At 53.0% G+C, this 57081-nt stretch overlaps 3 protein-coding genes, 1 long non-coding RNA gene and 1 other non-coding gene across 9 annotated transcripts; 1 reads left to right on the top strand and 4 right to left on the bottom strand.

Moving 5' to 3' along the window:
* Positions 1-3291: 3291 nt before the first annotated feature.
* On the bottom strand, positions 3292-14287 carry NUAK2 (NUAK family kinase 2). The gene is made up of 7 exons (XM_086765593.1): positions 14081-14287; positions 9360-9480; positions 7911-8062; positions 6942-7007; positions 5890-6009; positions 5436-5568; positions 3292-5355 (listed from the first exon to the last, which is right to left on the bottom strand). The coding sequence occupies exons 1-7, from the start codon at positions 14285-14287 to the stop codon at positions 4217-4219; spliced, it is 1938 nt and encodes a 645-aa protein (XP_086621719.1). The 3' UTR covers positions 3292-4216.
* Positions 14288-24341: 10054 nt separating this feature from the next.
* KLHDC8A (kelch domain containing 8A) lies at positions 24342-36900 on the bottom strand. Of its 5 annotated transcripts, none has more exons than XM_086765832.1 (9): positions 36594-36900; positions 35599-35881; positions 29672-29738; positions 29105-29532; positions 27678-27842; positions 26198-26413; positions 25702-25803; positions 25347-25486; positions 24342-25101 (listed from the first exon to the last, which is right to left on the bottom strand). In XM_086765832.1, exons 4-9 carry the CDS (start codon positions 29478-29480, stop codon positions 24754-24756), a joined length of 1347 nt encoding a protein of 448 aa, XP_086621958.1. In that variant the 5' UTR covers positions 29481-29532; positions 29672-29738; positions 35599-35881; positions 36594-36900; the 3' UTR covers positions 24342-24753. The 5 variants fall into 5 exon arrangements, with proteins under 5 accessions (XP_086621958.1, XP_086621959.1, XP_010122000.2 ...); XM_086765833.1 differs by lacking the exons at positions 35599-35881; positions 36594-36900 and adding exons at positions 33143-33258; positions 33946-34962; XM_010123698.2 differs by lacking the exons at positions 35599-35881; positions 36594-36900 and adding an exon at positions 33946-34962.
* Positions 35894-41301, top strand: LOC147597973 (uncharacterized). The gene is made up of 2 exons (XR_015261003.1): positions 35894-35995; positions 40047-41301. It is a non-coding gene; the product is annotated as an uncharacterized LOC147597973 (long non-coding RNA).
* A 1756-nt stretch (positions 41302-43057) lies between these two features.
* On the bottom strand, positions 43058-54760 carry LOC147597971 (uncharacterized). Its single transcript, XM_086765733.1, has 8 exons — positions 54681-54760; positions 53972-54123; positions 53702-53840; positions 48783-48870; positions 48000-48106; positions 46590-46675; positions 44304-45448; positions 43058-43089 (listed from the first exon to the last, which is right to left on the bottom strand). Coding segments are annotated over exons 2-7 (648 nt in total). The 5' UTR covers positions 53974-54123; positions 54681-54760; the 3' UTR covers positions 43058-43089; positions 44304-45222.
* TRNAW-CCA (transfer RNA tryptophan (anticodon CCA)) lies at positions 54487-54558 on the bottom strand. Its single transcript has one exon. It is a non-coding gene; the product is annotated as a tRNA-Trp (tRNA).
* Positions 54761-57081: the final 2321 nt, after the last annotated feature.

The raw sequence follows: 57081 nt of genomic DNA, 5'->3' as shown, positions 1-57081 counted from the left end.
GACTCAGATGTCATGCAGGCATTCCTCGTGCTCCAGGGAAACAGGATCAAAGTTTCCGGGTGCCGCTTTCTCCCCTTTTTTGGCCGCTACAGGCTGCAGCAAAGTGCCATTGAAGATGGAAGGACTTTCATGTGGGGATTTCTCTTCTTCAGATCTTCAAAGAAATCCAGCAATCAAACAGGTAGCAGTGGAGGCACTTTTAAAAGAAGAAAAGCCCACTTTGAAAGCATCACAGGCAAAAGAAACATCGGGACTTTGTTGTGTTAATTGTTCTGGCGCTCAAAGTTACGACAAAATGCCTTAGAAATATTGTTGGCTCTGGGCCCACGATGTGTCAGACAGACAAAAAAATGCTCAAGCACGAAACCTGAGGAAAATAAAAAAAAAAAAAAAAAATCAGCAACGGGAGATTCCTACGGGAAGGAGCGATGGCATGGCTGTTGGGGAGATGATAGGAAAACCCCAGAGCCCCTGGGGCATCCACCCCAGTGGCAAGTGGCTTTTGCTGCGGGCTGTCCCGGGGGGTCACAGGCATCCCCCCCCGGGAAGGCAGACATCTCCCTTCCCACGCCACAGCCCCCCGAACCTGCTCTGCCCGCCCCGCTCCGAGCCCCAAATATGGGCTCAGCGCATCCGGGCTCCCCGGCACAAGCCCAGGCAGGAGCGCGGTGCCGTGGGGTGACTCAGGGCCCCGACAGCTCCCCGGGGCCAGGGGAGTGCCGACAGCTTCCCTCTGCCCGAAAACCCAGCCCGGCCCGGGCAGGAGCTGCTGGGAGTGGCAGCGGAACCGCTCGCTTCCGCTCCTCCAGCCAGCTCACCGCTGCCCTGTCCCCGAAATCCCCTTTTCTCCCCTTTTTAGGGCACGCGGGCACTGAGGCTGCTTGTGGACCTCACACGGGGACGCGGCTCCCGAAACGGCCCCCAGATGGGCAGGGTGCAGGTCTGGGCTGGTGCATGGTGCAGCACGCCTGGGGTGCAAGCAACCCACCAAGCCACAGCCATCCCATCCACTCCAACTTTCGCCAGCCCCTCCCTGGAAAAAAAAAATCCCTGGAAATGCCCACTTTTCATGCCTGCACCAGTCCCGGGGTGCATGCCGTGGGGAGGTACCCCAGTAAGAAGCCAGCACCCCAAGGAGCAGCAGGAGGGGGTCCAGGCTGTCCCCCATGGTGCTTGCTGAAGGCCAGCTTCACCTGGAAAATCCCTCAGGACAGTGACAAGGGAAGCTTGCACCGGCTGATATAAATCCCCAGGGCAATGTCCTGTGCTCCAAGCTCTCCAGCATCACCTCATCGTCCGGGACAATTTATCCTTGGGTGTTTCTCCCCGCTTCCCTCTCCCCCACGCCAGCCTGGCAGGAGCACAGCTCCGCACGCCGAGGCAGCGCCGCCCGCGCTGGCAGCAAGCGCGGCAGGTTGGCTGAAGTCACCCCTAAAAAATGGCATTTTCTCAGCAAAATGCCGCTGAGGTCATTTTCCCCCGCTTCAGACGCCCACGGCAGGGGGACGGGGTGGGGGGGGCCGCGTTGAGCGGATCCCGGGAGCTCGGGAAGCAGAGGGTTTGCGAATCCTCGGGATGAAAGGGCTGAATAAAAGAGAGCTGGTAATAATAGCTGTGGCATGAAAAGGGGGGCTCGGCCCCCGGCTGCGGGGGGCAGCCACTGCATGCAGGGGCAGAGGCAGCAGAAATCGGGGCTGGGATGAAAGGAGCGTTTCCAAGGGTTGGCGGGGGAATGTCGGGAGCATGGGCACAGCCCGGGGAGGGGGGCATCAGCAGGGGGGCATCAGCAGGGACGAGGTACGGCCGCTGCGGCCCCCTCCCACCGACTCCAAGGTGGGTTGAGACGGCCTCCTTCACCCACTCATCCGGTCCTGGTAGTCTCCCACTGCGTTTCCCACCCTTGCATGTGCCTCGCCAGCCGGGACACATGTGACAGGGTGCTTAGTGTGTTCCTCGCCAGCCGGGACACACATGACAGGGTGCCCACCATGTTCCTCGCCAGCTGGGACACGCGTGACAGGGTGCTTAGTGTGTTCCTTGCCAGCCGGGACATGTGTGACAGGGTGCCCACCGTGTTCCTCGCCAGCCGGGACACGCGTAACAGGGTGCTCAGCGTGTGCCTCGCAGCTCAGCCCAGCTCCAAAACTGGCACGCAAGAACATTTTTCTTGCAAATCATTAACAAAATAGAACCACAGCACCCCAGGATGCTCCAGAAACCAAATGCACAGATGGTTTCCAAAAATGGGGCTCTGTCCCTCATCGGCTGTTAACAACTCAGCCCAAGCTGAGCTCCGCTTTGGGATGCTCCGTGACCTGGACCCATGGGTGCCACAGCCCCCCCGCTCTCCCCATCCCACCTCAGCAGCCCATGGGGCACCGGGACTTTGCGCTGGCTAAGCTGGATGCCCTCGGAGCAGCTTTAAGCATTTTCAGCCTTTCTTAATGGCGCGGGAAGCACGCGGGGAATGCGCAGCGGGGGGCAGAGCGTGTGTGGCCCCCCATGGCTCCAGCCCCCCCCGGGATGAGGGGCCGCATTCCTGGCAAGCGGCCCTGCCACCTTGTCCCTGTCTCCTGTTAACCCCGCTGGAAACGGGAAATTGTTACAACGCTTTATAGAGCAATAAAACCGGTTTCAAAGCCGCAGCAGGAGAAGAGAATAAAAAAAGCTGGGGGAAAGGAGGCAGCCCGGGCTGAGCTCACCCTTGCTTAGTCTGTCCCCCAGCTGAAACACCTGCGAGGGGAGATGGCAGCTGCCCAGGAGGGAGCTCCTGCCACCACAGGAATATTTCACAAATTTAAACCTACGCACCACTGGCATGGTGAAAGGGGTTTGGGAGCGGATCTGGGACAGCAGGGCTGCCCGCAGCAGGGAACGGGACAATGGGGCCAGCATCCTCAGCAGCCATCCGCCTCCATCACAGCTTCCCCCAAACTCTGGGCTCTCTTTGTACCCCAACAGCAGACCCTGCCTCCGGCCAGCCCTCCTGTGCTCAGTTTTGCAAATGGGGGGAGCGACTAAAACCAGTCACCCTCCCTGTGAGCGCCGAGCCCCCACGTAGGCATGTGCGCAGCTCAACGCCGTTCAGCACTGCGAGGCACTGAAGCCCAGTTTAAGCCCACATGGCAGCCCCAGTGCTGGAGAAGGGGCACAGGACATGCCCCCTGTACCAGAGCAGGACCCAGTGCCATGCACAGCCCTGCCTCAGCATCAGCTAGGGACACCAGCACCCCATCACCTCCCCCCACCCCAAGCTGCAGTGGCACAGCAATCAAGAGAACAACTCACATCTACTGTTTTGCTTCTAATTTAATGGTTTTCTCGAGACCACTTGGTAGGAAGTAGGAGAAAACACACACACCCTGGAGAAGGGAAAGGGCCAGCGAACACGTGGCGATAGTGCAACGGAGCTTCGACGTGCGGCACGTGAGACAACGGCACGAACACCTCCACCCGCCCCCGTGGAAAGCATCCGGGTGGCCGCTACGGAGCCAGACACAGCCCGTGCTGCTGAAGTTTGACATCAAGTTGGACAAAGGCAATAAATAAAGAAGCAGTGCCTCAAAGGCACTTATTTTTCCTCCTTTCAGCATTTAAAGAGATTTTAAAATAATAAAAAAAAAAAAAAAAAAAAAAGATGTTGGCATCAGAGCATTTTCTCAGATTGGGGTTTCGGCCAGATCCAGTTGAGTTTCTCAGTGCAGGAGAGGGAAGAGCGGGGGCCTGGGCAGTTGGACCCCGTTGCCAGCACATCTCGACACCCCGAGAGCCCAGCCCGCAGCCACGGTGGCACCTCGGAGCCCCTCGCCAGCACCCTGCTACATCTCCAGCTTGTTTGAGGTATATCACCTGCCCCATCCATTATCTTGTGCAGCCAAAAAACAGTGCAAAGAAAAAAAAAATTCCCCAAGCCCTCAGTTCCCCCCACCCCGATGAGATGAGCCTGTTTGTGAGGGGAGGACGGCAGCGAGGAGCTCCGGGACCCCCCAGCCCCTCCACGGGGGCGGCAGCTGGATCACCGGAGGCTTTGGTCCATTTAATGTCCCAGTCCTGGGGCGTTCCCCCACCAACACCCCACAGCCACCGCAGCTCCCTCCCTGCCGGGCACGGGGCTGAAAAATAAATACGTGGGACGTGGCTCAGCAGCACCGGCAGCCCCGGGGCAGGGAGGGCTCGGCCCCCTCCCCATCCCGGGGAGCCCTGTCGGGATGCGCCCTCAGCTCAGCTTCATGCCGATGGCCATGGCACGCCGGTAGACCTCGGTGACGTTGTCACATCCTGCCAGGGACAAGCTGCTCTCTCCCAGGGGACTCCGGCAATGGGTCACAGTCCAGCGGCGCAGTCTGCGCCTTTCCTCCACCTCCTCCTCCTCCTCTTCCAGCCGGAGGAGGCTGTCAGCAGAGACGCAGCCCCGCATGCCCCCGCCACCGCCGCGGGGAACACGGGTGGGAAGGTCGAGCTGGTCGAAGGACTCTGTGGAGAGAATGCTGTCCTCGCTCACGGCACTGGACGGGCGGGCACGGGGTGCCTGGGGCAGGGGCACCTCGATGAAGTCCCCGAATCCCTGCCCGGAGGGGCTGTCCGGCTCGGCGCTGCTGGAGGAGTATTTGCCGTTATGCTTGAGGATGCCTTTTCGGCGGGCAGGGAGGCCCTGGGGGCCCTGCTCTGGGAAGGGGTTGTCAGCAAACACGCTCCCATCAAGGTCCAAGCTCCCTGCATCCAGGACATCCCCGGATTCGCAGCACTCCAGGGATGAGTAATACCCCGATTCCCTCGTCGGGGGCTTTTTCAATATTCCCTTCTTGGGCACGACCACAGGTGCTGCTCTGTCACCCGTGCTGCAAGCCAGCGTCCCTGAGGACAGGATACGGGTGAGATTTGCAGCAGCCACCTCGCCATCCTCACCCCTCGCCTCTCCCGTGGGCGCTGCCGGCGGGGGACCAGGGCCAGGCACCTTCTGCTCGCAGGAGTTTCTCTTCTTCAGGATGCCCTTGGGCCGCTTGAGGATGGACTTGGAGGGGTTCTCTGGGGCCAGGGCCACCTCCTGCAGCGCGTGGGAGACGTCATTCTCCTTCTTAGACTTCTTGAGGGAGCGCTGCCGCTCCAGGGCCACGCCGGGGATGTGCTGTTTCAAGAAGCATCGCACCTTGGAGCTGTTCTCCAGGAGGGGCCGGGAGGAGCGGCGAAGCCACTCTGCCACCGTGGCCAGGGGGGACTCGCTCTCCCGTAGCAGCTCTTGCTCCCCAACGTGCACCTTGTAGCCCCAGTTCACCCACCAGTGCGTGGCAATGTCCTCGATGGTGGCACGGCGCTCCGGGTTCACCATCAGCATCCATCGGATCAGCCCGCAGGCATCTGGGGAACAGGCAGGTCAGGCACTGAAGGGAGCACAGGGTGGGGCAGGGGGATGCGCAGGGTGGTGGGGGTCTGCCTACCTGACAGCTTGGTGGGTTCCCGGTAGTCCCCGCTCGTGATCTGCTTGACCAAAGTCTTGTAGTCGTGGCCGTCGAACGGCATCGTGCCGTGGACGAGGATGTAGAGGAGAACACCCAGAGACCAGCTGTCCACCTGCCAGAGGGAGAGATGAGCCTGGAGGGGGACAGCGGGAACAGGCTGCCCCAGCCCCCACCCTGCCTGGGTAGGGCCCCCCCAGCCCAGACCCTCAGCAGCAGCTCCCAGGACGGCAGCAGCCAGAAAGCAGGACCAGCTCCAGCCGCCTGCATCCCACCACATCCACCCCACTGCGGCTACTTGGTCACAGGGGACCTGTCACCCCAAACCAGGCAGGCAGGGCTCTGCCCACACCGCTCTGCTGGGAGAATACCCAGCGCTTCCCCTGCCCAGGTCCCAGTGAAGGGGCAGCAAGACACCCCACCACGCACAACCTACCTCCGGGCCCTTGTAGGGCCTCCCGTTGATGATTTCGGGGGATGCGTAGAGAGGGCTGCCGCAGTAAGTCTGCAGAAGTTTGTCCTGCTGGTAGACATTGGACAGGCCAAAGTCTGCAATCTAGAGAGACATTTATAGCTGTTACCAAGCAGCCGAGCTCCCCTTCGCAGGTTCCCCCAGCTGCCCTGGTCCTGGGTGCCCTCAGTCTCCTCAGGGAGCAGCAGCATCCCAGCTTTCCGCCCTCCTCTCCCCTTCCCTGAAAGCTCAGCCCAGCCACCGCAGCAGCCGCCCCACGGCTCTGCCCCTCCGGCCCCATCACCGACGTGCTAGGAGCAGAGGCAGCGCAAAGGTGTGGTTAGAGGGAGAGCTGCCGGGCTCTCCTCCAGCTCACTCACAGCCACGCGATGCTGCTTCAGTCCCTGCCTGCTCCACCTAGCACGCAGGCATTCATTATCCCCATCACACCCATCACCTCTCCGTGAGCAGAAGGCAAAGTCCTAGCTCACGAGCTCCCAATTGCTAAATTACCCCTTACAGAGATAAAGCCCCACAGCCTGGTTATCACCGACCGCACCGATTCCCGGCTGCGGCCATGCCCTTCCTCCCCGGGGCGGCTGCAGCGCTCCCAGCTGAGGTGAAAAACATTGCTGGGAGCCAGCGGAGCTGGGAACTGCCCTGCACCTCCCTCCGCCAGCCTGGCCAGCAGGACCGGGACTTTCACTGGGAGAGCCATTTCTTATCCAGCCTGTCGTGCTTTGGCCTCAGTGCTCAGACTTTGCCCTCTTATCAGCAGTCAGATATGTAATTACAGCATAACAGCCTCTGAGGCTCTGCCTCTGCAGCCTCTCCCGCTCGGCTGCCGGGCACAGAGAGCAGGGAGCAGGCAGAGGCACCCTCCCAGCTCCCCATCTCCAGGTGGTCCCAGAGAACCACGTGTCCTGGTGGGAGCAGGGTGTTGTGGCCACCCCCCGTCCCCCCACGCTGGGCAGCATCCCTTAGACCTCTTCGCTGGGTGACACCCAAAGCGCGGCCAGGCTCTGCCAGCCTCTCACCTTGATGTTCCCGTTTGCATCCAGAAGGATATTCTCCAGCTTCAGGTCCCGGTGAACGATCCCGTTCTGAGCGAGGGAAGGGAGAGCCGGGTTGAGTTTACAGCACATTTGAGGAAGGGAAAGTCAGGCAGCGCCAGGAGGTCACTGCCGTTCACCGGCACCGCAGCACGCAAACAAGACAGGGTGATGGCAATCAGAGGAGCAGTAAATAACCCTGGGTGCGTGGATAAGGACGGGCTGTAAACCACATCCCGGCATGGGTGCCACCAGCTCGCCGTGCTGCTCGGGAGCATGGGCAGGGTGACACCCGACACCAGCACCCCGTGCCAGGCGCCAGGCTGGGCTCCCACACCCTCCCCAGCCACGCACCCATGAGAGTGACTGGGTACAGCTCCACACTTTGCCAGGACCTGCTGCTGCCCGGCTAAGTGAGACCCCAATTTGCCTTGGGTTCAGGAGTTGCCCTGTACATGGGTACCAAGGACCAAGGCACAACCAGACATGACTTTAGAGCATCCTCTGGGGAGACCCACGGGCTCAAGGGTCCTTCCAGGGCAGGCACGGCTCATCCCACAGCCCCGGACAGGGTCCTACAGCTCTCCGTTCCTTCCCAGTGACAAGATGGGTGACCCAGGGCCCAGCTTTCAGCCCCGGGCGTCTCAGGAGTCAATAACTTCTTGGTGGGGTTAGTCAGCCCCACACTGCAGCAGGGGAAAGCCAAGGCAAGGACTTTCCAAATTCTGCTCAGGCATGGCCTCTGCGTGAGCCTGAGGGCTGCCGCACCCTTCAGATAAGGGCCAGGAGCTCCCCTCACCTCCCAGCCCAGGATGAGCTTCCCCATGGGGCACTGGACCCCCAGCCAGCCCTGGCTGCTGCATCTCCGCCCGGAGCCGGCCCCGCCGAGCACACAGGAGCCGATCCCTCCGCTCTGCCCCCCAAAAGGCGGTGGGAAGCGCGGTGCCGACTCACTTTGTGGCAGTAGTAGACGGCCGACACGACCTGCCGGAAGAAGTGGCGCGCCTCCTGCTCCGTCAGCCGCTGCCGCTCGCTGATGTAGTCATACAGGTCGCCCTTGCTGGCGTACTCCATCACGATGACGATCTTGCTGCTGTTCTCAAATACTGGGGGGGGGCGGGGGGAGATGGGAAGCCACAGGGTGTTAGGAGGGCTGCTCAGCCCTAAGGGACTTCTCATTAGCATGTGCCTTTTAAAGAGCAGGTGGAGCCCTGACCAATTCCAACACACTGCCCACCCCACGTCTGCAAAACAGGAGGTGACGGGGTTGCTGCAGGTACCCATGGGTTGAGGAGGGGAAGCCGGAGCCGGCACCCACATCCCACGGTGCCACCAGGGCTGCTGGCCAAGCCACCTCTGCAGCCACGGAGCTCAGGAGAAGGGGCTCTGCTCCGCCCAAAGGGGACCGAGACACCTGGCTCTTTGCTAGACAGAGCCCTGCCAAGCGGGAAGACGATGGGGCTACCGGCTGGCACAGCCGGGTGGGTTTGTGTGTTCCCATTGCTCCCAGCGAGGCTCCAGCTCAAGCCAAGAGATTGAGCATTTTCTTCCTCTTTGTTTGCGGAAAGCTAGCTCAACGTTTTTGAATCCCAGCAGCCAGCATGATTCAGTCCTTGCAAACACCACGTATGAACTGCCAAGCCACTAGCTTTTGTTTAGAGGACAAAAGGACTCTGGATACCTCACCCACACCAGCGCAGCGGCGATAACGTGGGCACCGGCCGCACGCCGGCACAGCGCCGTGAACCCCGGCAGAGCCAGCCCCAAGGGAGAGCATGGTGCAGAGCGGGTCTGCAGCCAAAGGGCTCCAAAGCCTGATCCCCCAGGAGATTTGCTCCCAGCCTGTTCACAGCTTGAAAAATTCCCCCTCGGTTGGTGTTACCTCAACACCTCGGGAGCAAAGCCCAGCCCTGGCTGTGAAGCCAAGCCCAGCAGCACCAGGAGCTCTCCCAGCACCCTGCGTTCTGGTTTTCCTCTGCCCCAGGGGAGGGAATGAGGAGGACTCCAGTACTCAGAATAACTCCTGCCTCGGGCAGAGATTCCCACCGATCCGGCTCTTGCCACGGCTGGGACAAGCATCCAGCGCAATCGGAGCCACACTGGGCTTTGCGGGGGACCCTGGCCGCTGGTTCCCCCCCAACCCCGCACAGCACAGCCTCTCGCTGGCAGCGGCACCAAGCCTTCCAGCCTCAAAAGGCCACGTAAACTTTTGAAGCCGGCTTCCCTCTGTGGGCGGGAGGGGACGGGAAGCGGCTATTTCTGGAGTAGGTATTTCCCCTCGCCGTTGCTGTGTACAGGCCAGGGAACCACAGCATCGGCTCTCCCTGCCAGCACTGAGTCACCGGCACGGTACCCAGCCCCGCGGGGATGCTGCCGGGGAGGGGATACGAGAGGAGGGCTCACCTTCGTGGACAGCGATGATGTGGGGGTGGTTGAGGGAGGACATGATCTCGATCTCTCTCCGGATATGGACAAGGTCCTGCTCATCCTTGATTTTGTCTTTCCGAATCGACTTGATAGCCACCTGCAGATAAGCACACACGCAGAGAGTCACCGGGCTGCGGGGTCAGGAGCACCGCGGCTTCTCAAAGTCCAGGGCAGAGCAAGAAACCCACCCCCCTCTTTTAGAAAGCAGCGAGCGATCGATGACCCAGCTTCTCCACCCAGGCATGCAGTATTGGAGAGCCGTGCTGCACAGCTCCACTGGTGCAACTCCAATAAAAGTGAACTTTCTCAATTAGGTTGTTACGCTTTCCAAGCCCTGTGGCTTACAGGAATCGTGTCCCAGGCTACAGCCGCTGCTGGACCGTGGCCAGCCAAAGGAATGTGACCTGCACACATGACTTGGAAGATAACAACAATAACAACATCATCATCATATTCTTGGGGTCATGAAAATAAAATAAAAACAACCAGGTTTTGTTTTCCTTCAAATACTTATTTCAAGGAGCTGATTATGTAGAGGTAAGAGAAAGTTTGGTATTTAAGAATAGATCCCTCCTAGGCACAGGACAGGAGGCCCAGCACCGACAATGCAAGCCCCTTTCCAGGCTTTCACTTGGGTTTTCAAGTTATCTTCTACAAGGAAATTGAAAGGGGAGGAGAAAGAAGAGTAAGCGCTGGAGAATAGACGCCTTCTAATCCTCTTTCAAAGGGGCTGGGGAGAGACAATGTGCTCCTAGGGTTGAATTTACAACTGAATCCAGCAGAACCTCTTTTTTTGTACCAGACAAGAATGCGGAACAGCATTAATCCCATAAAGGGACCCTCGCACCAGTCTCCCAGCAACAAGGAGAGGGGCCACGAACACCCTCCAGCCCCAGCGCCGCGCAGGGACCCTCCTCCCACCTTGGCTGCACAGGATGGGTGCTTGGCCTCATCTCCCTTCAATTTAGGGGAGCTGGAAGCCTTGCTCCTCAAGACCTAGCTCACCAAGCAGCAAAAGGCTCAGAGCAAGTTTGGGACATTGCTCAGCAAGGGTCACATCGCAGCCACAGCAAGGCACCAGACACTAAAGCAGCGAGATCCCAGCCACCACATCAGTGTCTTCCCTGGAGAAGGATGTGCCAGTTTTAGGGGCTCAGATGGACACGTGGGAGACGGCTACTGGATGCCCTTTAGCCCCAGAGCGCATCTCTGCTGCACTGGGCCACTTCAGGCCAGTGCTGGCCAGGGCAGGGGTTGCCTCCTGCACACCAGAGAGGCACTGTGCCTGCGCCAGCCCCAAGGATCGGAGCAGCCAAGCAGAATGGACTCTGGCCAAGGGAAGTTCAATAACCCAGGCCCAAGTTTCTGTACAAAGCAATACTCAAGGCGCTTAATAGCTTCTTGAAAGTCAGGTATTATTTTCCCTGAGCTGTGTGCCAGGGTAACAGGTTAAAGTTTAACAATTTTTTTTTTTCTCCAGCCCCTGATTACTTGACCCTCGCTAAAATACAGGCAAAGCCTTTATGCAGCAAATCAGCCTGCTCCTGCCCTCCCAAATTCCTGTTGACTCACTCTATCCACCTCCCCCCTAAAGCTCGACATCCAGCCCAACAGCCTGAGCATTTTGGGGGGCATGCAGCACAGTTCCTTGCTGACCAAGACGCTCGTACACTGCTGAGCCATGGCTCAGGGCAAGATCCACCGCCCATAAAGACAAAGTGGCTCCAGGCTGTGAGCACAGGAAGCCATGGGAGATGCCAGCAGCTGCATTCAGCAGAGCGCTGGAGAACACCCGCGCCTACGAGCCTGGCAGTTAGTGACCTCCAAGGCAGATGCTGCAGCAGCGAGTGGGTTTAGGGCACTGTTGGAGCCTCAGGGCTCTCCTTGCTGAGCAGGGATACAGAGCTGTTAGGGTCCACATCTCATACAGAGACTGAACCAACCATTCAGGGCAGGAAGATTTCTCTGCCCATCAAGCCCTGCCGGGGAAGCTAATCCCTTGGCCATCCTATCCTTCCCCAGGGGCGGTGAGAAGCAGCTTTGTTCCAAAACATCCACTACTGAACAGGGCTGACAGCAAAGGATCTCCCCTTGAGACAGAAAAAGCCGTGCCCGGCCACCCTGGAGATGGGGACCAGCAGCTTCAGGGACAGACACTGCCCCAGCCCACGCGCCGCTCCACCAGCAATGCCATGAGAACAATCTCCTGCAGGAAACAGCCCCAAGAAGTCCTGCTGCAAGAGCCTAGAGAAGTTCAGAGTAATTTCCAAGTCAAGAAGGCTTTTAATTAAAAAGTTTTTTGGGGGCAGAACAGGTATTTTCAGCAGCTGCTGAAAGATGCATTAAGCTACAACCCCAGGCAGCACTTCAGAAGTTGTTCCAGATCGCAAGTGCAGCATTTCAATGCTCCATGAAATATGGATCACAACCCACTACGGGGGTTTGCCCCTTACTGGAGATCAAAAAAAGGCTTTGCAGCTTCAGAATATTCCAGGTGCTGCCTTCCCCCTGACACTGTGCAAGCCCACAAGTACGTTTCTGACAGAGCAAGCCAGTCCCACTGGAGGTCCTGCTTTCTATTTGACTTGGCTGCAGACCAGGGCTTGGCAACCCGGCTGGGAGGAACACCAAAGGCCAGGTGCCGCCACGCAAACAGGTGCAGGAGCCAGTTTGCACCACCACAGCACACGTTACTGAATCGTCAATCCAAAAGATGCACGGGAAAGGAGAGAGGAAGAAAAAAAAAAAAAAAAAGCCTGCAACTCCCTCCCCACCTACTTGATATTGCAGGGACATAACTATTTTCCAAGGACTGGGAAGGGCACTCAGCAGAAGTACTGCCCAAAAGGCATGAACATTATTTCACCTAAAGGATTTCTAACTAGAAAACAAGATTTTAAGACAAAGAATGTTCATGGAAGTCCCCAAAAATCCTTCAGCTGTGGGAGCCTGGTCTTCCTTGCAGCCTACCAACCGATTAGATACAGCTTGCTCTGAGCTCAGTCCAGGTAGGTTGGTTAAAATTCAGAGGAAAAAAAGAAAGCTAGGCAGTAAAATGAGATGTTTCAACATTCAGCACATCTGACAGTGGCAGTTTCTGATTAGCCAGAGGCAAAAATCAGGTGTGGAGCAGCTCCAGCATTACAGCCTCAGCCGGTATCGTGGGATCCGCGCAGCCCAGGAGGGGTAACCTGCTCTCACACCCCGGTGTTTAGGAAGTGAAAGCCACTTAGAGAAGGAGCAAATAACAACCCAGCTCAGGATAAGCCTGAAGATTAAACAGGTCCGGAAACGCTGAGTGCTACAAGAAAGAATTTGTGGGAAGAGGAGAGATTTGTGGTTAAGTCTGCCCATTCCTACGTGGCCAGCTCGCTGAGGTACTAGCTAGCCAAAGCCTTTCACTATCTCCAGCATTTATTGAAAAGTCATTGGCCTGTGTATTTAATTTGCATTATAATAGCCCAATGCTGCTAGACAAACGAGTCCCAGTCCCAAGGGGCTTCCACAGACGGGTGAGTTTTCTGGCAGGTCAGAGATTCTCCGCACAAGCATCATTAGGCACAAACTGGGAAAGCCAAATCTTCTCACCCATCCCGAGGGGAGGGATCCTTCTAGGTCTGTGGGTGGAAGCTGCATTTCAAGGCCCTGATTATGCAGCAAAACAGCAGCTTCTCCAGAATCAGATAGGCTAATGGAAACGGCAGATCTGACTTAATTAAGAGCTGTCGTGTTACACAAGAAAACCTCTCAGATTTACAGTTGTTTTCCCCGACGTGCCTCACGTTAGGGACCCAGCCTCACACCCTGCTCAGCCCTCAGAGCCTCACTGGGCCAGTCTCACTGCACGCACTGGGACCCTCACCGCTCACCCACAGCCTCAGGATGGGTTGGTGTGCGAGTGCCTCCCTTGGGTCCCACACCGCAGGGTGCTCAGGACAGAGCAGGGGCAAGGAGACCACGTTCAGAGTTGCCCTCTGAACCCTTGCAGACTTCTAAAGGACAGGGCTGGCAGGACAGCAGCACCCCACTTTCCTGGGGGTGAGGGTCCCCCTTCTCTCCCTGCACACTTCCAGCACGCTGGATCCCTGCACCACTTCCTTCAGAGGGGCTGCGGCGTTGATTCATCATGTCACGATTTCAATCGGGGCTCAGCTCTGCTTGCACGCCACGCACCGCTGCAGAGAGCCCACAAGCCAAACCAACCACGAACAAGGGCAAGAGGAAGGGAAAAACCCTTCAGACTGAAGTGCAGTGTTTGCTCTTCGCTGCCGGATACCTGCGGGCTCCTTTCACCAGGAAGCCCGACTCGGTCAAGTGGGCGAGGGGAGCTGCAACCCCCCGAGTGGGTTGGGTGGGTGTGGAGGGGGCTGCTCCCATCTGCGGAGCCAGCCCGGGGATGGCGGCACCGCAGCCTCCCCGCACGCTGTACCGGGAGCGGGGCCGGGCGAGGGCTGCGCCTTCCCGGTTACCGGCCGGGTAGAGCCGATACCGGCGCGGCTGCGCGGGGGGGATGCACCGGGGCAAGGATGGGTGGGGGGAATGCATCGGGGTTAAGCGGGGAGGGGGAGACACTCACCGGGGCCACGCTGCTCAGAGCGGGGGGATGCTCAGGGACCCCGCACCGGCTCACGGTGAGGATGCGCCGGAGCTGGGGGGGGGGGGGGGGACACACACGGGGTGGGGTGGGGGGTCCTTACCAGTTTCCCGGAGCGCTCTCGGGCTTTCTTCACCTTGCCGTAGGTGCCCTTCCCCAGCGTCTCCAGGAACTCGTAGCGGTGTTTGAGGTTGTGCTTGTGGTGGTGCCGCTTCACCGCCTGCCTCTTCATCAGCGGCCGCGGCGACTTGATGAGCCCCTCGGCCAGCACTGGCCCTGCCGCTGCCCCCTGCCCCGCCGCCCGCTCCATGTCCCACTCCGGACCCGGCTCTACCGCCTCCCAGCCCGGCCCGGCCCTGCCCCTAAATGCGGCGGCCCCGCCGGCCGCGCCCCCCCATCCCCTCCCCTCCCGCTCCATTGGCCGCACGGCCGCCCCGCCCGGGAACCGGTACCAGGAGGGAGGGGACGGGCTGCGGGGCGGGGGGTGGAAGGGACCCACGGACCGGGGAGGTGCGAAGGGGATAGGGGAACACCCAAAAGCTGGGTGCAAAGTTGGGGGTGGTAGGCAACTCAAGGAGAAGGGGGAGAGGCAGGGTACAAAGGGGGGGCACAGGGGTAGCAGGGGGTGTCCCCCAGGCTGGGGGGGTTGGGGACTTTCCAGAAGGTGATGCAGGGAGAAACCGGCACCCAAAGGCGCAGGAGCGGAGCGCCGGGAGGATGCGGAGCAAAGCGCCTGGGTGTCCCGCAGCAGGAGAGGTGCGGGGACAGCGGGAGATGGGTGTCCAGCCGGGCCAGACACACACACAGACCTGGTTTGCTGCCAGGAGCTACAGCGCACCCAGGACTCTCTCAGACCAAAAAAAAAATTATATTTATATATGTGTGTTGAGGGCAAAATCAAAGAGAAGAGAGGCCTGGGCAAGCGCAGCTTGTCCACGCTTGCCACAGGACCGTGCTTTGCCCCCCTGGACACCAGGCCTGGGAGGGAGCAGCCGGGAGGGGAGAGGAGAGGTCTGTGCTCGCACACAAACGCTTTTTACGGATGTTTCTGGTTAACTGCAGCACCTTCCCGTGTGGTCTTTTTGCCCCTGTGGTAAATCTTTGTTTTGAGATATTAAAAGAATGCAATTATTTCCCAAAGCAGCCAAAACAAAGGCTCTTGCCCAGCTCCGGCATGTGTGAGGACACACCGTATTGATTGAAGAAAGAGATAGCTACAGCATTACTCATCCCCGCGCTCAGACCTGGATTTTCCCACCACTTCCAGCCGCTCAGGGCAGGGTGAGGCAGAGCAGGGGCTGGTGAGTGTCTGCAAGGGATGATCTAATCCAGCACTGGCCCCTCGCTGCAGGCGTTGTGTCCCCGAGCACAGGATGGAGCTGTGGCATATCACGGCCGTGCCACCCCTCTGTGTCAGGATGAGACCCAGGCAGGCGGCGCAGTCCCCTGGCTGGTCTTGCAATCTGGGTATCAGGGGACTGAGATTAGGAAATGACTTGCTGGGGACACGCGCCCTGCAAGGTAGCTGTAGCAACAGGCACCAGAGCCCAGGTCGTGGAGACAACCGTGCACCAAACTCCTGCTCATCCATGGCTGCAGTCTGCCTCGGTGTGCAAAGGATTGCGTGTTAGGTACCATTTCCATACAGTTAGGACACAGGTGTCTCGTACTGCCAGTGTCCCTGATTTTTATTGCCAGTGGCCGTGCGGCACCTCCGTTCCTCACCAGATGTCAGGGATGAACAACTTCTTGCAGCTTCAGACTGGTCCTGCATTCTTTCCACCCTCAAACCTCCCCCTTTGCCCATAACCCACAGGCAAATCTCTCTCCTCATTCTAAAATTGGTCATCTCCCACCAGTGTGTCCAAAGAAGACACTGTGCTGAAGCAGAGCTGCGATAATAAATTATTTACTGTGCAGTAACAGGAGCTGCATTTCAATCTGCAAGTGGACAGGGCCCATAGGGAAGATAAACAAGGCATAGATGAGATTAACTAAACTGCTGTAATTTCAATGTCAGAGTAAACAGATAGGATCCTGTTCAGGCACAGCCCAGCGATTGCAGAAGAGTCGAAGGGGGAAGGTACGAACCTGCCTTATTGCAATAAACAAAGCGATTTCACTTGACTGGGATGAAAGTGTCTGGGTCTCCGGGACGCTGAAAGCCCGCAGAGTATGTGGGATGGCACGTGGTTTAGCCCACCGGTCCAAGAAAGCCCTTGAGCACGCGTTTAACTTTAAGCCCGGGTTTAATACTCCCATTGATTTCTAAGCCTGCTTTCCAGAGGCTCTCCTCGTGATGAAAGGAAGCGGAGCCTTGCATAGCTTCTCTTTCTGTTTCTACCAGATAAATTATTTTCTGCAATTTTCTGTGTTGTCGCTAATACTGAGGCTTAGGTATGCTTTTGTTCCAGACCGGCTCAGGAAGCCTATTTTAATGGAAATGTCAAGGGACGCAGATCTAAGTCCACTGGAATCCACAGATAAGGATCCCCTATTGTAAAAGTACCGCTATGGCTTTTCTCGGCAGTGGGGAAATCCACTAAAATTCCCCCTGCCTCCTCCAGTTGCAGCCTTGGAAATCCTAGCCAGGGTTTCTCCAGCGGCAGCCCTTTGTACCGCAGGCCCCGGTGCGTGTCCGCAAAAACCAACACGAAAGTCAATAAGGAATTTGGCTCCACGTCAGTAAACCTGCTCCAAGCTAGGCTACCCAACTCGGCGCTGTGTCGTAATGGAAGCTCTGTTTACTCACAGGCTCCCAACTTTATATTTATTTATTTATTACTTTAAAATAAATGCTGCAGTGTTACCTCAGCGCTAAAAACATCCATGTGGTGGTCAAAACCTACGGCTCTGCCATCGGACTGGGTGGCAACAGGCTCTGTTCAGCTCTGCTTGTGGGCTGGTAAGGGAATAAACTTTCCCCAGAAGACACGCTTACAGCCCGAGCCCTCGGAGAGGGAAAGGAAGAGCTCTGCCGGGCATTAAAATACCAAAGGTAACAAAAAGTCTAATGATCACCTCTCGTTAGTGGTCTTCCAAGCTGGCAGCATTCCTCACCTGCTGCTGGGGAGTGCTGGGGCAGGTGTGAAACCCATTTCTCCTGGAAAACACTAAAACTGGGTTTGCTCTGATCCTCCCAACTGGGTGCCCCATCCATCAGCGGAAAAAGGGAAACACATTAGCACCAAGGGGAGCCTTTTGGAAAGCAATTTATGGCCCATCACATCTAATGATTACAGCAGAGGCCACCTCTACAGCCCACTTCCACTGCAGCTGTGGGTTACACCAGCCTGCCGCTCCGTCCATCCATCCGTCCATCCATCCGTCCATCCATCCGCCCACTCAGGACATGCATCTGCTCTGGGTAAAGCCCAGCTCATTTTTTTTTTCCCAGCTGGATAACTACTCGGTGGGCAGATTTTTGCAGAAGGAGCCCCCGGCCGCGTGGAGCTACGGAGATCGGCGATGTGCCGCAGCCATGGATGGATCACAACCAGAGAAAGCAGAAATACCGCCTCGTTCAGTACAGACCTCGGCTCCCGGCCGCTGGTACGGAGCGAGCCACCCCGGGTCAGCGGCACGTGCCTCCTCTAATCGCTGGGTTTATGAGCTTTTCAGTCCAAACTGCAATGAACCCAGGAAGCAGCCGCTTCAGAGTAAGAACTTATCTTCCTTGGATTTTCAGTCGTCGTGTTATCAGGCCATAACGTGGTCGTTGTTATTATATGGTATTTCCCTTAGAAATTGCCGCAGGCAGATAAGATGTGCAGTGGTCTGAATTACACTTTAATCTAAACCTTTGTGGGATAAAAGCCGAAACGGCAGCCCCCAGCCAAGGCAAATGCTTCCACCACTGCAATATACGTCAACCCCTATGGCTGAAGCCCCCACGTATAACCGGCAAACCCCTGACAAGCAAAGGCAAGGGCTGAGTGGGACCTGTACGCAGTTTTCTCCTGCGCTGGTGACTCTGGAGCAATTCTCTGGGCTTCGCTGTCTTGTCACATGAATGCCAGTAGCTTACTGTAACACAGAGTTGGTGGGAGTTTGGTACACACACCAGTGATCACAAGGAAAGAAAATATTCTACATAAAATAAATAAAATACGTTTTTATATATCTGGTTTTCTTCTGTTATACCATCTCATCCAGGGTCCCCCTACCATGGATCAAACAGCACAAATCAAAAGATGCAGCACGCCCTGCGATATGCTCCCGGGCGCTGGAAGGTTGCAGCCTGCAGCCCCGCGCAAGGCTGCAAAAATGCTGAGGCATTTATAAAAAAAATAAGCAAACTCCCCCCCTCCAAAAAAAGCCAGAGCTTTTATTTTTCAGAGCAGGAAGCGTCTGTATTTCAGGGTAGTGACTTGATATCCGTTGCAGCGCCGGCGGATGCCGACGGTGTGGGTTTGTCTGCTGGCCGGGGCTGGCTCTGCGGCTGGTGTCCCGCAGGGTTGGGGACCTAACGGGGCCAGGGCAGCGCACACAGCCACGGCGTGCGGGGACGGCAGTGACAGAGGGGTCCCAGCCTTTCCCAGTGCCACTGCAGCTCTGGCAGCATGGAGGAGCTCTATTCCCAGCTATCTAGATGAAGAGAAATTCGTCGCTGAAGCCGCACAACAGCGTTCACGCAGAGCTACGCCAGGTCCCTTTTTGGGAAGGGTTGGTTGACAACGGCCAAAGGGCAGCGGTGACCCCAGAGAGCATCTTCCCCCCGCCGGGCAGTACCAGCTGGGCGTTACTGGGTGCGTTACGGGCTGATAGCAAGGTACAGGAGTCATTCCTGCTCCACAACCAGATCTGTTCGAGGTCGTTCTAAGGAAGTTTCCTGTTTACGCAGACAAAGCCTGCTCGGGGACAATGAGGAGCGATGCTTTTTGGCAAGAGGGCCAGCGCGGCAATCGGCAACAGGACGCTGCTGTGTCGGGGCCGCCGCTGGTACTGAAAAGCCTGGCTTTCAGTAAACACAACTTCGAGTGCCGGGAGTTCAGGCGAGGACACGGCCGCGGCCGGCTCCGGGATTTGTTGAGCCCCATTAGGTAGCTGGAAAACTACAAGAGCTCAGCTGGGTTTCAGATAAAGCAGCGGGGAGAAGAGGCTGCGACTGCCGAGGGGGCTGGTGGGCGCAGGGCTCCTGGGAAAGGGGGTCGGAAGGACCAGCCCGGAGCTTTTCACAGAGACAGGAGGAGCTGCCGGACAGATCTACTGAGAGGATCAGGAAGAAACAGTGCCACAACGCACCGTTCAAAGAACTTGGTGTACTGAAATGTGATCCCGTTTCAATGCAAGCCTCCATGAGAGCTAATACATAGATTAAAAGAAAAAAGAAAAAATACCACAGACGATTGCCGATCCATTGTCAAGATTGCTGACAGCAATTCTCCAAGGCAGGTCAGATTTGGAAAGAAAGCTGGGTTGAAACCCAGTTATTTTGTATTTGTTTGCTTTATTTCTAAAATATTCCCTTTGCACCACCATCCACAATTTAAAGGCCAGGTTCAGCAAACGAGCCTTGACATCAACAGGTCTCCTGTGCCGAGGTCTGAGCACGCCCCTTAAATACACCGCAGAACTGGCTGCCAAATTGGTTTTCAGTGTCAGACAACAGACGCCGGCCATCCTCACAACGCGAGACAAGGCGGACAGTTCACCGAATTCCCTGCCTCTGAAGAACAGATGCTACAGTTTGTTTTCAGTTGGCTTGGGAAGCCCTGCCCAGCGTACCAGGGCAGCAGCGGCCAGCCAAGGCCACAAACTCTCTTCTGCATGAGCAGGAGCGACCCCGGCCACGGTAGGGATGGTGCAACAGGACCTGGTGAGCGTTTGCCACCCGCTGAGCCGGGACAGCGTGTGAATTCATGCAAGTGCCTCGCTGAGATCTCCTCAAGCAGCTCTTGTTTCTCCCGGCAGCGGCTCAGACAGCTGTACCTGCTGGAGATGACAGCGGCTGGCAGGTATGCGCTCTCGTAACGCGGGACAAGCCCAGCCCCCGGGGTGAGCCTGCACGCTGCGGTGGCAGTTTGGTTGGCTCCTGTCCCTCAGGAGCACGGCACAGCTGCAGCCCTTACGCCGGGGATGTAACACAGCCTCGTGTGCTGGCACACATGAGCCAGGTCCCACGGACACACGTGCCAGCTTACACAGACACCGGCACTGCGACGTGTCTGCACGCGCCGAGCTGTTCGTCCGTCTATGCTAACGCACATCCCTTTCCTCTCTGGGTCCACACACACAGACACACACGCATCCCCCTGTCTCCTCGCATCCCTGGGCCATGCCCAAGGCTGAGCAGCCAAAACTCTCTGGAGAAGAGAGGAGCTTGCCACCACCCCTTGCCCCAAGAAGCAGCCGGCCGCCCCACGCAGCCGCCGACGCTCACCCACCACTGCTGGCAACTCCCATCAAAGGCCCCGCTCCACGGGGCTGGTTCGATTATTGCGCTCAATGTGCTGGCTGAGGCTTTCCCTTGTCCCTCCAGGCACAACGAGATCCATCAAGTATCAGTTTCAAAGATGGAAGCGCTCAGCATCATCTGCTGAAAAGCAAGGGCAACGCGCATCTAGGGAAAGAAACCCGGCAGCTGTCTGAGCCGTGGAGATTCACAGAGCTCAGGGAGCTGCAGCAGAGCGAGCAAGAACAGGATTGAACCCCACAGACGTTTCCTTGACTGATACTGTGGAGGGCCATTGAATACTCTCTGCTTGGAGGACCTGAGAGCAGAATTTCGCTCTGTCGTACCTCTTGCAAGGTGTTTGGCCTCAGAGGTGGTGCCTGTTCATGGGAATGAAACGCTGGGGAAGATGCATAGCACTCTTTTCACACCAAGTTATTGCTGAATCCTTATGCTATTAGCCAGAACCCCTGCACAACCCACAGCGGCATTTTGGAGTCTGCCTGCCATCCCCCCAGCACAGTCCAGCACAGCCTGGGCAGGGCAGGCTCCCCGGGGTGCAGCAGGATGCCTGCCCGGAGGTGCTGGTCCAGCCTGGGCTCAGCCCAGGGATGCCATCTGCCGTTCGGAGCACCGGGAGGAGAACGGGAGCCCGTCCAGCACAGCTCAGCCCAAACACACATAGCACTGCTTACAAACCAACCGCCCCACACGCGATTGGGGTGCATCTGAGTCACCTCCCCGCTCCCCAGCCTTGGCTCACGGTCACACCTCCATCACCTGGAGCGCAGGCACAGCCCTTTTGTTTCCAACCAAAGCAGATTATCTCCTGCAGCCTCCGACTTCCCACAGCGGTGGGAGCAGCACAGAGAACAACAGGATTCAAGGTGCAGTTGTGAGAAACATCAGTGGAGAGACTTAATCCTCCAGCTGGTGTCTGCCAGCGTGCTGGAACTGGTGAATGCCACCACCAAGCTCGCAGAGGTAATGGGAAAGCTTGGAGGATTTCCCCCGCTCCTGGAGGGAATCTCAACCCACTGGAAGGGATTTCCCACGAGCTGAGAAGAGCCAGGGAAGGGCCACCAGCTCTCTGAGGCTGGGCGGCTGGCGAGAAGGTGGCTGTTGCTGGAGTGCCACAGCATCTCCTTCCAGTCTTTGATGAGCCCAGAAGCCACTTTAAATAACCTGCTGCTGCCCAACGGCTCCCTGCTGACTGCTGGGCACCCATCATCCCCACGAGAGAGGTGTTCTTGGTCCAGAGGAGATCCACGGATGAGCCCCCAGAGACATCCAGCAATAGCAGGGGAGCCCAGAAGGGGTTGGGGGTCAGGAACGGCATTGACCGAGCCATTTTTGGGGTGCAATGCAAGTGCTGTGGATGGGATGCATGCTTACCTACCTCTGAGCCCCTGCCATTAGGTCACTTTTCCTTAGGGTCATTCACACTGCATACATGGACGTCTAGGGTGGACACTCAAACAGTTCAGGGCAAGGGGCTGTAACGTACTCGGTGTTTCGAGTTCCAGGTTGATTTTCCCTGGCCTCTGCAGCTGTCTCACTAAATCTCTTATTCCATGATTACTTAACAGAGCTCCTCCAGCCCCACCTTGGGCTGCTCTGCCACCCAGCAGAACAGCTTGAAAGCACGCTTAGAAGTTTGAAACCTTTTCTTGAAATAATTAAAGAAAATTAGTTGGAAAACACAGCCGGGTTCCTTCGGCGGGGGGTCCCTTCTCACCTTCCTGCTGCCTGGCTGCCTCTCGGTGCCTGCTAAGCCATTTACGATCTGCTGGGGAAAAGCAAACGCTGTTATTACTGGGGAAAGCGCTTCAGTTCTGCAGGTACAGAGGTCTCTGAGTGGGCGTTATCTGGAAGCACGGTGCAGCGGAGGCGTGCTGGAAGTGTCTGAAGCCTCGGCAACTGCCTTTCCCAGCAGATTTTGGGGAGAAGCCAGCAGACAGAGTGGGAGGTGGCTGCAGAGCACGCTGCAGGTCACAGCGAGGGCTCACGGCTGCTCGGGAAGCCCCCAGCCCCCGAAATTGGGATAGACATGGAAACAAACGCCTGGGAGAGCTGCTCAGGGTGGGAACTGTGCCTGGAAAAGTCCAAATGAGATGTAGGTGTAAAGCTTTTGTAAAATCTTGGCTCTGCATAGCAGCACTGTGGGGAAAAGCACCCCCAGCCAGGAGCACCCAGCGCCGCAGAGTGACACAGCGGCTCTGGGGACACGCAGGGATCCTGGTGACAAGAGCTTGGCTTTCACTATAAAGGCAGCTGACCTGGGCCCACTTCTCCCTGTGCTGCGACTCAGAGCGCTCCTCTTTCTCTCCCTCTCTAAATGCTCGGCATATCCCCAGCTTTGATTACCGACCGTCTCCCCCCAGCCTCGTCCCCAGTCCCTGACATCTCTTCATTAAATCCTAGAGCGGGGTTATTCCCATGACGCTGCTTTGTCTGCCGCTCTCTTCAGCCTTTCTGGAGGGAGAAAAAGCAAAAGGATCAGCCCCCAGCTGTGCTGCAGGCAGACAAAGGGAGCAGATTCCTCCTCCCCTTGCTCCAGCTTAACAAAGCCGGTAGCACTGAACCCTGAGCCTCCACCAGCGCGGCCTCGCTGCAAAGAACGGGGCTGAGGGCTAATGAGAAAGCAAGAGCAGAGGAGCAGCAGGCTGTGCCGTGTGTGGGAAAGGTTCCTTAAGGACAAAGGAAAACACTTCATTAATAGCCGGAGACTCTCGGCTGTGCAGGGGCGGCTGAAATGGAGATCTGCTGTGCTGGGAAGAGACGGGGTTTGTTCTAGAAGAGAAGGCTCCCTCTCTTCCTCCATCCTCCTCCGATTTTTACAGTTCAAAGGGACGTTTGATGAGCTTTCTGGGATCAGGAGGCAGTACATGCAGAGAGGAGTGCTTTTAGCACCTTCCCTCAGCTCTGCAGCCCTTTAAGCACCCCGGGATGCTGTCAAGACAGAAGTGTTCAGCCCTAGTACCCCGCTCACCGTTCCCTGCAGCCTCACCCCCCGGCAGATCTCGCCCTGGAGCCCTCCCTAACTGCACTATGTCAAGATGTTTGTGCCCCATCCCTGGAAACATTCCAGGCCAGGTTGGACGGGGCTCTGAGCAACCTGATCTGGTTGGAGATGTCCCTGCTCCCTGCAGGGGGTTGGACTGGGTGGGCTTGAACAGTCCCCTTCCAACCTAAACCGTTCCGTGATTCTACGATAAGATTATTTTAGCTGGGCTCCATGCTCCTCACCAGCGGCCTGGAGCCCAACCCAGCATTGCAGTGGGCAGCTTCTCCACCCCGGCCCGGGCTGCGTGTCTGTGTCAGGGGTAGAGCCCCTTTCCACAGTTAGATGTTTGCATTTACACCACCGTCCAAACCACGCTGCCTGAAGGAGCGAAGCAGCAGGACCACAGATGGGAACATGACAGGGGACGGGGACAGACGCTGCTGTGCCTGCCTGTGCTGCCAGAGACGAGCAGGTGGGATGTAAATAATTAGCGAGCAGGTTGTTTGCTGCCGGTGCTTTTTCCCTTTTCATCCCAGCTATGCGGCTCTGGGAGACCGGAGAGAGGGGACCCGCAGCTGACAGGGCTGCCGCGACCACCGACGGGCAGGGACGGGGGGCACCGGCCCCGGGCAGCGAGGACTGGGGGGGGATGCGGGCGGTAGGACCGGTCCCTGCCCGCCCCGGGAGAGCGCTCGGGGCATCCCGGGAGCCCGGGGCCGGCCCTGCCATTGCGGCCGCCGCCGCACGGTGTCCTCGGTGCTGCGCGACCGGTACCGGCCGAGCCCCGCAGCCGCCTGCGCTGAACGGAGGGGCTGCCACCGGGACCCTCCCCATCCCTAGGAACCCCTTTAAAAGAAGGATGGGACACCTGAGAAAGGAAGCAGTGATGGGGCAGCGCCCCAGGCACAGGACACCCCCACCCCATTTTTGAGCTTGGGTCCCGTATTTTCATACAGTCTGAGGGCTTTTCTGAAGTCAGCTTTTAATGGGGCAACTGCTACAGGCTAGAATTCTAAGCTGACGGTTCAGACAGCCCTCCTACAAACTGTCCAGGAAGAACGAAACCAAAGAGGAGGTGACAACCAGGGTCTTCTGGCTCTGCTGGCAGCAAAGCTATCGCCAAAGCCACTGCCCCGTCCCAGGCTGAGTGCTCCAGAACCAGAGGCAAGGCTCAGTTTTGCTGATCCCGAAGTAATTAAAAGATGCTAAAACCCAAGTTGGAATACTGTAGGTTGAGGACATCTCTGCATGAAACTCAGTAAAGGCAGTGTCTATGCTAGTCCTGTGCCAAAAGTAAGGTCTTCGCTCTAGCCAAAACAGCCCCTTGGGCATCCATCGCTCCCAGGAGCGCTGGCAGCCCCTCGCAAAGTGACAGTCAAATGCTACAGGTTTGCAGGAAAAGCCTTGCTGAGAAGGCAAAAGAACGATCCCCTGGATCTGGCTGCAGGTTAGGAGTTTCCCTTGTTGCAAGCCAAGGGGATCTGTGCAGGGAAGCACACAGATTCCAGGACATCACATCAGTTCTCCCTGGCCTGTCTGGATACTCCCAACACCTCCAAACCCATCGTCTTTGGTCGGGATGGCAGCAGGGAGATGTCCTGATCTCCACAGTCCTTCCTGCTGGCAGGAGACATGATACACCAGCTTCATCTGCGTTTCCCCGTAGAGCTCTGACGATGACCGGAGGGGAGCCCTGGCCAAAATGCTCCTTCCCTCCGTGGAGCTGGAACGGCAGTGCCCGGGAGGGAGAGGAAGGATGAGTTTGGCTGCTGGCAGGCAGAGCTGAGCTGCCAGGCTCCGAGGGCAGCTTGGGTGATGCTCCCCCAGCCTCAGCGCCGCTGGGAGCTGCCCACCACCACCACCTCTGCTGCTGGAGGCAGCGAGGGGCAGGGTCCTCCACTGGGCAGGAGCCAGCTAGGAATCGGAGAGGCACAGGGCCTCCACGGCACTGCTCAGGCCCTGGCTCACCCCGCCGACAGCCAGCAGACAGTTCCGGATGACGATGCTGGAGCAGGCGCAGCGTGGGGTGGGCATGGGGGGCAGGCTCTCCCACTTGTTCTTCTCAGGGTGGAAGGCCTCTGCAGACTCCAGGACAGTTGGCTGGTTTCCTGGAAGCACAAAACAAGGCACTGGGTCACCTGGGAAGCACCAGCAAGAATCCCTTGTCTGCTCTGGGACAGTGTCTGTGCTCTGGACCCCATCCCCTTATGTGGTCCCTTTCCCTGCTCCCTCAGCACAGTCAGGCCAGGATCTCTCCCCCCGTAACGATAACACACGAGTCTCTCATGCTTTTAAAGTGTAACCACCATCCCCAGTGCCTCACCTAGTCCCCCAGCCACGACTACTCTGCCCTTTATGTAGCCAGCCACAAAGTCTGCTCGCCTTTTCTTCAGGTAGAAGGAGCGCTCCATCTTCATCCAGCCACCTGGGAGAGAGAGGACACACAGGGCATTGCAGGAGCATGCACTTCTGGGAAATCATCTGCCTCTCTGACCTCCTACTTGCTTGTAGGAGTGTAGTTTTGCTGCTCCATCTTGGGGTAATAAAATCTCATGATGCAGGAGTCAGCTTCATCATCACCATGTCAGGAGGGAGCTGATGAACCCAGCTGCCTCAGGACCATGGTTTCCCCCCACGGCTGCCTTGACTTGTTAATCCTGACTGCAGGCCTTCCTCTGGGCTGGGCTCAAGGCACCAGCAGTCCCAGGACTCAGCAGATGACAGCTCTGCCCTCTGCAACGATGGCAAACCCCAAAGCACAGCCTTGCGTGCCACCCGCCCTGCTCCTCCGGAAAGGACAGAGCTGGGACAGCCCCCACCTTGCTCCATGTCAAACACGTCCACGGTCCTCATGAACTTGGGCTGCCGGTAGAGCCGTCCCTGCCGCAGGCCCCCGAGACTGAAGAGTTTGTCTTCCGTGGGCACGAAGCTGGAGAAGGCTCTTTTGTTGGGGATGTTGGGAAACTTGGTCCAGGACCTGGTCTCCGTGTCAAAGACCTCGAAGGCATTGATAGCGTACTTGGACTGCCTTCCACCTGGGGCAGGGGAGACGGAAAGAAAAGGGTCAGCGTGGCTGGTAGCACCAAGCCAACAGCAGCAGGAACCAGAGGAGCATCCATCCTGGGGTGAGCTGAGAGCAAGTGAGCTGCCAGCCAATACGATGTCCTCAGGTCTCAAGTCACCGGGATGAGAGCCTGCTGAGCCAGGTAACTTGTCACCCTTGCTCTCCCTCTCCTATCAACCGCAGGTTCATGCCATGAAAACGCTTCATTTTTCAATGAATCACACCCTCAGCTTCCCTCCACACCGGCAGCAGTGGGTCGCTAGCGCGGGAAGGCGCTTAATATGCACCAGTTTAATCAAGACAAATTCACAGCAGAGCAGGGATCAGCACTTGGGGAGCCTTTGCAATTCAGATGAGTTCAACACCAGTGCAATCCAGCAAGCCCTGATGGAGCCGGAGAGAGCCAGAGCAGCTGCTGCCACCCCTGCCAGAGATGCGTGTTATTCTTCCAGCGTCGGATGCAGATGAACACAGCTATTCTCAGCTCAGACGCTGAGCGTGCCTTTGAAGGCAGAGCCTGTTCTCGCTACCGGGCCCACAAACTGTTCGCCAGCAGCCAGCAAACTGCAAAATACATCAAAGAGTCTTTTCTGGTAACCCCCGAGAGCCAGGGCTGTCTGGCAGCTTGAGTAATCAGGGCTGCTGCGTTTTGATCCTGACGTGCCATTTGGCCACGAGCTACAGCAACATCTCCCTGCCTCAGTTTCCCTTTCTGCAAGGCAAAATTAATGAAAATCATCCCCTGCAAAAGGCTCGGTCTGGCATTTCCCAGCTACCGCAGGTCTTCCCTCTGCCAAAGGCAGACCCTTTGTGAAGCTGCACGGTACTTTGCCGATATAAAATGCACAGAAGTATTTTTACTCACTACTTTGGTCCAAGGGCTTTTATTGCAGCTGCAGGGCTGCAAATTGAGCCAAGACCAGCTGCACCCTCGGCTGCCAGCAGTCCCGGATGGGCCTGGGACAGGGGAGGCCACTCGCCCGCACAGAGCTGCTGCGAGAGCGGCGAGCTCCCGGGGTGTTCGAGGGTGCGGGGGCTCTGCTGGGTGCTCGCTATGGAGCTGTGAATCCAAACCCAACACCAGCCCCGCTCAAAAGCAAGCTTGGTGTTTCTGAATGCGTGAGAAAGTAGGTAGGGACGGAGAGGAGCACTCCCAAAAACCTTTTCTCAAAGCTCAGATCAAAGGAGCTGCTGCCCGAGGAGGAGGAGGAGGAGGCGGCAGGACGGCTTCTTACCCAGCACGTAGATCTTGGTGCCTCGCAGGAAGGACGTGGCAGCGTACCTGGGTGTGGGCATGGCCGCCAGCGACACCCAGATGTCCTTGAGCATGTCGTAGTGCTGCAGGTAGTTGTGGGGCCGCAGGTCAGACCCCATCCCGCCGGCCGCATAGACTCGGTAGTCTGGATGGGGCCAAGAAGCAAAAAAAACCCCCACAAATTATAGTAAAGCATCGCAAATACCCCCCCTGCAAAAACACACGTGCCGTCGTACGATGCGATCAGACCTGGCTACCTGCACTATCTCCTTCTACACGCGTTTTTCCCCACAGACAAGATTCAGGAGAGCAGCGACAGCAGCCTTGCCCTTGCGGGCAGCCCCCCAAGGCAGCTGAGCAAGCAGAGGCCAGCCTGCACACAGCAAGGATTTGGGCAGCTATTTCTGTTCCTGGCCTCCTGCACCACATTGACCCCTCCTTATCAGTCAGGCAAGCTTACACTCTGAGAGAAAATCATCTCCAAGACGGTAAACATTATTTTTAAACATTCCTTGACGGTAGCTTTTAAACCCACTTAAGCAAACAAACCGAGCAGCTTTCAAAGAAGCTGCCTGGAGATTTAGATTTGTAATCCCCGGCACGGCGGGAAGCTGGCTGACCTCGGGCACGCTGCTCGGGAACACAGCTCCCAGCCCCGGGCTCTTCAAAGCGCGGCAGAGTACGCGAAAGGAAATCAATGCTCCGCGTCTCTGCTTAGAAATTAAAAAAATGAGATGGGCTGATAAGGCAGGGCCTCGCCGGCGTTTAACGAGCCCCAGTTAAGGCAGCGGTTAAGCTCTCGGGGGGAGCACGCAGGAGTTCCCCACGAGGCCAGCCGCCTTCCCTCCTCGTGCAGTGATTTCAGCCCATGACCACAAAGTTGACTCTCTCCTGGTTGATTCTGGGTTTGGATCAGAGATGTCTCTTCAAACCAGAGCTGTTCTTTGGCTCTGAGACCTTCACTCTGGCTCCACAGCTCAGCCAGGTCCTCCCAGCCTGGCTGCGCTCAGCCAGCAGCACTGTTCCTATTTTTCCAGCATCTGCAGCACACAAGGACCAGAATTTGCTACAAAGCCCTGGTGAAGTTTGGTTTGAGACCCTGGAGCTTGGACCTGTCTGAAATTCCCCTGGGTACCAGCACAGCCAGGGCCCTCGTGGCTCCAGAGCTGATGATACAGAGCAGCCCCGGGGCCGAACTGCTTTCAGCCGCTTCCAGTACAATCGCTTTTAGCGGGTGGGACATGACAAACACACAGGGGCTCAACTTCTAGAAGCACAGGAAAGGTTTTGGAGAACAACATAACACTGTGCCATTGCCCAGAAAGCTTTTGTTCCCGATGCATCAGCCAATGCTAACCCTCCCCACGGAGCATCCCTCCCTCCCTGGAAGGGCTGAACCCTCCTTGCCTTTTGCCGTCACCGAGATGCCCATGGCCGCCTCTCTCAGCAAGTTCCTCTTCTTCCACTTGCCCTCATCTACGTTGTACATCTCCACGATCTTCAGCGGCATCTGGTTCACTCCAACCCCTCCTATCACCATGATCCTCTTGCCCAAGGTGGCCACGGCCACCCCTGCGCGGGCCGTGGGCATGGGGGGCAGCGAGGTCCACTGGTCGGCCTCGGGGGAGTAGACCTCGAAGCAGTCCATGGGGATGCCATTGTCATCACAGCCCCCAATGGCAAACACCTGCCCGCCAGCCTCCACCAAGGTTGAGTAGATCCTGCGGCTCGGGAGCGGGGCGAGGGTTTTCCACTGGAAATCTTTGGTATTGGCTAACTCCATGGCGGCTGGTGGGGCAGCATTGGTCCCTGCCCACAGGAGAGGGCTGGCTATGCTGCAAAACAGAGAGAGGAGTGCCAGGGAAAAACAAGAGAGAAACACGAAGTGCAGACAGCATCCTCCCCCCGGCAGAGCTGCAGCAGCCAGGAGCAAAGCAGGGACCGGAGCACCCCCACCCAGCCACCCCCCGGTACCTTCCATTGCATCTCCGTTAATCCTGCAGTTCCAGATCTGCCTCAGGAGCTCATGCAGAGACCGATCCTAAAAATAAAACAAAACAAGAAGGGGGAAGGGAGGAAAAAAAAATAAAAATAGGCAAAGAGAGGTTGGAGCCAGTGTGTCACCCTGCTTCCCGAGCATCCCCGCCCCCAAGCGACATTCAGACTGAGGAGGCTGTAAGCTGTCTGCTCACTTCCCCGGCTGCTTTCCTGCCTGCTGGGGAACTTTTCCTTGTGTCCTCCTTCTCTGACCCGATTACTCCTCCTGACCCCTCTGTACGTCCTCCTGCAGACCCCGGGGAGGACCCGCTCCAGTAACTCCCAATTGGGAAAGGTTTAAAGCCAGCACTCACCCCTCCAGCCCCGACCCGCGGGCTGCACTGCAGAGCTGTAAGGGATGCAGAGAGCAGCCCAGGGCCAGAGTCACAAGCTTTCGCTGGAAAGCCACAATGATTTTTTCATCTCCTCTCTTGAAATGGCCATTAAGCATGCAGATGAGATTAATTAGCGCAGGAGGACAGAGGGCAAATGGAAAGGGAGAAAGGCAACGGCTTGCTCACTTGCCCAGCATGGAGTAAGGTGCACTGAGCACCTCCACCTTCATTGTATAACTGGGGTTGTATAACAACTGTCCTTAAAATAAATTAAGATTTATCTTTACCCTCGCAGACGCAGCAGCCTCTCCCAGCACTGCTACCTGCGCGCACATCTGGAGACAGGACTGCAGGGTAGAGCGAGCGGCTGCCAAAAAACCCAAAGAAGGCTTCTCCCGGCTGAGCACTGCTCTGGGCTAAGACAGCATCGTTCCCTCTTCTCCCCAAAGGCTCCTGAGGCTTTTCCTCATGGATACCAAGGATGTGCCTCAGCCCACCTGCTGCTTGGGGTTGTTTTTTCCTCTGATACAGCAATGTGGATGTGGGGTGGGATGCAAACAGCCACTTGCTCTCTCCTACCTAAGGTAGCTAAGCACAAATAAGAGCAACCAATGGTTACTGTCCTCAGGTTTCTTAAGGACTCCCTCCTCCCAAAAAGGAGAACCAGACTTGTTTCCTGCTGCTTCATCTGGAGCAGGGAGTAATCAAGTGGGGTCTGCAAAACTCCCTGACCCAGTTCTCCCCACAGCCCACCGCCTTGCGCTGCCACAGCACTTACTGCCCAGGTCTGACCACAGCCCTGCCGCTCTCCGAGCCCTCCGACAGCAGAGCAGACAGAGCCTGTAGCTTAGCAACAGCACCTTTCATCACCCTTCACTTCGGATGAGCCACCTGGGTATCCCGGTGCTTTCCGGGGACCACAGCAAGGAGCAATGACGGGGATCCCCCAGACGGGGAGATGCCCCGGGGCGCACCGGGCTGCACGCAGGGCAGAGGTGGATGGGCTGTGGCTGTCGTACTCCAGGCTCATCCCACACGTAGCATGCTGGGGATGCCACGCATTTCTCCTATAAATTCAGGCCTCTCGTGTTCATCAGTTTAGCAGGGAGACAGAGGTGGCCCTCGGACCACAGCCAAGGCCTTTGCCGTTATCTCAGCATCCCCACAAACTCTTCATCTCTGCCTCAGGGCTCAGCCTGCAAGGACTGCAGCCCATCGGAAGGGAAGAGCTGTTTCCACAGTCGTGTTAGTTCCTATACCTCCTCTGAAAACGTGGATGAGAGGCGAGTGATGGAAAAGCACCGGTGAATCACGTCCCAGACAACTGGACTGAGATCCATCAGAATCACTCCACATACAAGTCTGAGCTGGCCTGAAAACCAATCAATCCAGGCAGGGTTGTTTGTTTTAACTTAATCTCCCTAACACATTTCAATAGGCAGTTAAAAGTTATTTATTGCACACAGGATGCGGTTGATGATAAACCCATAAACACTCCTCGGGCTGTAACCCTCCAGCAGCAGGACCCAGCGCGGGCACACGCGCACATCCCCGGCACCGTGGGGCCGCAGGACAAAGGAGGACAAAGCAACAATAAAAAAGCAGCAGCAAGTCAAGCCACACTTTGCCTCCTCCCAGCAGCTGAGGAGAAAGGGGCAGACAACAGACTGGATCACCAGCTGCTGCTCTCCCCTCCCGTCAATCCCTTGTCCTCTGATGTGCATCACTGCCTGCAACTGGATCAGCTCAGGGATTTTTGCCTTGGCAGTTTGAGCAGCTCTGGGCTATCGCTTCCATGAATAATTTATTTTCTTTCCAGGTGAATTTTCATGCATTGCCATGGACAAATTCAGCATGGGCCAGCAAATTAGAAAAGCAGAGCCAGCTCCTATTTCCAGGAGCATGACAGATTTGCATCCTAACCTCTGAGAAGTCATTTTCCTGCCCTGCGCCTCGATTTCTTCAGCTATAAAGTGCAGTCCTGGGATGAAACCCAATCAGCACCACTGCAGCGTCTGACAGAAGTAGAGCCTCATGGCTGGTGCCAGACAATTTCTCTGCTGTTATTCTGGCTATCCAAAGCCTGAGCATAATTGCCTAAAATTGCCCAAAAATTCTTTTTAAACACACCAGAGTGTGATTCAAAGCACCTGAAGATGGCTGAGTATTCCTGCAGAGTGCTGGGGGAGTCTTTCATGAGATCAGGTGGAGCAGAGACCTGCAAAATTCAGCCCAGCTGTGGTCCCAGACAGCAGATGGAGAGCCACCGCCCTCAGCAGCAGAAATGCAAAGCTCTCTGCCTGAATTCAGCTGCCACAATTTGCCGTTCTTCTCCTTCACGCTCTTTAACACAAACCAAGGTCAGTCTGGAACACCGTACCCACGCCCGCTGTCTCCGTCTCTCCAGCATCACCTGAATCTCACTGGAATGCAACGCCAGCACCGCGCTGTCGGAGCCGGGAGCTGTCAAAATGTGCTGACCAAACACCCCCGCGCGCTGCAGCCATGTTCTCCTCCCAGGCATAATCACTTAATTATACCAAACAAATTGGAAGCCTTAACACTTTTTCTTAAACGGCTGCACTAAACTCAAAATGAATGGTAATTGCTTTTCTATCAGAGGAGATGGCAGGCACAGTGCTGATCCCACTCCAGGGCACAGTCCTCGCCCGTGCAGGACAGAAATCCCCAATTTAAGAGCTCAGGGAGCAGCACAGCACCCCCACATCCTCCTCAGGGTCTTTGCCAGGGGGCTGTGGAGCACGGCTGGGCAGGGAGACCCACACAGCACCCACAGAGAGGGGGACAGGGTGGGGTCGGGGACCTCTCGGTGCCTGGGGCTGATCTCCCTGTGCTGTGACGCCCAGATGCTCTCTCCAAGGCGAGGCCGTTCCTCACCCCGCAGGTTACATCGGGCTCATTTGAGAGAGCTCCTGCTTTAGTAGCATTTATTACCTGCAGTGATTTGTGATTTGTAAAAGAGAGGTGCTGGTGGGTGTTAACATAATAGACAGGCTGAACAGGGGAGAGATCTTGGTGCTGCTGAGCGTGGCTGCTTTCCCTCCTATCTCACCTCTCTCCAGAATTTAGAAGTTTTGCCGCTCCAGGTTTGAAATTCCCTCAGCTGCAGAGGGCCAGGGAGCCACAGGGTGTTCTCTCAGCTGATGCACTACCCTAAATGTTGCGTGGCTGCAGGAGCACAGGGTGAAGAGAGATCCTATTTACACCTCTCCACATGGAAGGGATTACAAAAAGGCCCCAGAAGATGAAAAGCCACTAAGATTCGCCCAAATCTTCTATTTTTTAATGCTCACACTGAGGATATCCACCCCCAAGACATCACTGTATGCACCCCCAACCACACAGAGATAGAAACAGAAAGAGACCCCTCACCCAGCCTGGGACAGACACAACTCACTGCGAACTAATCCCACACCACGTTTGCCCAACTTGCTCTGAAAAGCCTCCAGCACCAGATCGCTGCTGTCCCGCCCAGAGCACCACCTGCTCCAGCCCTCACTTTGGGAACAGCGTTCGTTTCAGGGATACCACAAAGATCCAGGAGACAACCACGCTTCTGCCTGGCACCTCATCACAAGTTCACTTAAGCCATCTCCAGCTGACCCTCGGTAGCATGACCTCAGTTTTCCATCACCAAATCTGGGGCTGGGTCAGACCCAGGCCGCCCATCACAGCCCCGTCAGGAGCTGCGCTCCCAGAACATCGCCGCTCCCCATGTTATCTCCCACCTGCCAAACGCCGACGCGTTCCATGCTGTCACCCGGCGCAGGTTAAAAACAGGCAGCCAGCCATCAGCCTGACAGAGAAACCTGCTACAGAAACTACTCCTTTCAGAGAAAAAGCTCTTGTACTCACCTAAACACCACGCCAGATAAGCACGGGGCAATCCTACCAACACGAGAAAAGGGGCTGCAACGCCGAGCAGGAGACAGCCTGCCATCCAGCCAGCATCGCTGGTAACGATTCCCACCGCTCTGGGGACCGGCGTCACAGGAAAGGCAGGAAGAGGGACAACAATGTGCTGGAAATAGCACACAAACACCGAGAAGAAACCACAGCTCCCGCTCCTCAGCGCCAGGCAGGAGCGAGCGGCTTCGTTTCTGCTCTGTCTTGGCTGCCTGCGCTCTGTTAAATAAAGAGCGGGGAGAGATGACACAGCACAGACTCAACAAAGACAGCTAAAAGGAGCTGATTCAGTGCAGGGAACCCATTCCTGTCCCAAGGAACAGTCATGGTACCAGGCCAGGAGGGGAGACACGGAGCGGAGATCCCCAGGAATTCCACCCGCTGCTAGGGAAGGGTGTCAGGCACAGCCCAGCTCTTCCCTGCCTGCTCCTGACTCTTCCCAGTGCAATTCCAGGTTACAGCAACACTCGAGTGCTTTCCCAGTGCTGCTCCAGGCACAGGATCCAACACAGAGTTTGGAGCAGGGACCAGCCCCTGGGAAGCATCAGTCCCCTGTGGCTCAGTTCTTCTGCTCCCAGTGTGACCCCAGACCACCCAGCACCGCTCGCCTGCTCCGAGGGGCAGAGATGGGGACGGTGAGAGGTGCCAGGTATGGGATGCCCAGGATGCTGTGCACAAGGCCAAGCACACGGGCAGGCTCTTCTGAGACCTTCATCCCTGCTCTCCTGGGTGCTTGGGGAAGCTGCTGGCTCCCAGGCCAGCTGGGAATGGGGCAGGTCAGGACCAGCACCTACCCCTCCTCAAAAACTCAAAGGAGCTGGAGCTGCTTGGCATCACAGAAGCATCCCATGTTGGCTAGAATCGGGGATTTTGTCAAAACATAAACAAGTTATGAGAAAGGAGATGGCTCCCTTCTCTGCCCCATGATGAGAAGCAGATTTTCAGAGGAGCCCAGCACCCCAAAACCCCATCGTACAACAGTCCAGAGAGCTCAGCACCCCCACAGGCACAGCTCTCTTCAAACCCTCACCGCTTATTAGGGGTCCTTAATGGGACCAGGGTTTTTGGAAAAGTCTGGCATCTTTGTCACCCCCCCAGCGTGGGAGAAGCTGTGCTCCCACCCCAAACGCTCGCTCTCATTTCTCAGTGACACTCAGAACGAGGTACAGACACAACTTTTCTGTAAGCTTTGATCATTACACAGTCCTCGCCTGCAAGGTCATGTAATACCAAGCCTAGGTTTTCAAGTAACTGCAAGTTTTAATTAGAAAAGGCTTTTTTAAAGCCTTTGAAAACTGGGGAGTCTGGTGCCTTTACTTCTCCCTCGCTCAAACCCTGGCAGCTGAAGCTTTAAACAGAACATGCATGAAATTTTCAGTCTGGTATTTCTGACCTCTCCTCACACTGAATCAAGTTTCCTTGCCATAGTAACAGCTACCCAGAAAAATAACAAAAAAAAAAAATTCCTGCCTTTCTCTGCAAATTACTCAGCTGGCCAAAAAAAAAAAAAAAAAAGGCTGTTTAGTTTAAAGGAAAGAGGAAAAGCATTGCAATTATTAAAGAATTAATCGTACCAAGCAAAGAAAAAGCAGCAGCACTCACAGCAGCTCGTTTTACTTCTCCTGTTGCTGAGCATCTCTCTTTGCAGACGTACGTAGGTGCGGTTTAACGTGAAGCCATCAGGCAGTGACCGATCTGACCTCCTCTCCAGCTTCACCCCTTCCCCCCGTTACCAGCCCCTTGAGATCATTTCCAGCCTCATCGTGCCAAAGGCAAGTTCCTGCGGTTGCTACTAGGGAGAAGGCAGCGAGGTCGTGGAAGGAAATATTCCACAGCTAACGGCACGGCAGCCGTGCATCAGAAGGACGGCAGGAGCTTTAGCAGGCTACGGGACAGAGAGAAAAGCAGTTTCAATTTTTTTTTGGCGCTTGTTAGCGCAGGGAAAGAGCCCAGACCATCCTTTTTTTTCCTGGGTGGGCGGAAGAGCCAGCAGAACAAGGTAAGATTTATTCACATTGCAGTTTGGAGAGAGGGAGTTATAATTTCGTCAAAAGAAAAGATAACCCACCTGCGAGGCCAAAGGTTACCCCTTCCCCAGTCCAGCTCCCGGCAGCATCCTGCATCTCCTCCCCTTGCCCCCGCTGCCTCTGCTCCCTGCACAAACAGCTTCGCTTTCACACGGGTCAGATACAGAAGGTCTTTTTCAAGCCCTGCAGTCTCACTGGTTATGTCTATAAAGCTCCTGTTACTCACTCTGTATTTAGGCTGCATCACTCTGGAGGGAAGGTAAAGAGCTTGGGGTAGCTCAGTGCACGCGCCCATCGCTGCCGGCTGCCTGGTGGGGCAGGCTGGCCAAAAAGATGGGATTTGGGGACCACTGGGTGGGGAAAGAGGGGGGGAAATAAAAGAACACATCCTCCCTAACCCACTTTTATGGGAGAAATACAAAGTCAAAGCTTTGCTGCTCATTAAGAGCCTGGCCTGACGGAGGGAGACAGGTCTCCTCCTCCAAAGCATCCCCCCAGTAACCCACTGACCTCCAGCCAGAAATTCCCTCCCTCCTGCCGGGAGCGCCCGGGAAGCACAGACGTACTCACAGCTCCCGGGAAGCCGCACCGAGTCCAGGCGGAACACGGCTCTCTGCTAGAAACACTCTTCAACACCCAAATCCGCGGCGCCCACTGAGCATCCTCCTCCTCCCCAGCTCCTTCCCTGCACCTCACAGCCCTGGTGAGGGGGATGTGAGCGGTGATGGGAGCAGCCAGCGAAGGGAAAAAAAAAAAAAAACCCAAAAAAACCCGAAAAAAAACCCCAGCATAAATCCAGCAGCCCTAATCTTCACCCTCCCAGAGATGTAGGATAATTAAGCAGAGAGTGTTTCCCCATCTGGTCTTTTCCTCGGTGCCGGCAGCCGGGGAGTGCGTGCGTGTGTGTGTACACACTGTGTTACCAGACCCATATTTAAGCCTTTTATGGCTCCCCACGCTCGCACAGGATGTTCTGTCACAGCTCTCCCCCGCGCCCTCCCCGCCTGCGAAAACAAAACTCCTGGAAAAGGGAGGCAGACAGACCAAAATAGGGGAGCAGGAGCTGGGAAGCAGGAGCTGCCTCCGAGGGGAGGTAGAGACCCAAGGGTGCTGCTGTGGCGTTCCCCGAGCTGGGGTCTGCCCCAGGCTGGGTCCCAGTTGTGGCTGGGACTCAGGGAGAGAAGAGCCCAGCACCAACGCGTACGTCTGATGGACACGTGCCCTGCAGGCACCCACCGTGGGGAAACCGAGGGCACGGCGAGGGGCGCTCAGGCAGCAGCGACCCCAGAGCTTCTGCTGGCTGCAGCTCCGGCTCCAGGCGTCCCGCAAGAAGCACGCTTTGCTCCGAGGCTGTAGCAGGATGTAGGATGCTTTGGGCCGCCTTTCCCAGCCCATCAGTCATCCCCGGCTTTCGCTTCCCTGACCTGCTTCTCTACTCCGCTCCTAAAGCTGTTGCACAATAACTTTGCAGAAAAATCATTTGTAAGACAAAGATCCCTTCAACGCATCTTCCACTGAGCCTCAGAGCTCCTCCCCAGAGATCCATTTGCAGTTCAGCCCAGCAGATGTTTCTAATCCTTCAGGAGCCCCCGGAGCTCTGAAAGTTCTCGACGTCCCCAGGGATTTCTGCTCCTTTCGGCATTGTGCTCACACAGCTTTCCCCACCGACGCAGCGCTCTGGTACCCGTGCAGCGGCATCAGGTGCTCAAGCACCCAACAGCCTTCAGACCTGCAACTTCTAGAGCTGTAAGAGTCTCGTGTTTTCATGTCAAGAGGGACTTGCTTCTCCGGTGCCTCTTCTTCCCTGCAGCCCGGACCAGTGACAGTCTCCAGAGGCGGTCGGAGGAGGTTTCAAGTTGAGCCCTGGCTTCCAAAAGCCCCTCGCTGTTGACCCCAAGCTCAACCCCGTAGCGATCCAGACAAGGTTTATTCTTGCCGATAGCTCACGCTGCTTGAGATAGGAAACTATTTTAAAGCAGCCCTAGCCATAAAACAAGAAAAATGAGGAAATCAACGAGAAGTTGAGTCAAATGACTCCACATAAAGCAAATTCTCATCCCCTACCAGCTATTTTAACCTCCTGTTAGCTTTCCGGTGGGAGGATTCAATTTGCATTTAAATAAAAACCTCAAGCGCGGGGCCAATCAAACATTAAGATGTTCATTACAAACACATTCACCTCTTAAGAAATTTTAAAAGACCTCATCAAACTGGATTTTAACAGGGGGGCTATTAGCCGTCTGGCATTATTGGACACTTAGTATTTCTAAATTATTATTTACCAGACTGTTTACAGATGAGCCCAGGCAGCTCTGAAGGAAGGTTTCCAGCAAGCTTGCAAGCTCCCTGCTTATAACCCAGGAGGTAAAAAGAAATATCAGACCAGGTCTTCTAAAACCATGGGAGAGGTGGGTGCAGAAAGCTCAGTTTTGTGGGGGTAGGGAAGCACAGGAAAGGAAAAGGCGCCAGGAGACAGCGGAGGGCAGGCCGGTGAGACGGGCTGGTGCCCAAGCACGGGGCTGGCAGATCCTCTCCATCCCCGCTCCCGCGCTGGGCTCAAAGCGGCCCGGCGATGGGCGACCCTTAGGGATGAGCGTGGAGAAGGGGCTTGGGACAGATTGCAGCTGGCCCTTACAATCACATTACACAGCAGTTTCTGGTTTAAAACCAGCGGTAAACAGTGGTTTGCAAAACCCAGCAGCAGGCTGGTGTTCAAACCATCTGGGAGCTCCTGCTTCACGGGCTGGGGCCCAGAGAGAACCCTGGCTCAGGACACTGAGTTTGGTTCCAGGTGGGTTTTTGTGGGTTGATTTTTTTTTTTTTTTTTACACCACTGTTTGACCTCAAGTCCTGCGTGTCCTTTTCATTTTTTCCTGCTTTCTGTCCACCCGTTCCACCTGTTGCTCCGTGGCGGCAGTTGGGTTCCCCCGTGCCGCGTGTACAGCAGCAGGGCTCTCCTGGCAGCCAAAATTGATGGATTGTGATAAAATAAGGGGTGGAGATGGAGTGACACAGACCAGGGCCCTGGCAAAGCTCTGCCAGGAAGCCTTAATAATCCTCATCCTCACAGTCCTACATATCAGATGCTAATAACTATTATTAAAACAAATACCCCTCCCTCTTATAAGCATTTCATTCACCCAATTAAAAACAAAGCAATAATATAAACACCAAAAAACTCTTTATGACCTTTCACTGGCCAGTGTAATTTCTTAGATGGATGCAAGCAGCCTTCCCTTCCCACGAAGAACAGCCTGCAGCACATCAACAGCCGCAGCAGACAAGAGCAGTGAGAGGCAGGCAGGGGAAGCAGACGAGTTTAAATTGGAGAAAAGCACGGAGGCAGGTATGGGAACCTGGCTGTAAAGCCCCAGGTGTGCGGTCCCTGGCTGCCCGGTGGATGAGCCGGACCCGACGGGCTGGAAAATAACTGGGAATGGCAGAGCTTACACCGTGCGCTACCGAGACCCACGCCCTCACGCAAAGGCAGGTGGTGGCTTCCCTCAGCAGATGCTTTCTCAACAGTGAAAATTACACAGCACTGATCTTCCTGGCAGCCAATGAGCCCCTCCCATGGCACAGGGCTTGCGCTAGGAAGGACAGACATGCTCTGCTACCCACCGACAGGCAGGGACACAAACCCACCATCGCTGGGCAGCTAACAGCCCAAGGAAAGCAGCATCCCTCCTGATGGCATCTTTTCCTGGCAGCACCTTGCTTGCCACCTAAGGACACCCCTCAGGATACCTCAAAGAGGTAGGACAAGGTTGGCCCAGAGACACTCCAGATTTGTGCCTCGAAAAGGGAAAGAACTTTTCCAGACTGCTTGGAAATGATAAAGGAAGCATCACTGTTAAAGGAAAAAAAAAAAAAATTATAGTCCTGAAAACCTGTAGCAGTTTCCTGCAATTCAACATCTGTTTCCATGGGAACAGCAGGAGAGTTACAGGAATCCCTGCAAATTACACAAATAAGCCAAACAGTAACATTTTATTCTCCTCTTTCTTACCTGCATCGCTTCAGGTCGAGCCAACTCAATCCAACAAGCGCCCAACCAGACTGCATCTCCTAAGCGTTTGGGAAAGGCACGCTGAACTGCAGCAAGCAGGCCAGGAGGCAAGAAAATGGGAAAAAGCAGCAAAAAAGCACCCCCAGAAGCCCAGTGAGAGACTTTGCTCTTAGAAGAGATCAAGTTCTTGTAGATAAAGGGGAAAAACATGCAAGAGGACCAAGACTCACCATGCATACGCCGGGGCCAGCAGCAGCTGGAGCACACAGGAGAGGATGCTTTGGCACAAGCAGCAGAGAGCAATGCAAGGGGACTGGAGACAGCGTTCAGCTCTCCTCTGTCGCTTCTTCTGGAGATTTGGCAATCTGACAGTTAATTAACTAGTTAATTAATTAATTCTCCCTCCTGCAGGCCCCTGAGCTGGTTCCAGTGCAGATAGTCACCTTAATACGTGGAGACAGGAGCCCAGAGCTCCAGGATCTCTCAATCAGAATATTTAACCCACGGGGAGAAGTCCACCAGCTGTGGCTGCCCATTTGACAAACACAGAGAGACATCATTTCAGGACAGACAGGCACTTTGAAAAGACAGTTGCTGAGAAAAAAAAAAACAAACCCCTGCATGCACAGTAACATTCAAAATCAGCTACAGTTAGCAGAATTTCATCAGCAGCATGAAAGAGCTTTAAGCTGTCTAAGTAGTTAGGCTATGGATGCATCTGGCTTTGCGTGCTTTTTCTAGAAAAAAAAACACAAGTCCATGTTTATATACAACTGGAAAAAAAAAAAGCTGTTTGTTCCCAGGAAGAGGGTTTATGCGAGACACAGCAGGGCTGGGAACAGCTGATCTCCACACACAGTTACCAGAATACAGAAGTGGAGCTGTGGTTTGCTGGTATCACAAGCTGCGTCTCTTCTGCATGCGCCGAGTGCCTGTTACAGTGGGACACCACATCTCCCTTCCCAACCAGCCCAACAAGAGCCAATGTACTCCAGCGCAGGGTACAAAGTGCCTTGGGTTTTCCGCAGACCACATCTAGCTCTGAGAAAAGAGCCGAATGCCTGAGCGAGAAAAGGGACTTAGAACAGCGGCGTTTTGTTCTCCAGTCTTCAAAGGAAGCGGGGTTAATCATTCATGGAGCAGGCAGCGATAAGGGACAAGAGCAGACTGTGTCAAGAACAGATTTGAAAGGGGGATGTGAGTAAGAAATGGCAGTGTATAATTCTGAAGAAATAATATTTTAATAGATTTTGGTGAATTAACTCCTAATCTGCCCTCAAAATTTTTCATTTAAACTGCAGAGAACATTGGTTTTCTTTCTTTTGGGGGTTAAATGTTGAAGCGCTTAGTGCTTTTAAAAAAAAAAAAAAAAAGACTGTTTTGAAACTGAAATGCTTTCAGAAGTCAAGATGCTTTGTTTCAAAGGTTACCATAATGAAACACTTCAATTTCTCAGAATTTTCCTCTTTGTTTTGCTGATGCCCAAAGCTAAGTTAATGGGCAAACACATTAATCTGTAACAATATACTTTGCCCAATTCTCCCTGGATTAAGAAGTTCTATTCTTGGCTCTGTCACATGAAGCTTTTGTGACAAGCCACCAAAACCCTCCACGTGCCCATTCCATCCGCAGTAACTCACTTCCAGCTTGGCTGGACCATGACTGCTTGGCAAACACCTCTGACCAGCATCTCCCATATATAGGTTCTCCTGCTCCTTATAGACTGGCCGCAAAAAATCCTTCTGCACCTGCAAGATCTCAGTGTGGATCCTGAGCTGCTCAGATTGCTGCTGCAGCGGAGAAAAACCACCCGCAGGAAGCAGGCAGATGCAGAAGGCAGATGAGGTTGTCTCACCCATCTCACCAAGTCTTGTCTTCTGCAGCTTCCACTCTCCAGACATCTCCCAGCCCCAGCTGCTGCCCATCCCAGGGTGTCCAAGAGATGTGTTCCAGGAAAGTTGATTCTAACTGACCTCACTGCTACCACACTTCTGCTCTCCCCCGTTTAGCATCCACTTTGCTGTCATTGCTCTCCCAGAGCTATTTCTGCCAGGCGTAGATCCTTGCTGACAGGTCTCTAGGGGAGAAGGCTGCAGCGTATAAAATTAGAGACACGGGGGAAACAGCTTCGGATAGCAACCTGCCAGCCACCCGCGGGGGCTCGGAGCGGCGGGAAGGCACGAGATGCCCCAGCTTGCCATAGATGTGGGGCAGGGGTAGGCTGCAAAGACTGAGAAGTGAGACAGTTCAGGCAAGAAGAGGGGAAAAAAACTGCAGAACAGTAACCAGAAGTATTTTCTCTGCTGCCATCTGACAGGGGTGCCAAGTCCAATTCTCCTTTAGATCTAGAGATGCTGCATGTGGAGGGCACAAATCCTCATGAATGATGTGCTCCTTAAATCTCACCCTACTCAAATTTTCTCCTATGGGGAAAACCAAAAGTACACAGGAGTTTTCTACCTCCTGGATGAAAAGGAAATTCCACACCCAACCGTTTCACTTAAATCTTTCCCCTGTTGCATGCCTTGCATCCTTATTTTCTTACCTTGCATCTACTGCTGCTACCAAGACGACAAGTTTAGTTATCATAGATGTTAAAGGTAGTCCCCCAAAAACCAGGTACTCCCTTTACCTTTAATTTTCAGTAGCTGGGATCGCAGCTAACTGGGAGCAGGGGCACAGGGTGGGATGGAGTGGGCCACAGCTTGCCTTCTCCCAGCACAGACAATAGCTACATGATGTGCGTTTGTTTTGCTGATCAGCTCATTAAAGTGAACAAGTACAATATGTGCTAGCCTCACTCCCCAGGGAAGGAGGATTGGTTCCCACTCTGTTCTGGCAGGACTGCTACGCTGCCTTATTCATTTCCACTGAGCTAGAGGAGTTTTGGCACTAACCAAACTTCTCTGGGGGTGGAGGAAGCTGTTCCTCCCCCATTTTCAGTTGGGAGAGGAACACATTTTCAATCCAAATCCAATATTAACGAGACTTACAGACCAGAACAATTTTCTTGAAGAAGGTCAGGCAGTAACAGGGAGTCAGTACCACCACCGGAGGCTGGGAGGAAATCACAGATAGTTGAAATTTAAAGCAAACTCAACAAGCCTACCTCCTGTGCTACACAAGAGCCAGAGTGGGATTTTTTTTCCAAGTGTTGCTTAAGATGCAGCAACTGTTGTGCCCAGGAGCCTGGTCTAGATCTCCATCTCTTATTTTTAAGAGAAGGGATTAGGAACTTTTGCCTTCCAAGCAGTTATATCAAAGGAAAGAACCAATAAAACAGCACTGGGTACTATCACGCTTATTTCCTGTAACACATCATAACAGCACGTGTCCTTCAACACAAGTGCACACACCCCTCGCAGGTTGAACAGCAGGAGATTAGTGTTTTTGTTATCCATTGCCAGAAGGATTTCAGAAATCCCCATCCCTGGAGCCAATGCTTTGCCATCCTCAACCGAAAGGAGGGACTAGAATAATTCACTGAATTTGGGACTGAAAAATAGAAAGGGAAAACAGTCATCAGGTACCCAACAGTGCCATCCAGGTGAAGCAGCTGATGCTAAGGAAGAGGAACTTCACCTCATCTAAACATGTTCAAATGAGAGGAATAAACAACAACTTTGTTTCCTAATAAGAACAAAGGTAGGTAGGAGGAATGGCATGACTATACAGCCCTTCTCCACCACCCTCAATAACCAGATCAAAGCTACCACGCATCAGCTGGATCATTCAAGACAAGGTTTTGCAGAGGAAGTGCAAGATGGCTAGACAGAGAGGGGGCACAAGCAGCAAAGAGCAAAGCCTGGAAGTGTGAAGTAGAACTGGCAAGGTCTGTCAGTTACTGAACAGGGAAGTGATGGTATTTACATAGCAATTTGAAGCAGCTAAAAATTATTTTCCTATGAATGCAACATCAAGTAAAAACATAGCACATTCCAGCTTTCATCGCACTTGCTAAACTGGAAAGTGAGCTTCACAAAGCAGGAAACACCTGAGAATAGAGAGCTAACACCACACCTTGGTGGAAAGGCAGCTGCTTTAGCTCTGCTTACTTAGACTGTTAGAGGAATCAGACTCCCTTTTTTAATTTATTACCATTTATCCTATTTAGAAAAAGAGATAACCTCTTACCTGACACTAAAGCTAGCACCGAGATTTGAGGTAAATATTACAAAGTGCACACAGCCTAAAAGATGAAGCTAAACGTCTTAGAAGTTAAGGAAACCATTCAGTATCTCCTACCACTAGCTTACTGTGTTGTAACTTACACTTTCCTCCTAAACCAAACAGCATCAAACCTAAGGATACAAAATTTTTTCTCTTCACACAGTGGGCACAGACAACAGGAGAAAACCAGCAGTCTTTAAATCAAATGCTTTCAGCAATTTTAGGGTGCTGCAGTGCTTTTTTTCCCAGACTATGTGCCAGCCTCAGAGTTCTGGATTTCTCCTGTGAAAAGATACCAAAAGGTCTCAGCTTGATCTTCACCCATAAGTCATGTAAGTGCCATGATTTATGAGAACACGGCACACAAAACTAGGTCCTCCTCAGATGAGGAGTAGCAGACCAACAATGGGAGACCCTCACTTCCACTATTCCCCCCTTTTCAGTAGCATTTGAAGGGGCAAGAACATTTTTGCAGAAGTGTTAAGAATAATAACTCCTCCCTTGATCACTCACAGCTTGTATTATATACTAGAGCCATTACCTGTCCTGCCAGACTGGCAAATCATTTGTGCCCTCAATTTATATCTGATGTTTCTCAAATATAAAATAACCAGAGCCCAGAGAAGCAGTAAGTTCTCAACGATGCAGTAATCCCAGCCACAGGCAGTTCACGAAAAACCAAGCCACGGAGAACTCCAAACACCTCTGAGTGAATAAACTCTCTAGCTGGGGCACAAAACACACGAACTTGACTTCAGCAAAGTAGAAACAGTATAGCAAGTCGTATTTCCAGGAGTGAGGAGCTACATATACAGCAAACGCTAGGCAAAAACATGTCAGAGGCTGTTTTCACCCTCCTACTAGCTTTTTAATTCACTGCCTGAAGAGCTTGTTCACAAGCAGCAGGGAGAAAAAAAGTGCATTCTTCAGTTTTGCAGTCACCTCTAAACACTGCGTATGTCATCAGGACAGTGCTTTTATTTTCTTCCCAGAATGAGGTTTATGAGCAGACTGTTTGTGTTAGCTTCCATCAATCACACACATGAAGATCACAAACAGAAAGATGGCAAAAATCACAATCCTCACAGGCGTGGGTATCAAACTTTGAGTGTCCTCTTCCTGTGTTACCTCTGCTTGGTTCTTCCCATTTTCCAGCATCAATATCTCTTTTTTCACCTTAGCTCTTTTCCTATTCTTCCGAGCTGATGATTGCCTGTTCTCTTTCTTTGGCCTTTTCCTGCTGGGTCTACGAGGGAAAATAAAAAGTTGTTTCAGGCAATCTGAATTCTCATCACCAACCTTACAGAGGTCTTTTCGACACAGAAACCTACCACTAAGTGAGAAAGGAGTCTTGCAATTAGAATTAAAAAAAATTAAAGAAAAAAAACCCCACAAACCAAATAATCTGTTTTTAAAACAATGGTATATTGAAACTTCTGCAACCGGCACAGAAGTGCCTGGGATACGGCATGCAAGGAATTAACAAACATCACATTCCAGGACACGCTTGCCATTTGCTGCTGTAGAACTGACAGCAGAGCACCACTAGAAGCACACTGTTCTGGTTGGCCTCTAGCAAGACCTACAGGTCAGGACCCCTTTTGATTCATGTACTGCCATGTAAGAAAAACACACCACTTTCATGATTTTCTAACAGCAGTAGGAGAGAGTTTCCTAGGGTTCCCTCTTCTGTCCATGCAAAACTCTGAAGAATGGGACTGCATTTTTACAAAGCTATAAAAATGAGCTCAAACCTGAAAGAGACTCCAAGGAGTCTGTAGAGACTACCCTGCTTTCAGTTTCTAAGCAGGAAATTGTAAAGAGGCCACCACACTCAGAACCTACCTGAAATTCATCCATTAAAGGAGGTGGCCCTCCTCCTCCCCACATGTCAAGTGTTAACATCTCACTTTAATGCACTCTTGAAACACGTTTATTGAAATGGCATCCCATCAGCCAGAGAATGCCTTTATAGGAAACCATATTTTTTTTTCCTGAGCATCAAGAAGTGCTGTTACAACCTCACACAACTGCACAAGCATTGGTTTTGCTCACATGCAGAGAAGAGCAGAAGTTACTGAATGGCCTGGCAGATGCAGCAGTTTCTCTGCTGTTTATAATCAGAGGGCAGTGGGCTCACAGGAACCCCAACTGAAACTCAAACGTTTCACTTGAGGCTTCACTCTTCAACTTCAGAAAGTCCTTTTTTACCTAGCTCCAGAAATTTTTCAAAGTTTTCTTTTCGAAGCAAGAATTTCCTCAAACCCTGTGCTTTCCAAGATGTTAATCTGCAGATAACAACAAGGAAACTTCTCCAAAAATGGGAAAACAAACCAAAGGAAAGGTGGTTGATGGCAAGAGGGAAATATAGGTTAAATGCATGGTACCTGATTCCTCCAGGAGGCAAAGAACCAGAAAAGCATGTTTCGCCTTGGTTATCTTCATCAGTTCCATCACTAGATATTACTCTCACCTGATGAAAAATATGGTGAGAGATTCCATGAGCTTTTCATTCCTATCAAGCAAAGCTACCAAATAAGCCACAGATTACTAGAGCAAGGTCACCTCAGTTTTAATGGGGAGGATGCTTCCTTCTTGTGAGGTCCTGGTGTTATCAGAACAAGACTAATGAGAAGGAGTAAATGCACGTCAATGATCACAGGAGTCTAAAACGGATAGTGCTGAGACAAAAAACACCATGTTACTTCTTGATAGGAAGTGATTCAATGAATGGAAACGCCCTCGAAATAATCTCATTTAAACTGGATTGTTCTTCTGCAGATAGCAAAAACAAAAAGTCTTTGCAAAGTACTTAAAAACCACCAAGAGATTAGGTTAAAATAAAGGCTGGTTGAGTGCAGTCTACTCTAATACGGATGTCCCTGGAATATTTATTGGTGTTCAGTACATCATTGTACTCTTGGCCACCATTTTCTCATCCTGCTGGATAAAAACCTACTACTTGAAACTGATTTATTGCACAAGTCAGTGAATAATGCACAATAACCAGTATTTTGCCTCTGGACACATCATCTAATCACAGCAGCTCAACAAACTCATCTGCATGCAAGGAAAACAGCGCTACAACCAACATCCCTGTGACATTAATGCTCCAAAGCCTCACTCGGGACCCATTTGTGCCAGGTGCCACCAAGAGACAGAAGTCTTGTGCCAAAGAGACCGGTGGCCGTGCCCTGCAAAGATTTACCCACCACCTTTAACATCATGCAACGGGGCCCAAGTATGTACTCTTCAACAGATTACTTACATTTAACATTATGCATGTAAATGTTTGGGCAGAAAGATCCACTCAGAATCTCCTCTTTCAAGAGGAACCATGGCTGAATTTTAAATGCTAAGTGGAATTTACCCTACATCAAAAAGTTCTCTTAAATATTCTCTTCAAAAGGGAACACCATCTTCTTTAAGATAGCCATCTTCGAGGCTACATGCTATGCTGAGGAGGAAGTGGAATGCCTTGAGGGGAACATCTGGCTGCCCTGCCAGAATTCCTCAGGTATGAGCAAGCTCATTTGCTCAGCGTTGACTCAGGATCCTTACACTGCGCTGTGAAGTGCAAGTTAGAGAAATTCAGATAAGACAGACTATTTCTAAGCTTAAGACGAAGAGACCAAGGAATGCGCTTCTGTACTGCTGCGTTAGTAAGCGAAACGAGATTCCATGACTCATCGTATCATTTGGATGGGCCACTGGTCTGAAGGTTGTACCTTGGAAGTGTTTTGTGCCCAGAGGAAGTGCAGAGAGATTACTATCTTAAGTTAATAATACCATAATACCCTTTTCCTGCAAACAGTCTCGAGATTGCCACAGGGATTGCTGCCAGCTGATCTCTCTTCTCCCCGCATCTGGTCTGTCGGCATTTCACCCTCCAGCAATATTAGTTCTACCTGTTAATATTTCAAGTCAGAGTCATTAACGCAGGCTGTAGGCACAGAATTAAAGCCTCTCATCATGGGCTACCACGAAGTCCTGAACACCATACAACACAGATCATGTTCTTGTTATTCATACTGATTTAAAAGGGAAGCTTCTTACGATTTTTCCACCCATGACAAGCCTACACATACAGTTACAATGCAAAGTTGATTTAAATGTATGTAACTAAAAGCCTCAAATAATTTACATTCTGTAAGTGAAGAGTAAAGCAATCCTCAAGATATCAGATGACTGATGATAAAGTACAAGCTATGTACTCTATCCTTAATTAGCAATTCTTTATCTAATTCTTTTATATTTAAAAATTTAATATAAGTGCGAGAGACATGGCCCATCACAAAGTGCCAGCAGTTTTTATTTGTTAGCCACTAGTTTCACAAGTACTTTTATGAACACATCTAGTATGCCTTGAAAGCTACTAGATTGTTCAAACAGAGTACAAGCAAGCCCAGTTTAATATTCTCTTGCCACAAATGGACCTGTTTTCCTTTAATAGTCACTGCTAGAAAGTCAGAGTTAGGAGACAGCAAACTGTGTCAAGTCCAATTGAAGTTCAGTTCTAGATTTAGGGATTGCTAGATGCAAAGGCATGAACAAAATTAACGTGAAACAGGAACAGATACTTCCCTCTGCTGTTATCTCAGCAACAACGTAATCTGCATCAGGAAACAGAAGCTTCATACAACATTGAGGCACGTCCCGGTGTGAAGACTAGAAAGAAAAGAGAAAGCAGCAAGAGAGGGTGAGGAAACACCAAAGACATCCACTATGGTATTAAAGTGCAATATTTTCCAATTGCATAACAAGAAAGTACTTCAGTGAAGCAGCTATAGAAGAGCTGCAAGTTTAACAAATACTCTTTTTACAAAACAAAGCTCGAGAAAGGGGAAGGCAGGCAACAGAAAGATGCCGTAATTAACTGATTGGAGGTAATTGCTGCATTTGTCATGAGCTAATACAAAGAACATGAGTTTATATCAACTTGCAATTTCCTTCATTTAGCTGTAGATACATAAAATATTCATGCATTAGCAGATTACTTAGTTCAGTACAGCCAGAGGCACAGAATGCTGTCACTTTGAAGTCTTTTGTTTCAAAGGTTACTCCAGTACTTCTGTCTGAATGAGGAGAAAGGGGGGAAAAAAAAAAAAAGGGCCTTAAAAATATGAGCGAATTAGACTGAAATATCTACACCAGGTTTCAGGATTTGGTACTTTAAAAAGCTACAATTCAGGCCATCTTTAGAAATCTCATTGCTTAATGATCCTCTTGTGCATCCACTGGAGCATTCCTTGATTACAGGTGTGGTTTGTGAGCACGTTGAAATGGCTTGCCATCAACCAAGGAGCATCCAGGCAGGCACCTACATACCCTAGTTCCAGAAACAGAGAGGAACCGCAAACAAAGCCAGCAGCAAGACGCAGAGCTGAGTATTGCCACACATTTCAGTCTTTAAAGGTAAAGAAGTGGTTAAGAGCCCATTCATCTGTTGGGGATCACATACCAAAAACAAGTGAACAGTCACGTGTCCAGCCCCACAGCTCAACACAGCAGAACCAGTAAATAACCTTTTCCTTTAAATTATTTTCAATCACTACACAAAGGAGCTGTGTTTGAACCAGCTCTGCTTTTGTTATGACAGCTGCTATACTGTCAGATTAGTCCCATGCACAGCTGTTGGCTTAGTGTTTTTTCAAAACATGTCTAAACCACTCAGGATTTTGGAACTTTTTTTTTAAACAGCAACAGAAATCACCCCACCAAGCTAATTGCTTAAACAAAGCTGGATATTCATTACAGTCTGTAGAATAAATGGGAAGTTTCGCTTCATCTTTGAAGACAACTTCAAAGGACGTAACAATAAAGAAAAGGTAGAGGCAAAACAGCTTTCAGTAGTAAGGAACTCCCCAAAAGGCTTCTGGAGATTAAAACACAGAATGTTCTACTTAAGCAAAAAGAGTAAAAATCCCTTTCAGCCCAGATTTTGCAGAATATTGTAAGACCTCCGAAATAGTTCCCCCCCCCGCCTTCATTCTCTTTATTCCACCTCCATTATCTGTTCATCCAGAGCGCTTCTGCAGCAGGATTTGATTTTCTTTCCACACGATTCCCTGCCGTAGTCTTCATTTAGTTTATGCTTTCAGTGCTGAAGGTATTGCATTCTGATGTCAGTCTAAAAGAAGCATATACATACAGATTAAGTACAGTCAAGTAACGCTACCTAACTAAAAGGGAGATTGCCTGTGCTTATTTGACATATCATAAAAGGGAAAAGGCACGTAAAATCCACAAAACAAAGATCAGCTTTGTTGGGGCTGTGTGAATACAATGGGTTATTTTCAGCAATGCTCCTGCAGCACATTTCCATATATATTACACAGACTAAATGAATCATTTCTAGCACAGAAATATTGTGCATGACTGCATGCAACAGCTGCTCCTTCATGCATCGGTCTCTTGTGACCTGATTTTGATTATAGCATTTGCCATCCCGACTGGGGAGGTGGTGGAAATAAACTCCAGAGATCTGAGACCATTTGTTTTAAGGAGAAAAATTGCCTAAAGCCACAACTCATTTGCTTCCCCTTAAAAGGATGGAGGCTTCAGAGCTGCTCTTTAATGCCTTTCTAGACTGTTTTCTGGAACAATACTCTTTCCTCACTCCTTTACATGCTAGCAAGTAAAGCAATTGGGACAAGATAAAATGAAACAACCCCAGTGACAGTCTTTGTGTCTATTTCTGTGAGCCACAGATCCAAACCTGTCTCACAGAAGGAGAATCCAAGTCATAGCTATGGACAAACATCAGCAGCAAACACTCAGATGAAAGGCGGTTTAGGAAGAGCCCCTTCACCATCAGCACTCCCTTCATTAGAGTCTAGCCAAATATTGGCAATTTTCCCATTTAATTTCTCAGCTCCTGACTTTCACTGGGAGGTGGAAGCCTCGGGAGCAGCCCAGGGAAGGCGGGCACCACAGCGGCAAAGTTGTTCACCCCCTGGCACCGGTTCAGGGACCTCTACTTATACCCAGAGGACAAAATATGGGAGAAGGAAGATGGGCACTGCCCCCAGCAGATCACAGCAGGAACAGACCACAGACCCCAGGAGATCCTGTCATAGTCCATATTTATTATATTTACCTTCACAGGTAATTTATCTGTGGTGAGACTAAAGAATAGTGAAAATCACATAACACAGTACATTTGACTTCCACAAGAAGTTCTGTCCCACTGCTGTCATTCTTTCACACCCTATTTAGACCTTACCAACTTGAATCACACAATCACTCTCTGCAAAGACCACTTCACCTCCAGGTGCTCACAAGTTTGCGCTGAGCAGCAGGGAAAGACCATCACCATGGCTGCAGCTCCACTCCAATGGCCTACAGACCTCAGCTGTGCCCACAGGTGGGAACACTGATCCAAAATAAAAGAAAACCACTTAACCTAGGATCAGCTGGAGTCCTGATTGCTCCTTAAAGCAGTGGGAGAGGGTGCTGGAAGGGTGTCCTTTGCTTTACCCTGCTGTTTGGTGTTAGCAACTACGCTGTGATGTCATAACTTCCCACAGCAACCAGTAGTGAAGTGAAATTTCTTTCCAACTGACATAGAGAAAATCCTTCTCCTGGAAGAGCAAAAGTTGCAAGTGTCATTGGTATCCTATAAGCTTAAATAGGAAAGGTACATCTCAAGAGTTATACAGGTTTCTCTGAGAAAAAAAAGCTAATTCTCCTCTTTTATGGGAGCAAAATAAAGAGGCAACCAACAATTTCAGGAAGAAATCCAAACTGATGTATCAATAGGCAAAAGTGACATAAGTACTAATATTTTTTGTAGGACAAAAAAAACAAACAAAACCATACTGTGGATGAGGGAGAGGTAAGCCTGTATGACACCATGAGAAATCTGGAACACAAGCCTGGGTGCTACTGGGATGCCTGTGCTTGAAAGCTTCAAGGAATAAGACTGATTCCTGAAGATCACCCAAGAGGGAAGATGTTTGCACCATCACACTCTCAGACGGCATTAGATGATGGAATAACAATCACAGCAGTGCTGTATAGCCATTACGTATAAAACATTAAAAGGCAGGAAATAGAGCATGGAAAGGCATCCTGAAGCACTGCTACTCCTCCCTCAGCTGTGTAGTACCCAAGCTCACGGGAGGTAGCTCATACTAGAGCAGTTTTAAGCGAGGAAATCCTAGGAAGAAATACCTTCTGCAGAATTCATTGGAGGTGCTTTTTACCCTGAAACAGACAGACGTAATTTCTAAACAGGAAAAAGCAGCATTTACTAAGCCCCTGGCATTAAAAAGTACACGCACGCAGAAGCCTTTTCACTGCAATTACATTTTTAAATACTGAGTAGATAATAACTTTCATTTCCCATTGTATTCAGTCATCCTGGTCAGCCAGCATTGAACGCTCCAGTGAAGACCTCGGCCAAAAGCACAGCAGCTCCAGAACATTCCTTGTTTCACAAACCTGTATGTGACATATGCAAGCAAGACCCAGGTATTTTGGTATCACATTTGGTATTTAGATTAAGACAAATGTTAATCATGAAGCCATGAATGGTATCTTCCCCAGGAAATTCTCATTAAATGATTGTTGTCTTTTGAAAAAAGCAGCTGTCCCATCAAAGGAAAAAACATTTAAAGAGCAACCTGAGGGGATTTATAGAAAAAAACCCAAACCAAATCAAAAAACTTAACTATTAAATAGCAACAGAACACTGAGAAGAGAGAAGACAAATACTCAAGTTGTACAAGTTAGCCTTTTAAGGGGTTTCAGTCACTTGGTTTAAGCCCATTCATCCCTTCCCACAGCACAGTTAAATCCCAAACCAATTACAGGTTTTAATTAATAGCCACACAGCAAACACATACAGTGTATTTATTCAAGCTTCCAGAGTGAGGTTTAAACATATCCTGCTGTCACCTTAGGAATAGCTTTAATATTGCTCATTTCAGGAAGCACATCACTGTGGATATGTACTTCCAGATACGAGGTTATTTTTTGCCCAGCCATTTTTCCTTAATTACAGTTCTATCAGCGAAGGCAGTGCAGGGCAATAAAGACTCAATTCCTATGTCTTTTAGTCTGGTGCTATTTTTCAACACGAAGGTAATCTTTGTGGCAACAGGAGCTCAAAGCATCATTCCTATGTGCTATTATAAAGCAATGAAGTTCAAAAGAAAAGCTAGTCAAGACAAAAGTCATTTAATGGAAAAAGATCAAGACTACAGGAACTCAGGTGTACACAACCCATCATCTGCTGAGCAGGTTAAAGCAGCTGAAGTTAATGACCGCTTAGAAGCTTTATTCATCCTGCAGATTACCCTTTGCCTTTATTGTTCCCTCCAAATGTAAAATAGTTTTAAACAACAAAGTGGATGGCTCAAAGCTAGAGCTACTTTCACCGTTGTAAAGGCAGGAAAAAAGTTACGTAGGGAGCACTATGTGTCACATTTCATTCCAAGCAGTCTCTAACTCAGCTGCCACTGGGGTTTCTTAGCAAAAGAAAGGCCCCAGTTACTTCACGTAGCATCACAGGAGACAGGCATTGTTGCCCTAGATTGTTGAAAAGCTGTGCTGCAGTTACTGGTGGTTCAGTTTTGTTTATCCTCTCAAAGCCTGTTGCCAAAATCCCCTCCAAGTCCGTACAACACAAGCACCTGAAGACAAAAAACATTCCTGAAACATTACTTACACTGGCAAGAGGTTGCCAGCTGACCCGGTCTCTCCGGATCGCTGCTCACCCCCACGCACAGGACCCCAGCATCCCCCAGGATGAGGTACCACTCACATTTCCCGAGCGCTTCGGGGTCACATCTGCGTAGGACAGATACACTGAAAAGATTTCCCAACGGTATCAAAGCAGTTGAACTTTACCAACTTAGAAAAATTATTCCATCTAAAATTGTTTTCCTGCATTGTCCTTGGGAGTAGCACCTGTGGCTGGAAAAAAAGTCATAGTGAAATAGCTCTGCCATCCAGTTTCTTCACTTACACCCAGAACAGCAATGTTAAGCCATTTTTACCATTTCCCCCTGTAACTGGAGTTATTTTACTTGTTTCAATTTTGTTCATTTTGGGCAGAGGCCTTGCTAGGCCCCTCCGCTGGGCTGCGGCACCCTGATACGTGAGGGGCGCTGGGACACCTCACGCCCACCCGGAGTGAAAATTAGAGCCCAAAAAGGGCCGCCGGCTCCCTTCCCCCCGACCCCGGCACCCCGCAGCGTCCCGGCCCGGTGCCCCCGGGGACCCCAAGACCGGTCCCGTTGTTCCCCGGGTAAAAATTGGAACCCCTCCGGGGAGCCATGACCCCGACGTGATTCGAACACGCAGCCTTCTGATCTGGAGTCAGACGCGCTACCGTTGCGCCACGAGGTCTCCGCCAGCGCCCTTCCGCCCTGCCCACAAGAGGCTGCGCACCGCCCTGCGCATGCGCACCCTCACATTCTTCCCTCCCCCGTGCAATTTTAACGAACCTCCCCCCCCGCCCCCGCACAGACCCCGGGCTTCCTCGCCGCCGCCCGGGGCTGCCCCGGGCCCGCTCCCGGTGCCGGCGGAGCGGCCCGCAGCCCCTCCCGCGAGGCCGTCTACCGGCTTTCAAGCCGCCCGCCTGCCTCGGTCGGCCACGCCCCCCCCGGTGGGCTGTACCATCGCCTCGGGAGGGGTTGTCCCGCGCCACCTCGCTGGGCCCACCTGCGCCGCCCCGGGGCGGAACCCCCCCCATCCCACTGCCTGTGGTCTGGCCCAGCCCCGGTACCCCCGGTTTAAAGGGCCCGGCCCCGAGAGAGCCCCGTTACGTGCGCTGAGTTGGGCCGGGCGGCCGTCCTCAGCTGCAGCGCTGCCCGGTATATATATTGCAGTATCCTTTTGCTGCCTATTTAAACGTGCATCTGTTAGAGTTCCTAGAATTTTGACTGCTTTCACAAGTGTCACGTTTTTATTTTTTTTATATCCACGGTCACTTCGGGACTTCGGAACCCATCCAGGCACCTGCTCTGTGTGTGTGCAAATGAATGACTTCGCAGCACAACTCTCACGCAGGCCTTGGTGGGAAGAGAGCGGGGTTAGGGAAGTCCGTGTCCCCCCGCCTCTGCCCGTCTCCCACCACAGCCACACCAAACCCACCTCCCTTTCCGCTCCCACCCCGGCTCAGGGCCGCAAGCAGCACGCCCCAAATGAAGCCCATCTCTCAGCGGAGTATCTTAAAGCCGGTTTATTACAGCAGCTGCCGTAGCCGCTTCCCCGCGTGCTCGTACAGCCGGGCCGGGAAAGTGCTTGCTCCAAGTGCAGACAGAGAGACGTACAAACGACCCGCAACACCGCGCAGCTTCCGAAAAAACGGGCCGTGGCCGTCCGGAACGGTAACCGGCAGGAGACAGATCGATAGGCGAGTCTCTCGGTGCAAACCGCAGTCGTGATATGCGTCTATAATTTACAGTACAACCTTGTAAACGAGCCACGGTACGGCAGAAGCCGTCGGGCCCCGTGTATTTACAGCTCCAGGATACCTGGCAGGCATTAAAAGGAAACGGTTTCCGTCGTCTCCGCTCTGCTGATCCCTTCCCACGGCGCTGGCGGGGATGCTCCTGCACCCCCAGAATCCGCCCCAGCGTTTGTACCCCGAGGAGGGTGGGGAGCCACCGGGGAAGTGCCCCCGTGGGCCGCATCCTGCCGCAGGGCTGCTGGGAAGGGGAAACGTCCCAAGACACGACGGGTGTTTTAAGAAAACCCTCCAGGAAGATGATGCTCTGCCCCAGCTCCCTTCCCTCCCACTGAATTACCCGGCCGGCATTGCTCATTAGCGTGCAGCCCGATAATTACTCAGACAAATGTGCTTTTCCATCTGACTTCAAAAGCCGTTGGCGGCGAGTCTTACGGATACTGCGGGAAGGGAAGGCATTGTTGTGGGGCTGATTTATGCCTCGAGCACCGCTGTGCCCTAACCCGCGTTGATCGCATTTCCAAACACTGGTAATTTGTATTACGGGGATTTTTGAAGAACCAGCTCAGGAAAGGAGGAAGCTCATCGTATACCAAAACCCCCTGATCTCCAAACGTCTATAAAATCCATACTTTAAAAATTCTTATAAATATTTTCTCCAGCGTAGGAAATACAATAGGAAGTAACCTGCTGTGTGCGTGGGTGCGTGCCCTTGTTTACAAATGCCACGTTTATTTTCTCAAATGCCCAGGACGGTACGGGAGGGGACGCCCGCCTTGCCGGAGACGCTCGTTTACCATCCGCCAGCACGCAAGGCTGACCTGGTCTTCTGTCTCTGCAAAGTAGAGAAAAGTCATTTACTGGCATCGTGAAAACAGACTAAAAATAGCCGGTTTCTATGGCTACTGGGGCTGGGAGACTCCTGAGGAACATGTCTGGGTAGGTCCCTTCGTGATGAAATCCAGACAGTGGGATAAAAGCAAAGGACAATAAAAAGAGGTTTAATGCTTTGATCCTCGTTAGGCAGCGTGAGGGAGACGCTGCAAGGACGGTTCCGCGCCTTTCCCGCTGCCTGGTCCTTGCGATCCCTTCTGCAGGGATCGACACGGGTTTACTGGGGGGAATCGGGCAAATTTATCGAATCAAGCGAAATCCCAAAGCAAACACTTAGGTTTGAGCAGGGCTTTGTCGAATCAGGGCTTCCTCAGCGCGTGCCTGCTGTAAGCCCGTCTTTGCCTCCTCGTGCGCGTTGTGTCCGTGCTTTTGCACGGGGATGGGAGAAATCTGAGTGCCGGGGTCCAGTCCAAGCTCATCTCTGTGTAATTAATATTTTTGTAGACATCTCGGTATACAGACTGTCTCTCTGGATTTACACCAGTATAAAACAAAGGTTGGATTTGACCCGTGTCTTTACACTCCTCGTAAACTCCCCAGCAGTGATTAATCCCTCAGTGGTTCAA

The sequence above is a fragment of the Chlamydotis macqueenii genome, chromosome 23, assembly GCF_036417535.1.
Source record: "Chlamydotis macqueenii isolate bChlMac1 chromosome 23, bChlMac1.mat, whole genome shotgun sequence".
Lineage (NCBI taxonomy): Eukaryota > Metazoa > Chordata > Aves > Otidiformes > Otididae > Chlamydotis > Chlamydotis macqueenii.
The sequence above is the reverse complement of the archived record's forward strand: the minus strand, read 5'-3'. Positions and strand labels throughout refer to the sequence as shown.

What these genes read in the sequence shown, in the direction of transcription:
- NUAK2 (XM_086765593.1), bottom strand. Translation starts at nt 14,287, where the DNA reads ATGGAGCGGGCGGCGGGGCAGGGGGCAGCGGCAGGGCCAGTGCTGGCC. An exon ending in CCGTCTACTACTGCCACAAA is followed by an intron (nt 7,008 to 7,910) that starts GTGAGTCGGCAC and finishes TCCCTCGCTCAG; the next exon opens with AACGGGATCGTTCACCGGGA. An exon ending in GGAACCCACCAAGCTGTCAG is followed by an intron (nt 5,356 to 5,435) that starts GTAGGCAGACCC and finishes CCTGTTCCCCAG; the next exon opens with ATGCCTGCGGGCTGATCCGA.
- KLHDC8A (XM_086765832.1), bottom strand. Translation starts at nt 29,480, where the DNA reads ATGGAGTTAGCCAATACCAAAGATTTCCAGTGGAAAACCCTCGCCCCG. An exon ending in CATCTCGGTGACGGCAAAAG is followed by an intron (nt 27,843 to 29,104) that starts GCAAGGAGGGTT and finishes GGCCCCATCCAG; the next exon opens with ACTACCGAGTCTATGCGGCC. An exon ending in GTCTGCTGGCTGTCGGCGGG is followed by an intron (nt 25,102 to 25,346) that starts GTGAGCCAGGGC and finishes CTGCCGTTCCAG; the next exon opens with CTCCACGGAGGGAAGGAGCA.
- LOC147597971 (XM_086765733.1), bottom strand. An exon ending in CTCCTGTGATGCTACGTGAA is followed by an intron (nt 48,871 to 53,701) that starts GTAACTGGGGCC and finishes TTTTCTTTCTAG; the next exon opens with TCTTCACACCGGGACGTGCC. An exon ending in AGACTGTTTGCAGGAAAAGG is followed by an intron (nt 46,676 to 47,999) that starts GTATTATGGTAT and finishes ATTTTTCATCAG; the next exon opens with GTGAGAGTAATATCTAGTGA.